At 46.6% G+C, this 66,612-nt stretch overlaps 1 protein-coding gene across 2 annotated transcripts; it reads right to left on the bottom strand.

Moving 5' to 3' along the window:
• Nucleotides 1–6,302: 6,302 nt before the first annotated feature.
• Nucleotides 6,303–37,576, bottom strand: SLC27A3 (solute carrier family 27 member 3). Of its 2 annotated transcripts, none has more exons than XM_068252427.1 (10): nucleotides 37,025–37,576; nucleotides 28,295–28,507; nucleotides 27,588–27,746; nucleotides 27,317–27,441; nucleotides 25,229–25,420; nucleotides 25,028–25,118; nucleotides 19,098–19,296; nucleotides 16,579–16,676; nucleotides 16,365–16,495; nucleotides 6,303–7,151 (listed from the first exon to the last, which is right to left on the bottom strand). In XM_068252427.1, exons 1-10 carry the CDS (start codon nucleotides 37,542–37,544, stop codon nucleotides 6,975–6,977), a joined length of 1,905 nt encoding a protein of 634 aa, XP_068108528.1. In that variant the 5' UTR covers nucleotides 37,545–37,576; the 3' UTR covers nucleotides 6,303–6,974. The 2 variants fall into 2 exon arrangements, with proteins under 2 accessions (XP_068108528.1, XP_068108527.1); XM_068252426.1 differs by lacking the exon at nucleotides 6,303–7,151 and adding an exon at nucleotides 10,475–11,588.
• Nucleotides 37,577–66,612: the final 29,036 nt, after the last annotated feature.

Below are 66,612 nucleotides of genomic sequence, written 5' to 3'. Positions count from 1 at the left end.
TATATATATATATATATATATATATATATATATATATATATATATGTACTTCACACATAATACGCTAATAATTATGCTTAAAGGGCCACTATCGCAAAATTTTAAAATACATGAAAACACAAATAAAAAGTACATTTCTCCCAGAATAAAAGGTGCTATACAATTTTCTCCTATGTTGCTGTCACTTACAATAGGAGGTAAAAATCCGACAGAACTGACAGGTTTTGGATTAGCCCATCTCCTCATTGGGGATTTCCAGGGTTTTCTTTATAGCCAGCAACCCAATTACCAGTACACGGTCACGGGCTATTGCACTGCAGGAAGGGAGGGTGCAGGAACAGCGCTTCCCGAGATAAGCTGCTTTGGAGGATCTGTGACTGATCTCTGAACTTAAAGGAAACCTGAAGTGTGAAGTATATGGAGGCTGCCATATTTGTTTACTTTTAAAGAATACCAGTTGCCTGGCAGTCTTGCTAATCTATTTGGCTGCAGTAGTTGACTCACACCAGAAACAAGCATGCAGCTAATCTAGTCAGATTTTTGTCAGGAACATCTGAACCTTTAGTGGCTATGGCTAAAAATATAGGTTGTAAATCAGGACAGCCAGGCATAAAGGAAATACAGTAAATATGGCAGCCTCCATATCCCACTTACTTCAGGTTCCCTTTAAAAATACTTTTTTTCCCTTTTTAAATTAAGAATATATGCACAATTTGTTTGCAGCACCACCTACTGGTTTGACTGATAATTTCTCTGAGCAGAAGAGTCCCTTTACTGTGAGTAAAAATAAGTCTACAGCTACAGAAACACAAAAAATGAGATGCCCAGAATATTTGTTCATGATAATCTGGCACATAGCATGTTCATGTAATAAAAGCGCCGGGAAAAGCAAAAAAACTGCTCACCCTGCTCCAAAAAATATTCCCGTTCCAGACTGCCATTGCCTTGTGGGTAAAACGCAATTTGACTTACAGCGCTGGTGGTCGATTTACAGTTTTTCTCATAATTTGGGCTCAGTCTTTTTGATGGCGCCGAAATTGCTGAATGAGCGCCACTATAGCCGTATCTCACATTAACAGCCCATGGTCGACGCAATTTCCTGCGCGGTTTTTGCCTGTCTCACATAAAGCTGCTCCCAGATATCAGCAATTCCCTCCTCAGCAATACAGTTACACTTGACCATTACTCTATATTCCGCTGTGAACTGCAAAGGATACCTTCTACTGACCCTCCCCTTTCCATAGGACAGAACGGGCTGCTCGATGTACAGTGGGCGTGAGCAAACTGTCCTCTGAAGCAATCATTAAAGATTGTTTGAAATGCTATTTATTCAGTATTCGTGTATGTGGATTAAGATTATACATGCAGACTTCACACTAATAACGAAAACTCCGTTAATCTTTATAGAGCACCCTCTTACTTTGTAAATATCACCTAGGAGAAAAGTGAGGGGATAAACTTGTCAATGAAATGCCTTTTTAACTCTTACGCAGATAATGTATTTACAGGCTTGCAAGTGTTCCAGGCCAATTTATTTTAGCACTGTTATATTTCTTGTTTGTTACATTACCTTGCTTCTAATTAGTACTGCTGCAATGTGTATTTATGGCCACTTGTCACTAGGGGGCAGTGTGAGACAATAACAGAGGACTTCTGCTTTCAGTTTCTATATTTTCTGCTAGTAGAGAGACATCAAAAGATTCCAATAATTTACAGCACGGGTTCTAGTACACACAAATGAGATAACTATTAGCTGTTAATGGGTTAAACCACCAGCCATCAAGAAAATGCTCAAAATAATTTTGACAATACCTGTTGCCCTACTTTTTGGTACTTTTTCAATTGCAAAATGCTGAAAAGTTTAAAAAATGGAAAACTAACTCCTAGGAGAAACCGATAATTGCATATAGGCCCAGGCGGCATATCAAAACTGCATGTACTATTTAATATTTTTCTCATTAAAAAAAAATGTATGTCATGGTGCATATAGACTTTGAAAATCTGTATGCAAACCTGAATTATTTGCAAATCATTGCGCATATTGAGATATAACCAGATAATGTAAATCATTTTTTAAAACTTGCGCTGTGTTTATAAAGTTTTCAGGTCGTCAAGTGCACCTGTCTACACAGGTATCAGAACCAACACCATTTATGAAGATTACAGAACCAGCAGCATTTACGAAGATTAACTTTCCTCTAATTCATCCCATATCTTCTACGTGCCACCTACCAAGACAGCATTGTTTTACTAGTACACGGTATCCTCTTACCTTGGTGTCCAAAGCTACAAAAACGTACCTGACCTGCACAGCTGATTATCTTCACTGTGGCCTGATCACTGCTGCAGACGCTAAAGGGACAACTCTGCCTCTGGGGACACAGCAAGGTCAAATACTCAGGCAGTGTTGTCCACTTTACAGCAGGGCTGTGGAGTCGGAGTCGGAGTCGTGGAGTCGTGGAGTCGGGCAATTTTGGGTGCCTGGAGTCGGAGTCGGGAAAAAATGCACCGACTCCGACTCCTAATGAATTTGTAACTGTAATTAAAATAGAAAATATGATAAAATGTTCTATTTCTCAGATAATAGTCATTAAAAATAATGTATATATACAGTATATATACAGTAATAGCTGTGCTTAGTCCACAAAAATGAAATAAACCAATCAAAATTAGTTACTTGTGCTGCTTCAATAAAGCAGTCCCCATATTTTTAAGGTCAGATATACACATCTGATTGTGACTGTATATATGATGTGTACACAGGAATCTCTTATATATACTAAATAACATCTATGCTGTAAGAATAAAGCCTGATGTGTAGCTGTGTCACTAATAGAGATGGTCAACGAGATGGAAATAATTCTGCATTGATGCTGATTTATGCAAATGTATGCACTCCCTTTGCTGATGAAATCAAATAATGTGATATGTTATTAAAATTTGGTTTGGTGACTACAAATTAAAGGGTAACTGAAACGGATGAAAAGTAACGTTTTATACATACCTGGGGCTTCCTCCAGCCCCCTTCAGGCTAATCAGTCCCTCTCTGTCCTCCACCACCCGGATCTTCTGCTATGAGTCCTGGTAATTCAGCCAGTCAGCGCTGTCCGGCCGCATGCCGCTCCCACAGCCAGGAACATTCTGCACCTGCGCAATAGTGCTGCACAGGTGTAGTATGCTCCTGGCGGCGGAGTGTGTGCATGCGCACTACGCCTGACTGGCTCAAGTACCTGGACTCATAGCAGAAGATCCAGGTGGTGGAGGAGGACATCGAGGGACTGATTATCCTGAAGGCGGCTGGAGGAAGCCCCAGGTATGTATAAAACTTTAATTTCATCTGTCTCAGGTTTACTTTGTTACACAGTAGTACTATACTCTACATATGCACTCCCCACAGAGCTGCAGGGAATCCACTGAGAATGCTGTCCACATTAAACACAGAGGTGTTGTCTGTTTACAATCTCCTCATTCCCCTACAGAGTACCTGCACATCATTCTTACATGTACCCACACTTACATTGCCTAAGGCCTGATAGATGTTCTTTGTTCCGGTTTGTACCTTTTACAAGTACTCTTACTAAGGACTAGTTTTAGTCTAAAGGGAATAAATATAGTAGTCTACATATCCTTCTCACTTCAGTTGTCTTGTAAAATTCCTAAGCGTTGGCAGTTAAGAGACGAATTTCATGTTACCTACTTTTAATCAACAAAATTGTAATATGCAAATTAGAGGAGTCGGAGTCGTGGAGTCGGAGTCGGAGGAATCCTAAACTGAGGAGTCGGAGTCGGTGGATTTTTGGACCGACTCCACAGCCCTGCTTTACAGAGAGACAGTGAAATGAATCCTGAATGATCATCGGCTGTACAATTAACAGATGTGTGAATCCGTACCTGCACGGAAACGTTTGTTTGCAGACTAGTTCCTGACTTCAGAAACACTTTAAAAACAAAACATGTCATACCCAGTAAATAATAAAAACTAAAAACCAAACAGATTTGATTACTTGGTTTAATTTTTTTTTAATGGATACCCTGCAACAGTATATAAAAAAAGATTATAAAAATACAAGAATATAGAAAAAGAAACCTATAAAAATAGAGTTGGCATTTTGCTCTAAGCATATAGAAAACATTATCCCAGAAAATTAAAAAGAGGAACTTTAGCAAAAAGGGGAACAAAATAAATCAATACTTTTCAAAACGAGAAGTTAAAAAATAGAGAGATCAAGAAATGATTGATATTTGCCATGTCATTTGTTCAGCTTGTTTGATCCACAATCAGCCTGCACATGATCATCTTTACTGCTGGCAGACATGAAAAAAAAAAACAGACAGCATCAACTGCCATTATCTATAACCGCACCCCCAAACAATGCAATAAAAGGTTTGTTTTGTCTTGTTTATAGCTATATATATGCACAGAGGGAGATACGAATTGCTTGGCAGTTGGCAACAGCTGTTATTTCCCACAATGCAACAAGGCTCACAGACAGGAAAGGGTCAGGACCTGGGTCCTGACATCACTGTGGGAGGGGTTTCACCACATTATTAGCCATACAGACCCCCTGATCTATTTGAGAAAAGGAAAAGATTTCTCCTGAGAAAAGGGGTATCCGCTACTGATTGGGATGAGGATCAATCCTTGGATACAGTTCCTCTTTAAAGAGACTCCGAGCAGTGCCTGTGGGTATTCCTTTAACCTCCTTGCCGGTTATCGCGAGCTCAGCTCGGGGTAACCTGCGCAGGAGGATTTCTCAGGCCCCGCTGGGACGATTTGCATAATTTTTTTCCCTACACGCAGCTAGCACTTTGCTAGCTGCGTGTAGTACGCGATCGCCGCCGCTCGCCGATTCGCCCCAACCCCTTCGCAGCCTGGCCAATCAGTGCCAGGCAGCGCTGAGGGGCGGTTCGGGATTCCCTGTGACGTCCATGACGTCATCCCGCCCCGTCGCCATGGCGACTGGGGAAGCCCTGCAGGAAATCCTGTTCTCAACGGGATTTCCTGCATACTCTGATCGCCGAAGGCGATCGGAGTGGGTGGGGGGATGCCGCCGCTCAGCGGCTATCATGTAGCGAGCCCTGGGCTCGCTACATGATTTAAAAAAAAAAAAAAAGTGCGGCGCTGCCTCCTTGCCGGATTTTTTGGATCGGCAAGGAGGTTAAGCATACCCACAACTAATTAATTATATCCTCACACCTACCAGCATGATGTTTGTAATTATATCCCCCTGGGTTCCTTATATTTCATTGCATTGTGCTGAATCGAGCTGCCGACTTTGGGGAAAGTGTCGTCCTGTGTAATAAAATGCTGGACTCCAAAAAGTGCAGAAACTATGAAAAGATGCATATCATTTTGAAGCTCTCTTTCTCCTCTTTCCAATGATATATCAACCGCCGCCCTACGCCTTTTAGTTTTCGCTATTTTTTAATTTTTGAAAAATTGCCGCGGTCACGATTTCGATCGCGAAAATAGCGAAAACTAAAAGGCGTAGGGCGGCGGTTTATACATCATTGGAAAGAGGAGAAGGAGCTTCAAAATAATATGCATCTTTCCATAGTTTCTGCGCTGCTCGGAGTCCCTTTAAATTTAAAACCAGAATAAAGCCTACTTCCCTGTATATAATTTAGTAGGGATGTTCCTTATTGGCGCGTCTTGCGGATTAATACTGTTACTGCATTTATTAAAGGCCTTATTCGTCACCTCCAGGCTAAAGAAGAAATAAATATATGTTTCAGGAAGATGAGGTGGAGATTTCCTAGAATCATCAAGTTTAATGATAATACTGCGAGCGAAAAGAAGAAGTGTGAAAGTAAACTATGGACATTTTTGGACCACAAATCTTAAAGAGAACCCGAGGTGGGAATTACTTTTACTATTGGGGCACAGAGGCTGGTTGTGCGCACTAAGACCAGCCTCTGTTGCCCCATCGTGTGCCTCCATGTCCCCCCTGCTCGCCGCTATACCCCCCGCATTGCTGGCTGTGTCGCCAGCTCAATGTTTACCTTGCGCTGTCAGTCAGCGCCGCTCCCCCGCCTCCTCCGCATCGGCGCACCCGCCCGTGTCCCTTCCCTCCCGCTGATAGGAGGGAAGTGACGCGGCGGGTGGCGCCGATGCGGAGGAGGCGGGGGAGCGGCGCTGACTGACAGCGCAAGGTAAACATTGAGCTGGCGACACAGCCAGCAATGCGGGGGGTATAGCGGCGAGCAGGGGGGACATGGAGGCACACGATGGGGCAACAGAGGCTGGTCTTAGTGCGCACAACCAGCCTCTGTGCCCCAATAGTAAAAGTAATTCCCACCTCGGGTTCTCTTTAAATACCAAATCCACCAAAGCACTAAAAACTGCTGATCGTCCCAATAAAGAAGATATAAACCATTTAGGCTTTTACCAGATAAAACATTATTAAAGTGAAAAATAATACTTTCAAATTCTTCCTCTTCTCTACAGTTTTAGTCTAAACAGAAAAGGGGAGGAGTCAGGCCAAGATTAAAAATAATAGTGTGAGAACAAGCTAAGCGACCGTACTTTCCTACCCTGTACGTCTCCCTGCTTATCCAAACTCATAGCAAAGGAGAGATCTCTGACCCAGCTGGAATTGTTACAAGTAATAAAAATTCTAAACAAAAATGGGGAGGAGTCAGAAGAGAAAAAATAATAGTGAGAACAAAAAGTTAAGTGACCATCCTTTTCTACCCTGTTTATCCAAACTCATAGCAAAAGAGATATCTCTGCTGGCATGGTTACAAGAAAAAAGGCACAGCTGTCTGAACCCTGAAATTTCACACACATCGAGGACGGACCACCAAATCCAAGATTTGGCCATCTAAAGCCAATCATGTTCCTGTAGACCCCTCAACCATCTGAAAAGCTAGGGTGAGTTGAAGGTAGTTATATCTGTTAGCAACCATCTTGAGAGGAGTCATGATTGCTGGATGCTACTTGGACTTATCAGTCTAAACCGGATGTTGAGATGTTAGACACGGAACTCAGAGGATAAAATCTTGTTATAAAGGTCCTCTGTGAGGGGACAATAGGACTGGAAACCATCATCCAAGACGTAGAGGGGATCCGATATAGTCAGAGGGGAGAAGCCATCTTGAACCAGGCGTTGCTTTTGCTGTTTGAAGGTCCCAGTGGTCTCCATGTGTTCCTGTTAGGAGGAAGGAGAAGATCAGATGTGATTGTCACTAGAACTGTCCTGCCTAAAGATAAAAGGGTTTATGAAACAACAGCCAACTACAGGAGAAGACATGTTGGATAGAAATACATCCAACACAAAAGGGCAACATTTGAGGTTCCATCATACTGGCACCTTTCAAAGTACACAATTTGGTCAAAAGCACATGGACACATGATCATTGCATCCATGTGTGTTCTCTGAACAATGAATAGCAATCTCTCCCTCTACCACCCCATGTAGGAGTTGCTCTAGACCACATAGGTTGCCACTAATGGCTAGAACAACCACCTGACTTTAAGGAAGCGTTCCACTAGATGTTGGCACATGCAACTGGGGACTATTGGAGTAACGTTGGTCCTCACTAGGTGCAGAAGTGGAGCAGTTGCTCAGAGCAACCAATCAGAAACCTTCGTCTGGAGAGCCATTCCATATTTGCATCAATTCTGCTCTAGTTTTCCCTCACCCTGGTTTTGATAAATCTGCCCCCATTTCGTGCCAAAACTGTAAAAGTCCCTTTTCTAATTGGTTATTGAAGATGGATGCACACACTTCTCTAGACTGTGTTTGTATGCTGCGGCATTATTATTTCCCCTTCAGTAGAATTAAGAGGCCTAGCCTAAACTGTGAAAAACTGTCCCAATAATTGCCCCACCAACTGAAATCACAGTTGGCACTTTTTCCAAACCCAGATTCATGACTTCAGAGAACAATCTCTCCACTTCTCCGCTGTCCAACGATGAGGAGGTCACCCCATACCAGATTGAGCGATTTACGGCTTTTATGCAGAACTTTGCTATAAAAGCTCAGGACTCTATAATCCGGTTATGGACAGGGTTTTGAATAAATTATTTTTGTCACTTATTAGTCCGCATCTCGGGGTACATTTTTTTTCTTGCCTTTTTAACCTTTATCATTTTATACATGCTTTGGGGGCCTCCCTCCCAGTGTCACACCTCCAAACCCCCATGGGTTGGTTTTTAGCTTGGGCACTTTTTACATTTTCCCCATCTACTATCTTATTTTTTTGGAATGGGACCTTAGGACACCAAAGCAAGCCAACCCTCTCTTGGTGATTGGTTCCACCACTTACAAGCTGAAACCTGCGATTGCCATTCTACACCTTGGTTTTGTGATTATTCATTTATCTTTCCTTTCCGTATCACTTGATACATTACACCAGTCTTTCTTAACCTTTTCACCTTTGAAAGACTCTTCAAATAATATTTGGATCTCAGGGAACCCCTGTATTAGCAAACGGAATGGGGATTTATTTTTCAGGAAGAATATTATACCCGAGAAATTGTTGTCTTTTTACCGCAGTACAGTGGAGAGCGTACTAGTCTACTGTCTCTGTGCGTGGTTCTCAAGTTGCACAGTAGCACAGAAAAAGCAGCGTCATAGGGTAATTAAGGTTGCTTAGAGGATAATTGGCTGTCCTCTTTTTCCATTAGAAGAATTATATACTTATTGTTTCAGGAATGTTGAGAACATTTTAAAGGGAATGTCCAAGCAAAATAAAAAAATGAGTTTCACTTACCGGGGGCTTCTATCAGCCCCATGCAGCCATCCTGTGCCCCCGTAGTCACTCACTGCTGCTCCAGTCCCCCGCTGGCTGCTTGCCGACCTCGGAGGTCGGCGGGACGCATTGCGTACATTTTTACGCATTCCCGCTAGTGCAGGAACATTATCACATACATTTTTACGCATTACTGGTTCAATGCGTAAAAATGTACTCATTGAACCAGTAACGCGTAAAAATTTATGCGTTAATGTTCCTGCACTATCGGGAATGCGTAAAAATGTACGCAATGCGTCCCGCCGACCTCCGAGGTCAGGAAGCTGCCAGCGGGGGACTGGAGCAGCAGTGAGTGACTACGAGGGCACAGGATGGCTGCATGGGGCTGGTAGAAGCCCCCGGTAAGTGAAACTCATTTTTTTTATTTTGCTTGAACCTTCCCTTTAAAGGACGCCTCACATCCGGGACATGTGTTATTTGAACATCTGCCTTCTAGAAAATGTTTTAGACTTATAAAAACTAAGACAGATAAAGAACAGCTTTTATCCTTCAGGCATTACTATGTCAAATGCCGTTAAGTGGCCATGTTGATAAGGGTTGCTGGAAAACTGCACTTTAGAATTTCGGTTGTTACAATGACAAAGATTCACAGTTTTTAAAAAAAAGGTGTGGCTAAAATCAACTAACAGCCTCATTTAGCTCATATTCCATGTCCCGCCTCTATAGTGCTTCCTATTACAGTAACCACCAACTGAGGCCAGTCTCACCAGGGAACTCCTAGGGAACCCCTGCAATGTCCTCAAGGAACCCTGGTTGTGAAAACCTGTACTACACCATAAAAGTCTCCTGGTTCTCTCCTGCTTGTTTTCTTTTTTTAACCATCCTCTGGAAGAACAACAGATATTCCAGACGCGCACCCATCATCCAACAGGATCGGAACTTGGCAGTGAGTATTGTAATAGAGGAAAGTTTTTTTCTTTTTTTTTTTTTAACAGATAAACTTTGTGGACAGATTAACTTCTCCAGACCACCTCCTGGAAGATCTCCAGACCACTCAGTCTGAGACCTCAGTGGTGGCAACATTCCTCACTAAGGGACAGGAAACCCACAATTCAAAAGCTCCACCCTACCTTTGTCAATGTTTTTCCTGTCTCTTTTGGATTAGGAACAGTTTCTGCATCACGTGTATTTCTTAGGTAAAGACCCTTGAGTAAAGTAGGCAGCTGTTGTCCCCATTTGTTGCAAGGGGAGCTGATGTGGTGGGTCTCAGGAGCACAGGGGGGCCTTGATTCAAGGCACCCACCTGCTGGACCTCATGGTTTTGCCAAGTTGCCGATGTTTTCCACCGGACCCGTAATGCTTGGGCCTAGCATGACAGGCTCCTTCTGTACCATGCAGGTTAGGCGGATATGTCATCAACTTAAAAAAATTAAAAAACCAAGCAAAGTCCAACATAATCAAAAATACCAGACAGTGTGACTAAAGTGACCAGATTCTTATATGTGGAATTGTGGAACTAACAGAAAAGTTCATTCTAGAGGGGCACAGCAGGTGAAAACCCCAGACAGTGTAGTCCACTTCACAGAGACTCAGAAAGACACAAAGTGATTCATTTATCTTGCAGCTGTGCAAAAAAACAGATCTATGCGAAATCGTACCTGCGAGAAAACTCACCCACAGAGCAAGTTTACAACACAGTTTAATACCAATTAGATAACTCCGCCCCCCCCCCCCCCCCCCCCAAAAAAAAAAAAAAACAGGCTTACAAAGCTGATGACTTGGTTTCAAAGTTCTTTATTAGATACCCTGTCGCAGTATAAAAAAAGGCTATAAAAATACAAAAAAATACATAGAAAGATTTCAGTTTATAAAACTAGAGTTAGCATTTTGCCCTAAGGATACAGAAAATTTTGAAAAGTGGAATGACAATATAAAGCGGGGTAGGGAAGAAGATTTGCCACACCCTTTTGCATAAAAAAAATATCTTAGCATTGATAATCCCCAGGCACGTCCTAGGAACTAATAGTTTAACAGCATTTTTTATAAAGGAATACCGTTATCTGTCACCGCCACACACAGAACAAGAAATCAGAAAATAAGATTTGGGAAGATGGGAGGAGCAATTTTTCTAGAATTACCAAGTTTACCAATGACTGAAAAGAATCAGCATCAAAGTAAACGATGAAGATTTCTGCGCCGATAAGCTTACACATTAAAACCACAGCAGCCCAAATAATCACAGAGTAACGCTAGTTGCTCCAATAAAGCACATGTGAAGAGTACCTTATAGATATTCCCCTCAAAATAATACTTTTGTTGTTTTCTGGCCTCTAACATTTATTTTAAACAAAAAAAGGGGGAGGAGTCAGAACAGGAGAAATATAAGTGAAAACAAGAAGTTAAGTGACTGTCCTTTTCTACCCTGTATGTCTCCGCTTATCCAAACTCTTAGCAAAAGAGATATGCCTGCTGGAATTGTTACAAGTGATAAGGCACGCCTTTCAGAACCCTGACACTTCACACACATCATTGAGGACGGATAACCTAATCCAAGAGTTGGCCATCTTAAGCCAATCATGTTCCAGTAGACCCATCCGCCATCTGCAAAGCTAGGGTGAGTTGAAGATCGTTACATCTGATAGTAACCATCTTGTGAGGAGTCATGATTGTTGGACGTTACATAGGCTGATAGGTCTAAACCGGATGTTGAGATGTTAGACACGGAACTCGGAAGATAAAATCTTGTTATAAAGGTCCTCTGTGAGCAGATGATAGGATCGGACGCTCTCATCCAAGACGTAGAGGGGATCAGATATGGTCAAAGGGGAGAAGCCATCTTGAACCAGGCGTTGCTTTTGCTGTCTGAAGGTCCCAGTGGTCTCCATGTGTTCCTGTTAGGAGGAAGGAGAAGATCAGATGTGATTGTCACCAGAATTGTCCTGCCCAAAGATAAAAAAGGCTCTACCAATCAGCAGCCAACTATGAGATAAGAGCTTTACCAGCTCCACCTCTTACTGCTCATTTTGGATGGACCTACATCCAACAAGAGATGATGACATTTGAGGATTAATCATACTCATAGTATACAAATTGGCCAGAACTACATGGACAAATGAACATTGCACCAATATGTGCCTAGCATTTAATAGCAGTACCATAAATATTATAAACAGTGCCTCTCTCTCCCCCACCACCTTGAGTTTCTCCATGCCACACAGACATTCACATGCAATTGGTTCATGTAGGTTGCTATGGCAGGCTCCTCTTCTGGGAAGGCTCCCACTAGATGTTAGCTCAAAAACATGCTCATTTTCTCCCATTCAACCGTGCACATCAGAGCAGCAGGTATTGGTGTTGGGGCTTGGCTACCCATAGCTGTTCAAATTCACCACAAAGGTTTTTGATGGGGTTCAAGTCTGGTCTCTACATAAACCATGGAAGTTCTTCCACAGGAGATCCAGGAAACCACTACTTTATGGACCACACTTTGGGCATAGAGACAGAAGGGCAACATTATAAAAAAAAGCAGGAAGAAGCTGGACTAATTTGGTGCAGAAGTGTAGCAGCAGCACAAAGCAGCCAATCAGAATCCTTGATCTGGACACCAGTTCATCCAATCAGAAAGAATCCTTGATGTGGACACCCATTTGCTCCACCATCCAGTGATGAAGTCACATCATTCCTGATTAAGTGATTTTAGGGTTCTGTGCAGCTGCTGACTTGGCCATAGAAGCTAATAGGTTCACGATGATCGCGTTATTCTGACTTTGCTTCCGGAGGTAGTTCGCCACTTGGCAGTGAGTGTTGAAATTTCGTTTTCTTTTTGCATGCAAGAAGCTTCAGCGATCCAGATCTGTGGTCATCTGTGACCCATAACTATTTATATTCTGCTGCTCAAAATGGGCGACTAGATCCAGAACCAGCATGAAAGAAATTTACTGCAAACATTTACCAAAGGAACAGACTAACCAGCAAGCTCATGGTGAACCAAAACTCATTGGAGTGTTTGAGGGGCTACAATGGTCCTAAAAGCCCCCTTACTAAAATGCTATGAATACAAAAGTTTGCTTTCTTAAAACAGAAAGAATTTGCGATAATTCAGGTTGGAGTGAGCTTGAGATGTCTCCCAGAGCATCACTGCTGAATATATGCAAATTAACCATTGTTGCCCTTAATAAGCTAATGGTTAATTTGCATATATTCAGCAGTGATGCACTGGGAGACATCTTTACCAAAGGAAGCTTCTGATCTGAGTGATATGAAAATGAAATGAAAATGGCCCTTTTCCACTAGCTGCAATCCAATCGGAATGGCGACTGTTTGTGAATCGCAACAGCCCTGTGATTACCATGTAAATCACGGTGCTCATTTTCCACTAGTGCAATTCCTTTTTTTCTGAATCGCAATTGCCGGCCTGCTGCGCTTTTGCGCTCCTAGGCATAGTATAGATCCGCCAATCATCAGATGAGAAATGGTGCCGCCACAAGCGTGACCAATCAACGATTCAACCAGATTGGAGCCGAATTTGGTCAAATGTATCGATGGAACATGCTGGGAAATCTTGGGCCAACGTGGTCGGTCAGGTGCGAGGCAGCAACAGCATGCGATATGGCAAGCAACGAACGTGACATCACAAACGCACCCCACGTGCTACAACGCCGGAAGCCACTCGGTGCAAATGCGGAAGTAATGCGGATAGGTAAAGTATTTTAAAGTGTACCAGAGCTCTTAAATTAAAAAGATTTTATACATACCTGGGACTTCCTCCAGCCCCATCCGTTACAATCGCTCCCACGCCGCCGTCCGCAGCTTCAGTACCGGGTCCCATCACTGCCGTCAGTCGGAGCCAGTCTGGCATAAGCGAAGTGCGCCCTCTACGTATCACTCCAGCAGCTGCTGGAAAGATATGCAAAGAGCGCACTTCTCCTGCATAGCTGGCCGCGACTGACAGCAGTGCCGGGACCCGGTTCTCGTACCTGCGGGCAGCGGAGGACGGCAGCGTGGGAGCAATTCGAGTGGATGGGGCTGGAGGAAGCCCCAGGTACGTATACATTTTTTTTTTTTAATTTAAGAGCTCTGAGTCCCTTTAATGCACGGGTGCACATAACATTTGGGGGGACGTTGTGTCACAAGGCCGATTCATGAAAGATTTCATGCAGAAATCAATCGGGAATCAGCTTGAGGTATATGGCAGCCAACAGATCTCTTTCTGCTCAGATTCGATTAGAGAGAGATCTGTCTCTTGTTCGATCTGCCCATACATCCATTGATATTTTAGTAGTCACTGACTCAGAACAAGCATGCAGATTAGGTGACCTGATGAAGTTAAAAGACAACTGAAGTGAGAGGTATATGGAGGCTGCCATATTTATTTCCTTTTAAGCATTACCAGTTGCCTGGCAGCCCTGCTGGTGCTCGGCCTCTAATACTTTTAGCCATTGACCCTGAACAAACATGCAGCAGATCGGGGGTTTCTAACATTATTGTCAGATCTGACTAGATTAGCTGCATGCTTGTTTCTGGTGCGATTCAGATACACCCGCAGCCAAATAGACCTGCAGGGCTGCCAGGCAACTGGTATGGTTTAACAGGAAATAAATATGGAAGCCCAGTGTTCTGCCCAGAATTTTCTCCAGATGGGTGGCATGAAAATGTAGCTGGGTGGGGTGCGAGGGGGGAATGCAGGCCCAGTGCTTACAGCATTGGAGTAGGATAAGGAGGCAAGCTGATGACAGCCGGGTGCTCACCAAAACTAGCCGGGTGGAGCACCAGGCTAAAAAAAGCCTGGGGAGAACACTGGAAACCTCCATATACCTCTAAGTTCAGTTGTCCTTTATCTCTATCAGCTGCAACCTTTGTTTCAGGTGTGACTTTAACAAAGGTCATTTTACATTTCCCAAAGCTTCAGTATCAAACAGCATACCCAGCATGCATCAGCAATATTAGATATCGGTTATCTTTGTAAGTTGAGTTGTAGATAACTAACATGGAATTATGACCAGCAGCCGCCTCTTCTGTGCCAGACGTTCTACACAAAGGAGGTTCCACAGACCTCAACTTTGGTTCTACATACACAAGCATTTGCTACAGGATGTTACCATGTTACCACGTTTACAAAGCAAGCTGGGCCGTCTAACTAGGGCTGTGGAGTCGGTACAAAAATCATCCGACTCCAAAGTTTATGAAACCACAGACTCCGATTCCAGGTACCCAAAATTACTCTGACTCCTCCACTCCACAGCCCTTTAAGGGCTTTGGGGTGGGTACAAAAAAAAAAAAAAAATCATCCGCCTCCCTCTGACTCTTCAGTTTATGAAACCCCAGACTCAGGTAAAGATTGCTCTGACTCCTTTACCGACCCTGCAGCCCTGCTCCTCTAACAGGTGGGCTGACACTAATAAAAGCTCCATCGCATGTCTGCCCTGTCCATTTCGAATCCGCTCTGTCCGTATCACTCTCCAAATACTTGTGTGTCTTCTGGTTCTGCTGACTCTTCTGCTCGGTCCCAAATCGGATAAACAGACCAAAAGCCGGCAGGAGCATGGGTTCCCGTAAGAGTACAATAGACCAATCCTTAGAGACGGGGAGAATTTTCATTAGTCAACCATGAACTCATGAGGATCCTCCATGTTGCTAAGAATACCCATTGATCTATTGCAATCTAACGGGTATCCCCATGCGTCTGCCGGGCACCGATCTGTTACTGGGACGGAGTGAAGGAGTTGGCAGTATCAGAACAGGTGGCAATCGAAGCGGACGCGTTGAGCAGCCTGGTGAGGACACTGTCCTTTCCCATAGGCCTTAACCTTCCTGGCGGTAAGCCCGAGCTCAGCTCGGGCTATGCCGCGCAGGAGGAATTCTCAGGCCCTGCTGGGCCGATTTGCACAATTTTTTTTTTTTTTGCAACATGCAGCTAGCACTTTGCTAGCTGCGTGTGCATTCCGATCGCCACCGCTCCGCGCCGATTCGCCCCCCCCCCCAGACCCCATGCGCTGCCTGGCCAATGCGTGCCAGGCAGCGCTGAGGGGTGGATCGGGACTCCCTTAGACGTCACAACGCCCATGACGTCATCCTGTCCCGTCGCCATGGCGACGGGGGAAGCCCTTCAGGAAATCCCGTTCTTTGAACAGGATTTCCTGATCAAAGATCGCTGAAGCCCTAGGCTCGCTACATGACTTAAAAATTTTTTTTTAAAAATAGTGCTGCGCTGCCCCCTGGCGGTTTCTAATAGACCGCCAGGAGGGTTAATTGTGTTCGTACACCCAGCACTTTGGTCTGGAAAAATGCAACAGGGTCGGACTCAGCTTTGTGTCAAAGGGATCCGTTTTTGCTTTCTACTTCGAAACAGTCTATTGGTGCTCACACAAGGTACAATTAAAAAAAACGTAAAATTTTCCCGTTTAATCAACCGAAACAATCAAATCTAAAAGAATCCTTTTTTCGATCAAGAAAAACGAACAATGATCCCATTTTTCAATAAAAATCTGATCGGACATGTTGGAAAAATCTTTATATAAGATATAACGGAATAACCGAATGGAATTACCCAATTTAAAAAAAATTGTACCATGCATGGGCACCATAAGTCTCCAGTCCTGCGCCTGGTGACCTCCATCCTCTGGCTCTTTTATAATATTACACTGGGACAGATGAGTTGTCACACCTACCAACACTCTCAGGAAACGAGGACGGGCGTAGGGCGGCAGAAATTCCATCACGTGGGCGAAGACTTGATCCAAATCCAGCTGGTGCCCGGGGCGAAGCGTGATGGCCGCCATGCCTGTCCGGCCTTCATATCCTGGTGAAGGAACATGCTGCTAGTGAGCAAAATGATGACCAGCACCAACAAGAGACGGAAAAGCTACAGAAAGGAAACCCCACCTGGAACGCTGACTCCGTAGATGTTCACCTCCTGGAAGAACTCCAGAACACTCATGATCTCTGAGACCTCGGTGGTGGCGACATTCTCTCCCTTCCACCTGCGACAACAAAATACCTACATAAATAAAGCTCATCCATGTCTGGACAATGTACCCCCCACCCAGAACTGCTGCTCCCGTTTTTGGTTAAAGTAGATTCAAGATAAAATATGGGGTCATTACTAATGGCCTCCTCGTGTATATTAGTCAATTTTTACCCCTAAAAATCTTTATCCTCTCTCCCATTACCCTCTAATGTAATTAGCTACTCTACCACCACGGCTCTCCTGGTTCCAAAATCATAAGTACTACTGGAAGCACCTCTCCCAGAATAGCACACACTGTTTTATTACTAAGCTCACATGCCCAATAGAGCTTGCTTATTGATTGTTAGAGTTGTACATGCAGTAGATAACCAACATGGCGGAATTATGACCAGCAGTTCCCTATTCTCTGCCAGATGTTCTACAGAAAGGATGTTCCTCAGAGGTCAACTCTGGGTCTTTAAACATAAGCATTTATTACAGGGTGTTACGTTTACAAAGCAAGCTGCACCACCTAACCAGGGCTGCGGAGTTGGTACAAAACTCCTCGGTTTATGAAACCTTCCAACTTTAGGAAATCAAAATTACTTTGACTCCTCGACTTACTCCAAAGTCCTTGCAGGGCTATGGAGTGGTTACAAAAATCATCTGACTCCAACTCTGAGGCTGCATTTCCACTTATGCGGTGCGAATCGCCCCGGTAAAAATTTGCATGCGGATGCGAATTTCGCATGCGGATGCGAATTTCGCATGCGGGTCTATGCGAATTTTCATGCAAACAGGTGGGCTGGTAGTGATAAAACTAACAATCGAAGAGTACTCCTGGAAGCAATGCTTCCAGAATAGCGCACACTGGACCATATGCAATTCACTTTTCCTCCTTAGTTTTCTCCAAGTTAACATTTTTTTTAAACTTGTCAATAAAATGCATTTTAAGCCACCAGAAAGCAAGAAAATACTCAAAATAATTTTGATAGTACTTTTTCAACTACTTTTTGGTACTTTAGTTGAAAAGTGCTGGAAAGTCATTTTAAATTGAAAATGAAAAATTATTTCCTAGGAGAAAACGGAGGTGAAAAAGTGAAGTGCATATGGCCCACTGTGTTATATTACTGCTCTCCTATGCCCAATAGAGCTTGCGTACTGATTGGCTGGAATTGTTTTCCTTTACTCTGCATGAGTCTTGTATTGGCAGTGCAGCCAGCAGCAATGAGGCAGGGCGATTGGCTCATTCAGTGGTATAGCAAAGTTCCACAGCTATACAACAAATACATTTCTAAAGCAGTAATCAGGGTCGTGGAGTTGGAGCCATTTTGGGTACCTGGCGTCAGAGATGGAGTTGGTGGTTTCATAAACTGAGGAATCGGAGTCTGATGGTTTTTGTACCAAATCCCCAGCCCTGGTAAAATTAGACTAAGCAGTCGAAATCGAGGAGTTGGAGCAATTCTTGGTACCTGGAGTTGGTGGTTTCATAAACTGAGGACTCGGAGTTGGATGATTTTTGTACAGACTCCACAGCCCTGGCAGTAATGTAAACAATAAGTAGTTTTATTCATTAAGCTTTATTCAATATAATTCCTCTTTAGAATTAAAAGTTTGGGTGCAGCAAGGAAACTTCAGAGGGTATCTTGAGGTGTCCGGAGGACCAGGAAGGTCACTTACTGCAGGTCCAATGCTGGCTCTCAACGTTGCTACCCAAATGCAATACTACGGAAGAAGAGAGACCACAATGGCTGCAGCGTAGTACAAGTAATCATGTAGAGGTAAGAAAGATTGCCACACCATAGTTACATGGAGGTACGAGATACCGCAGGGAAATCCCACCCAACAGCCTCCACTGATGACCCTATTAGCGGTTTTGGGTGGAGATGGTAAAAGAGCTGCAGTAAGGGTGCTCATACATCACTCTATATTGTGGCCCAATTGACCTTATGATTGAATTATTCCATTAAAGTGGAAAAATATCAGTGCCACAACATGGCCGCCTGATCGATCTTTCAATTCATTTCCAGCAGAATTCGGTGGAATGGATAGATCGGGAATGACAGAAAACTCTTTGTCACAAAGGCTCGATCGGTCGCACGCCGGTAACTGCGTTTGATGAAATGACGACAGATGGACCCCCATCCAGTGTCAGAGTGTCATTGCGAGCGCCTGGTGCATATGTGATGTCACAACAGGTGACGAGCCATGTGGTACTGGCGCTCTCTGTGATGGGCGGAGCCTGGAGAAGGTTAGGAGTCGCGCCAGGCAGCTCGGGGCCTGGCAAGCAGCAGCACAGCACGAGGATAATTTCCAATAGAGGTCATGCTGAAATCTATTGGAAATCGCTGTGCAATGTATGGGCAGGTAACGTATTCCGCTGATCAGATTTGCCCAGAGAGGGATCTATCTAATGGTCAATCTGGCCATAGATCCAACTTCTGCACTTCCTTACCTGAATGTGTCACCCGTCCTGTCCTGGAAGTGGACGAAGCCCAGGTTGTCTTGCACCATCAGGTCACCCGTGTTAAAGTAGCAATCGCCCTTCCGAAAGACGTCCCGCAACAGCTTCTTTTCAGACAGTTCCCGATTGCCGACATACCCCGGGAACGGCGACACGGTGGTGACCGGCGAGATGAGCAGACCCGTCTCCCCTGACCGGAAATAAATACAACAAAATAAATCCTCTGACGCCAGTCAGAAGTCAGAACACGCGATCGGCACAGGAATTCAAGAACTATAACAGGCAGGGAATCAGCAGACCAGTCTGGTAGGTCAGAAATGGCAGCCTCCGCATTTATCTCACTTCACTGAAAATTCCACATTGGTTGATACAGAGGAAACGTTAACACAACTAATGCATACAATTGTAAAGTATAAAATACATGTACATTTATCCCATGATCTAAAATGCACTATATATTGCCTTTTTCCTTTGTCGCTGCCACTTACAGTAGGTAAATAAAATCTGACAGGTTTTGGACTAGTCCATTTTCTTATGGGAAATTCTCAGTTACTTCTTTACTTCCAAATATACTAACTGAACTCCAGTTGCTCAGTCCACTTGCCAGCATAGTGTGCAAAAAAAGTAGGGAAGCTGACTGACATTTGTATAGATCCTTTCCAGGGGTTGTTTTTGTAAAGACTAAAAGTAACACTAAGAACCCCATGAGGAGATGGACTTGTCCAAAACCGGTCAGCTTATTACCTACTGTAAGAGACGAACCTAGGAAAAAGTCAATTACAGTGCAATTTACTTGGTGAGAAATGTACTTTGTATATGTATGCAGTTTACATTTTTCATGATAGTGATCCTTTAACCATTTATGCCGCCTAGACATAGTCCTCACGTCCAGGCGGCGGCTGTGTTGATGCGCGCTCCCGCACACGTGCCACCCCCCGGTAGCCCTGAGATCAATGAATGGAAGCATGGTTCCCAATCATTGATCTAAGCATGTTCCCAATCATTGATCTAAGTCCCCGGGCAGAAAAACCGATGGCTTCTCATCAGAGGCCGCGGTCTTTCTGACATTAAAAAAAACCAACAGTTTCCCATCCTCTATATGCTTCCTGGAAGTGATCAGTACGCTTCCAGGGATAAGAAAAAAAATCTCACTGTGGCCAACTTGTGGCCAAATAGTAGAACTACATATACATACTTTTTTAATACAATAAACGCACATTATTACTATTTCCTACACCAAAAATTACCCAAATAAAATTTTTAATGACAAAAAAAAAAAAAAAAGACAAAAAAACACAACAGTTACCTAAGGGTCTGAACTTTTAAAATATGCATGTGAAGAGGGTGTATTACGAAATTTTTTTTAATTATAAGCTTGTATATAGTGATGGACGCAAAACTGAAAAAATGCACCTTTATTTTCAAATAAAATATTGGCGCCATACGTTGTGATAGGGACAAAATTTAAATGGTGTAATAACCAAGACAAATGAGCAAATAAAATACATAGGTTTTAAGCATGGATTATTTTAAAGCTATAACGGCCGAAAACTAAGAAATAATGATTTTTGGCTCTATATACAATCACAATGGATTTGAAATTAAATGAACACGATGTGCTTTAACTGCAGACTGTCAGCTTTAATTTGAGGGTATTTACATCCAAATCAGATGAACAGTGTAGGAATTACAACAGTCTGCATTTGTGCCTCCCAGTTGTTAACCACTTGAGGACTGCAGTGTTAAACCCCCCTAAAGACCAGGCCATTTCTCACTTAGTTGGCCACTGCAGCTTTAAGGACTGGCTGCAGGGCTGCACAACTCTGTTGGTGGGGTCTGATCACCCCCCAGATGTTTATTTTTTGTTAATATTTATTGTTTTCATTTTTTTATTAAATGTTTTTTTTTTTTTTCAATGCTCTCCCCTCCCCTCCCCCCCCGCCAGCCAATCAGCATGATCAGCTGTCATAGGCTTCAGCCTATGACAGCCGATCACCTCTGAGCCCACAGAGGGACAGCAGTGTCACACAGCTGTTCCCAGTACAGCGCTGTCTTACATCGCAGCGCTGTACAGCAATAAAGACTGCGATTGGGAGCCATCAAAGCAGGGGTGCGCGCGCATCGGCACGTGCGCACTAGGTTTCATCCCTGGTGATGTCATTTCAAGTGTGCCATTTGCATTTGGAATCTGTTGCTGCCAACTCTCACGATGAGATCCAAAGAGCTGTCACTATCAGTGAAGCAAGCCATCATTAGGCTGAAAAAACAAAACAAACCTATCAGAGAGATAGCAAAATGTAAAGCATGACTAAAGAAAACTGTTTGGAACATTCTTAAAAATGAATGCACCAGTGAGCTCAGCAACGCCAAAAGACCCAGAAGACCACGGAAAAGAATTTTTTCCCTGGTGAAAAAAAACCACCCTTCACAACAGTTGGTCAGATCAACACTACTCTCTATGAGGTAGGTGTATGTGTATCAAAGTCAACAATCAAGACAAGATTTCACCAGAGTGAATGCAGAGGGTTCACCACAAGATGTAAATCATCTGTGAGCCTCAAAAACTGGAAGGCCAGATTAGAGTTTGCCAAACGACAGCTAAAAAAAGCATTCAAAGTTCTGGAACAACATCCTTTGGACAGATGAAAGATCAACTTGTACCAGAGTAATGGGAAGGGAAGAGTATGGAGAAGGAAAGGAACTGCTCATGATCCTAAGCATACCACCTCATCAGTGAAGCATGGTGGTGGTAGTGTCATGGGGTGGGCATGTATGGCCTCCAAGGGATCTGGTTCTCTTGCATTTATTGATGTGACTACTGACAAAAGCAGTAGGATGAATTCAGAAGTGTTTCGGGAAATATCTGCTCATATTCAGCCAAATGCTTCAGAACTCATTGGAAGGCGCTTCACAGTGAAGATGGACAATGACCCAAAGCATACTGCACAAGCAACCAAAGAGTCTTTGAAGGGAAAGAAGTGGAATGTTATGCGATGGCCAAGTCAATCGCCTGACCTGAATCCGACTGAGCATGCATTTCACTTGCTGAAGACAAAATTGAAGGGAAAATGCCCCAAGAACAAGCAGGAACTGAAGACAGTTGCAGTAGAGGCCTGGCAGAGCATCCCCAGAAATGAAACTCAGCATCTGGTGGAAACCCATTGGGCCCGATTCACAAAGCGGTGATAACTCAGACTTAAGGCGTAATAACCTTTGTACTAGCAGAGTTATCACCGCTTTGTGCTGCTGATCGCGCGAAGCTCCTGCGCGCAAAGTTTTGCGCACGTAAAGTCCAATAGGGCTTAATGGGCGCTGCGATTGTGGGAGCTTCGCGCGAGTTACTTCTGATCACGCCTGATAAAGGGCTTTTCACAGTGTTTGGCAAGGAAATGAACAGCGCTACTTAAAAACAGACAAGTGCCTACCTGCAAAAGTGTGCAAGCCCCACTTGTGGGATAAAATACACACCGAGCATACACATGACCTGTCTACCACTGGAGGATGTTGGTTTCCTGTAACAGCTTGCATGCAACCTATTAAGTACTCGTCCCTCCCACTGCGAAGAAGTCAATCCTCCATGGGAGGGGCCTAACACTAACTAAATCCTAATCTATGTATATGCATAGCCTGGGTGCGCTACCAAGTAAAATTGAAAAATTGAAAATTGCGCAAAAGGTGGATCAGCGCAACACCAGGCCGCCTCCGAATGGCCTACAATCAGAGGTGCGCTGAGCCCCCCCAGAAACTACAAACGCACCTTGAACCCAAACAGAAGCTCTGCATATACACCAAAAGCATGGCTGTTAAGTGGGAGCAGCTGACCAAAAACGAATTAAATTAGTACATAGCAAGGAAATGAGCAGTGCTACTTAAAAACAGACAAGTGCCTACCTGCTTTTCACAGTGTTTGCACCGCTTTGTGAATCAGGCCCATTGTCTGGTGAGGTCTATGCGTTCCAGACTTTAGGCTGTAATTGACTGCAAAGGCTCCAAGTATTAAAAAGTGAAAGTTTGATTTATGATATGTATTCTGTTCCACTACTTTTGGCCCCTTAACAAGTGAGAGGCACATATGCAAACTGTTGTAATTCCTTCACCGTTCACCTGATTTGGATGTAAATAGCTTCAAATTAAAGCTGACAGTCTGCAGTTAAAGCACCTCATGTTCATTTCAAATCCATTGTGGTTGTGTATAGAGACAAAACTGTTAGAATTGTGTCGATGTCCCAATATTTATGGACCTGACTATAAATACTAAATAATAATATTAATATTAAGTCAATGGAGATTCACACTTTTGTTAATTGTGTTCGTATTGACTTATTTACTACTCTAAATGAACGCACGAACAAGCCTAGTATCTGGTATATTTGCGAGCAAACAAGCGCAGTTTCCACTCTGATAAATGTGAACCGTGCCTAACTGTAAGGCACAAGGCACTGATGCCTGGTACACACCATGCAATTTCCTGTCACACTGGTTAAATCGATAATTTCCGACAAGTCAGAACTAATTTCCAATTATTTTTTGGATCAATTTTCCGATCACTTCTATCAGTAAAATGATCGGAAATCAGATCAGACCTGTCAAATAATCGATTCGACCGGTCTGACAGGAAATTGCATGGTGTGTTACTCCAGCAAGAAGAGGAGGAAGCTCAAGACAAGTCTGTAAGCAAAAAAACAAAAACACAAAAAAAAACTGATTCCTGTCAGTGTGGACCAAGCTGAGAGGCAGGGCTGTTTCTGGGCACAGGCTGACAATATAATACCCAGAAGCACCATTGCACTGCTCTTTAAATATTAAATGAGCCAAATCACTAAATGGGGGGAAAGATGCTGTAATAAAGGCGCAAGGCAACTTTACTGATACTTCCGCAAGGTACACAACGCATTGCTTTGGGCACTCAATCGGTTAGAAACACCTCAATGTTCACTGAAATTTGTAGAAAATGGACTAGTCACTAGGGGGATTTAAGCCTGTGGTCCTTAAGTGGTTGAAGGTGCCAGTTTTATTCTAGGCATACAGAGCAGGGCTGTCCACTCAGGTGCCTGTCAGTGAGAACCTAGCTTAGGTCTTATTCCAGGCATACAGAGCAGGGCTGTCCGCTCAGCGAGGTACAAGCATAAAGGTGCAGAAATTACTCAAGGCACATGGAGCTGAGCTGTCCGCTCAGCTGCCTGTCAGTGAGAGCCTAGCTTACAGATGAAGGCCTTATTCCAGGCATACAGAGCAGGACTGTCCTCTCAGCGAGAGCCCAGCTTACAGATGCAGGCCTTATTCCAGGCATACAGAGCAGGACTGTCCTCTCAGCTGCCTGTCAGTAACAGGTTGCAAAACAAGAATAGACAAGAGGTCTGAGAAGGAGTCACCTGTTTTGGTTATCTGGCACCTCCCCTGCGAGTACCTGATTGGTTCCCCCTCCAGTGTATTGAAGCGGATTAGGTGAAAGGTCTTATTCCAGGCATACAGAGCAGGGCTGTCCCGTCAGCTGCCTGTCAGTGACGGCCTAGCAGCTTATAGGTGCAGGTCTTATACCAGGCATATAGAACAGGGCTGTCCACTCAGCTGCCCGTCAGTGAGGGACAGGCATAAAGGTGCAGGTTTTATTCCAGGCATCTGGAGCAGGGCTGTCCTCAGCTGTCAGTGAGGGCCTAGAATAAATATGCAGGTCTTATTCCAAGCATACAGAGCAGGACTGTCCCTTCAGCTGCCTGTCAGTGAGGGCCTAACTTACATATGCAGGTCTTATTCCAGGCATACTGAGCAGGGCCGTCCTCTCAGCTGCCTGTCAGTGAGAGCCCAGCTTACAGATGCAGGCCTTATTCCAGGCATGCAGAGCAGGACTGTCCTCTCAGCTGCCTGTCAGTAACAGGTTGCAAAACAAGAAACAAGAATAGACAAGAGGTCTGAGGAGTCACCTGTTTTGGTTATCTGGCACCTCCCCTGCGAGTCCCTGATTGGTTCCCCCTCTAGTGTATTGAAGCGGATTAGCTCAAAGGAGCAGAATTTCTAAACAGAAAGCAGATAAAAAAAAAGTTTTATTACTACAAGTAAAATAAAGCAAATATATATTAATGCCCTTTACACAGCTTTTCCCAAAGCATTGCCCCATGACTCACCTTGTACAGGTAGGTGCCTCTGCCGACAGCCCCCGGTGTCCCGGTGTAGTTGAAGAAGCTGATATTGAATTCGGTCATGCCGTATGTCTCAAAGATTTTTAGATTGCCAAAGCGGCGAGTGAATTCTTTCCAGACGTCGGGACGGAGACCGCTGCCCGCCGCCATGCGCACTTTGTGTGGCTCTGAGTCAGTCTGCAATACAGAGAAGTAAGTGTGTGATTCTTAGAGGTGATGGAGAACTGTGGAGGACCAGGGGAGGGGTGTAATAGCAAGGCATAAGAACTGGGGGAGGGGTCTAACAGCAGAGCACGTGGACTGGGGGAGGGGTGTAGCCACAGAGCATGAGGACTGGGGGAGGGGTGTAACCACAGAGCATGAGGACTGGGGGAGGGGTGTAACCACAGAGCATGAGGACTGGGGGAGGGGTGTAACCACAGAGCATGAGGACTGGGGGAGGGGTGTAACCACAGAGCATGAGGACTGGGGGAGGGGTGTAACCACAGAGCATGAGGACTGGGGGAGGGGTGTAACCACAGAGCATGAGGACTGGGGGAGGGGTGTAACCACAGAGCATGAGGACTGGGGGAGGGGTGTAACCACAGAGCATGAGGACTGGGGGAGGGGTGTAACCACAGATAATGGTTACTGGCACTACTCCCCCCTTGAGATGGTCAATAAGATGCTAAGTATGTCTTGCATGCAAATGTAATACAGATTGTATGCAGGTTATAATTGGGCCAAATCAAACTCTAGATGATTTGGACCAACACATTTTTAAAGCATGGCTATCACTTATAACTGGACTGCCATATAATATTCAGACTCAATATATGAAAATACCCACCATATCTACAGCATTCATGACGTGAGAAATGTTCTTGTTTTAAAAGTCCAAACTTTAATTCATTTGTAAACTTTTCTAAATACAAAGCAACTGTATTATTCTTCTTAAAAAGACATCCGAGGCGAAAATCTAATGAGAAAAACCATTGCATCTATTCTCCTCCTAAAACTGACTTTTTCAGATATCCCAGTTTTATTTTAAATTTAAAATTTAGTTTTTAAAGCGCAACTGAAGATAGATTTAAAACAAACTGCTTCACTTACCTGGGGCTTCTGCGAGCCCCCAGCAGCCGTCCTGTCCAGCGCCGGTCCTCCACGATCCTCTGTTCTCCTGCCGCCGCTCCGTTCCTCAACTTGTAAGTCGAGGCCAGCGCAGCCCTGCCAAGCGTATCCTTTTTACACGTTCCCGTCAGCAATAACGCTATTGGACTAGAACTCGAAGGATACGTGTGGCCAGAGGCGCGCAGTGGCCAGAAACACAGCATAGTTATTTGTGTGCTAGGCACTGCTCATACACGTCTGTCTTATGTCACCTCGGTTGTCCTTTAAAATAATCATAAGATCTAAGCGCATGTTATAAAAGCAATCATTTTAACCCATTGTATTTATTGGTCTTTTATAAAATAATGAATAGTAATTTAATAACTGCATAATCCCCAGGTGTGGTAGTTCTTAGAATAAAAGTGGCCATACATCTCTGTAATTGGCGGCTGATTGACGATCGGATTCGACAGTTATCAAGTCGGATTATAATCAGTGCTGCCAAGAGCTTGTCCAATCGACGATGCGACCAATTTCTGGCCGAAACTGGATAAATGTATCCATTTGACATGCTGGAAAATCTCGGCAGACGTGCTTGATCGGGTGTGCAGCGGTAGAGGCAATAATCAGGGACAAACGTGATGGAAACCCTCAAATTCAAAATTCTCCATGCAAATGGGATAAATTAGCATCTCACTGACCACTCCACCCAGGAATAAGAATATTTGGCGCCTCTGTCCTGAAGCAGTGTGAGGTTTGACTCCACCCCCTGTAATAGTGTGATGTTTGGAACCCCTCCCCCTGGAGCAGTGTTTGGCCCCTCCCTCTGTAGCACTGTAAAGTTTTGCTCTACTCCTGGTAGAGGCATGATTTTTGCCCCCAAAGCAGTATGTCTGACTCCACCCCCCTGCTGCAGCATGACGACTGACACACTTCCCCCTCCCCCCCCGCAAGCAATACAATGGTTTGGTCTACAGCATGTACCTGTGGTTGGTTGGTGAGGTATCGGACCAGCTCCCCAATATACTGGAAGACCGTAACGTTGTACTTGCGGCAATCATTCCAGAACTGGCTGGCAGAGAAGCGTTCCTTCAGAACCAGCGTGGCTCCTGTGTATGCGATTAGTTAGACGTCAGAGGGAATTGGGACACTTCACCCTCCACCGCGCGAGAACTACAAATCCCAGCATGCCCTAGCAGCAGTACCCAGCTCCTCCCCAACTACAGAACGTACCGCGTCCACCGTAATCACTCACCAATACCAAGGCAGCCGCCGATCCCCAGCAAGGCGCCGGACTTATGGTAAAGTGGCAAAGACATGTATATGACATCATCAGAGCGTCCCCCACACAGCTGGTAGAAAACACAGCACATCAGGGTCTTCAGGTGGCTGATCCGAGCGGCTTTTGGTAAACCTGCAAAGGCAAAAGATGTCACATGATCACCCATTGTGTCAGCTGTGTACAGTGAGGAAATGTCCCCAACTGTCACCAATGTCAGAACTTGGGGTCAGTGCCCACTTGTGTGGATGCAGAATGGAAGCGGTACGCGCATCTGCAAGGCGGTACCGACCGTTCTGCATCCGCATGCAAAACATTTTACCGTCAGCATCGGACACATGTGGCCAGGCCAGGCATGGGCAAACTTGGCCCTCCAGCTGTTAAGGAACTACAAGTCCCACAATGCATTGCAGGAGTCTGACAGACACAGTCATGACTCATAAAGGCAAATGCATTGTGGGACTTGTAGTTCCGTAACAGCTGGAGGGCCGAGTTTGCCCATGCCTGGGCCAGGCCATTCTACTCAGCTGATACCAAGAGAGCAGTGTAAATGAAAATGTTGTACCCCCCCACACACCATTAAGACAGAGCCATACATGATATATCAATTGTAAACATTGTATTTGACTTCAGTGTTAGAGGCACAGCTCCCCTGGTGGTAGCCTGACAGACAGCAGCAGTACCTGTGGTACCAGATGTGAAGATGCAGATGGCTGTGTCAGTGGGGTTTTTGGGAACTCCGAGGTGCGCAGGTGGAGGGCTGTCAGATGCCTCGTCCATCTGAGCCTGAAGATTGATGACATCATCGGGATAGTCTCCTGCACCCATCACCCAAACGGTCAATCCCATCTCCTGCAGATCGGGCAGGATCTCCTGCACAGCGACATCAAACAGCTCTACAAGAAAGAAAAATGGCAAAGAATAGAAACCATAGGGAGGCGGCACAAACATATGTGACATCACTGATACCTAAAGGTTCATCGGTACTTATCCGTTAGCCGGGCACATCCGGCAGGTGGCGCTTTTGATGTTAATTCCAATCATAATTACTTCACGTCAACCTGTGAATGTAAACGCCGGATGCGCCCGGCTTAAACAGATCAAGCCGCCGGCTTGCTTCGTGTCTCGCTCTTCTCCCCCTCTTGCCCTCTCTCCTATAGAACACTGGGGAGGGGACATGAGTGTCCCCCCAGAGTCGTTCGTCGCAATGCCGCGACGAACGACTCTGGGGGGACACGCATGTCCCCTCCCCAAGGCTCATACGAGAGAGGGCAAGAGGGGGAGGAGAGCGAGACACTCACGAAGCAAGCCGGCGGCTTGATCTGTTTAAGCCGGGCGCATCAGCCGGTTTACATTCACAGGTTGACGTGAAGTAATTATGGATTGGAATTAACATCAACAGCGCCACCTGCCGGATGCGCCCGGCTAACGGATAAGTACCGGTTCATCAAATGGAAGTCTCTCAAAATTATTATTTAGTATTTATATAGCGCTGACATCTTCTGCAGCGCTGTACAGAGTATAGGGTTTTGTCACAGTATACGGTCTAATCCCTACCACAGTCACACGTCTATGTATGTATCGTGTAGTGTATGTATCATAGTCTAGGGCCAATTAAGATGTAAGACAACTAACTTATCTATATGTTTTGGGGATGTGCTAGGAAACTGGAATGTCGGAGGAAATCCATTAAACCATGGTGAGAACATACAAACGCTGTGCAGATAGTGTAGTGTTTCAATATGGTTGGGAATGAGTCCCAGGTAACAGAAAAGGAACTCTTGTTAGTGTAACGATCCACACCTGAGCACACCACTATGCTCAAATAGTACCAGGTTTCTTTATAGGAGGATCGATTTAAATCAAGTGAAGCCACAAAATAGCGATCTGTTTCCAAAATTTTAGTTTCACACTTCATTATATTCACAAAAAAATTTTCTTCAAAAAGGTAGAAAATTCTTTGTAAAACAGCAGAATTTGTGGTACAGACATATAAAAAGCAATACAAAAAGCAGATCATAGACACCGTCTGCTTTGTTTGATGAAAAAAAGGTAATTTTAGTTCAGGCGACGACACTAGTCCGTTTCGGGTTATTGACCCTTCGTCAGGCCTTTACAAAGCATAGAGAATTATCTTGACCAGAGAATATGTACAGTCATAAAAGACCAAAAATGAATTTGATTAGTAAAGAGGTATCTGTTCCAACCAGACACAACACGGCACCTGACTGATGGCCGACATGGAGAAACTCAGCTGCAAACACAGTGTGCACACTAATGGGAAGCTAAAATTTTGGAAACAGATCGCTATTTTGTGGCTTCACTTGATTTAAATCGATCCTCCTATTAAGAAACCAGATAGTGTAGTGACCTGGCTGGGAATCAAACCGTGGACCTAGCGCTGCAAGGCGAAAGCGCTAACCACTTCGCCACTGTGCTTCCCATGATGACGGCTGGAAGACAGAGGATCGAGTTGCGAGTGGCGTGTCATTAGCGATGGCGCGAGTACACACAACACTGCAAACTCCCCAAAAATCAGATAATTTACGCGCACAATCGGAATTCACACCACTTTTTTTCACGCTGCTGCACTTCCTGTAGATCATTTATGATCTACATATTCCTGTACACACTTGATGATGAAGGAATGTCAGACGAAGAGACCGATCGCCATTGGTCAATCAGTCGTTTGTTTTATCTGTCATGCGCAGGGCTGTGGAGTCGGTACAAAAATCTTCCAACTCCAACTCCGACTCCTCAGTTTCTGAAACCACGGCTCCGACTCCAACTCCAGGTGCCCAAAATTGCCCTGACTCCGACTCCACAGCCCTCATGCGTACAAAGCTTTAGTCTTTACAGAGATTTCTCAAAACTCCCAATTCCTGTGGATGTCAATATTAAGTAGTAATAAACATATATTATAAAACATTACTGAGAAACATCACTCTCACCTGATCTGAGAGGGATCTCGAGGCTGCCACATTTATTACCTTTTAAACAATGCGAATTGCCTGACTCTCCTGCTGATCCTCTGCCTCTAATATTTTTAGCCATAGACCCTGAACAAGCATGCAGCAGATCAGGTGTTGTGACTGAAGTCTGACTAGAGTATTTGCATGTGTAATTCAGATACTACAGCAGCCAAAGAGATCAGCAGGATGCCAGGCAACCGGTATTGTTTAAAAGGAAAACAATATATCAGCCTCAATCTCTCACTTCAGGTATACCGGTACTTTACAGAAACAAAAAACAAAAAAAATACAAATGCAGTAGTTCATTCAGGATTTTGATTGGTTAAAAGAGACTAACAAAATGTTCATACTTCTTTCTTCTATCCTACAAGTTCCTATGCCTGTTCTAATGTGGTCTGTCTTACTGCAGCCTTTCCTAGTTGCACAGTGGCTGTGTTATCTCTGTTATATGATCTAATCTTTCAACTGTTGGCTCTGTCGGGCTCAGGCACTCAGGCAGGAATGTGCAGCCCTGCTTGTGATTGAATAGAAGCTATACACACCCTCTCCAGGCCCCCTGCAGGCTCTGTATGAGTCACACACTGACCTACTCTCAACCTATCACATGCTGTCTTTTGTTTGTAAACACTGCCTAAAACTGGCAATTACAAGCCAGTATTGCAGCAGGGAGAGGCAGAAAGAGCACAGAGGGGCACAGGAGAACATAATGAATAGAATATTATGCTTTTTATTGTAAGAATTTTAGAGTACAGATTCTCTTTAACCACTTGCCGACCGCACACTCATAACGTGCGTCGGCAAAGTGGCAGCTGCAGGACCAGCGACGCAGTACTGCGTCGCCAGCTGCAGCCTAATTAATCAGGAAGCAGCCGCTCGTACGAGCGGCTGCTTCCTGTCAAATCACGGCGGGGGGCTCCGTGAATAGCCTGCGGGCCGCCGATGGCGGCTCGCAGGCTAGATGTAAACACAAGCGGAAATAATCCGCTTTGTTTACATTTGTACGGCGCTGCTGCGCAGCAGCGCCGTAAGGCAGATCGGCGATCCCCGGCCAATCAGCGGCCGGGGATCGCCGCCATGTGACAGGAGACAGCCTGTCACTGGCTGCACAGGACGGATAGCGTCCTGTGCAGCCCGGCTTACCAAAGGGGGCCAGGTAGGAGAGGGAGGGGGAGCATTTCGCCGCGGAGGGGGGCTTTGAGGTGCCCCCCCCGCCAGCCACTCGCAGGCAGCAGAGATCAGACCCCCCCAGCACATCATCCCCATAGGGGGGAAAAAAGGGGGGCAATCTGATCTCCCTGCCTGCACCCTGATCTGTGCTGGGGGCTGCAGAGCCCACCCAGCACAGATCAATCAAACCAGCGCTGGTCCTTAAGGGGGGGTAAAGGGTGGGTCCTCAAGTGGTTAAACTCCTAGCTACATAAATTTGCATTAACTCAAAATTAAAAGCATCACATTGACCATTTCTTGTCCTCTTTAAAGGTGTTATCTGGGCTAAATACAGAAAATAAACGCTACTTGCCGGGGGCTTCCTCCAGCCCCAAGCTCCCAGGACCTCCCTCGCCGCACCTCTGCGCGCAGCCGTTCGCCAGAGCTCCGTCCCGGTCCCCGGCGATGATGTTAGGTCGCTCTGTACTGCGCGAGCAGCGCTGTCAATCACCGCCACGTGGGCCGGAGCGGACTGCGCAGGAGGTCGTTCTGACATCATCGTTGGGGACCGGGACGGAGCTCCGGCAAACGGCTGCGCGCAGAGGTGCGGAGAGGGAGGTCCTGGGAGCTTGGGGCTGGAGGAAGCCCGAGGTAAGTAGCGTTTATTTTCTGTATTTAGCCCGGATAACTCCTTTAAATTGACCACGAGAAAACGATTTGTGATGTTTCAGTTTCCCTGCCTGTAGATCCTGGAGACGTAGACCACACCCCAATAATCCACCTCACCAAGCCCGCTGCCTGGAGGTAAAATCTAGCTCACACCTCACAATTAAATCATTAAGTTGCTCCCTTCAGCTGCATCTTAAACATACCTCACCTATCTGTACTTTCCTCCTACAAGACAAGAGGTGACTGCAATGCTTGGGCACATCTTATGCTGGGTACACACTATGAGATTTTATGATCGATTTACTGTCAGATCGATTATTTCCAAAATGTCCGATTTGCTTTCCGATCGATTTCTGAGCATTTTCCGATCGATTTCCGTTCTCTTTAATAGGAAATTGATCGGAAAATGCTCAGAAATCAATCGGAAAGCAAATCAGTCATGTTGGGAATAATCGATGACAGTAAATCGACCATAAAATCTCAGTGTGTACCCAGCATTAGTCAATCCAGTCCCAAGTACTGCAACATCATCCAGTGTGGGTCCAACTATGCAGAGCTGTGGAGTCGGATGATTTTTATACAAAATCCACAGCCCTGGTAAGTATTAGACTAAGGAATCAGACTCATTCTGGGTACCCGGAGTCGGTGGTTTCATAAACTGAGGAGTCGGAAGATTTTTGTACCGACTCCGCAGCCCTGCAACTATGAACAGGCCCCTCTCCAGTCAACTTTCTCCCCGCTCCTCGGATGTTATTCCTCACTGGAAATTGTATCACAGGCTACTGGTAATCTAAAGAACCTACCTTCTTCATACTACTGCTGCTGGACTGTTCCCAGAAAGGACAACAGCACACCAATGGACAAGCAGAGTAGCTCTTATGGTTCCCTTTCAGAAAGCATGGAACCATTCACATAGGTCTGTTTCTCAAATCGAAAAAGAATGGCGTAGGAGCCCTTATGGAAAAACCGGCGCCGCCATAGGTGCCCATTATAAAAGCCGCAATTTTGCGATTTGGGTACACGACGGCTCCATTATCCAACGTCCCCAGGTGCTGAAATTTACCTTCTTTGCCACAAATTGTAGCTTTATTATGGCTGAAATATGAGGCAAAAAAAGGTGAATTGCGGTAGCAATGCCGCAATTTGCATTTCCGTAAGCCTCCAGCATCTGATTTGCTATTGGGCATCGAAATTTATCTTGTCTGCCACTTAACAGTCGTAAAAATGTACTTTCTTTGTCGCATATCGCGACAGAGGGCAAGTTAAGGTTAGGCACCGCCAGGGTAAAGGACAGATCTCAGTGTTAGGGACCACCAGGGGGGAGAGTTCTGTGTATGGGCCCATTTCCACTACTGCGGTGTGATCGACGCGAAAAACATGTGAACGAATCCGCATGCGATTGCGGTTTTCGCGTTTGTATGCGGATTTTCTTGCGGTTTGCGATATGCGATTTTAACCATGTCAATGCTGGTATGCATTGACATGGGTTTTTAAGTGAAACCGCGAACGAAAACGCATGGAAAACCACAAGACTAAACCGCTTGCGAGTTTCCTATTTAATGACATTACTGACGAATCACGTGAATGTGTGGGGCGAATAAATTCTGATGGTTCTGCTGTGCAGATTTTTCTGCACGGCAAACCGCACAGAATTCCGGACAAGTGGAAACATTTACTATAATGGGTTATGCAAATCTGCATGCAGATTCGCTGTAGTGGAAACGGGCCCTAAGAGTAGGGTTAAGCTCAACACACACCATACAATCTTGGTTGTTCAATCTTACCACTTTCATGTAGTATAAGAGCTTATACAATCAATTATTCAAGGTATTTTTAATCTTTTGGCCCTTATACTACATAGATTTGGTAAATCTGTACAACCAAGATTGTATGGTGTGTGTTGAGCTTAGATTTAGCCATAGTAAAATATCGGTAATCATTACAGATGTTTTACTCTTGGAATCCAGCAGTAGAATATCGCTAATTGTAGCAATATTCTACTAGAGCCCTTTTTCTCATTTAGTATTTATATAGCAAAGTCATCTTATGCCTAGTACACACCATACAATTTTCTGTAAGATTTTCTGTTATGCTGGGCATACACGGATAGATTCTGCGGCTCAATTAGCCGCCGGATCGACTCCCGCCGCGTCCCCACGCACGCCTGGATCGATTCCCGCTCGTCCCTTATCTTCCGCTATTGTCCACCCGCGGGTATCGAGTGGGGAATCGATCTGGCGGGCAATCGGACCTGTCGGAAATTATCAATCGAGCCATCAGCGGCTCGATTGATAAGAATAATCTATCCGTGTATGCCCAGCATTATGCTGGGTACACACTTTGCGATTTCCCGCTCGATCGATTCGATTATTTCCAACATATTTGATCGGGTTTCGATGGATACAGCCGTCAATTTTGCATATTAAGTAAGCAAAATCGACGGCTGTATCCATCGAAACCCAATCGAACATGTTGGAAATAATCCAATCGATCCTGCGGATCGAGCCGGAAATCGCAACGTGTGCACCCAGCATTAGATTTACCTGCCAGATAGATAATTTCCAACATGTTGGAAATTATCTAACCATCTATCTGCCGAGCAATTAGGCATTGTTCTACTCAGCAGGAGATAACCAGAAGACAATGCACCAGAGGTAATGACCAGTCTCTACCAGTACTTTACAGAACATAATCTAATTACAGAAAACCTTGCAGGAAATTGTATGGTGTGTACAAGGCATAATTGCACAGAGCTGTACAGAGTATATTGTGTTGTCACTAAATGCTGGGCATACACGGCTCGAGAATGTGCCGGTATTGAGCCAGCAGCTCGATGCCGGCGCGTCACCGCTCGTCCGCGCAGATTGATTCCCGCTCGTCCCCGCAGGCGCTGCTAATCAGCATTTCGTTTGCTCCCATTGTTCTCCCCGCCGGTATCAAGCGCAGAATCGATCCGGCGGGGTATCGGACAGGTTGAATATTATCAATCGAGCCATCAACGGCTCGATTGATAATATAAAACGAGCCGTGTATAGCCAGCATAACTGTCCCTCAAATGTATCGTAATCTAGGGCCAATTTAGGAGGACACCAAATGTATGTTTTTGGAATGTGAGGTAAGCAGGCAGATACAGGGAGAACATACAAACTCCTTGCAGATAGTGCCCTAGCTGGGATTCGAACCAGGGACACAGCGCTACAAGGCGAGAGCGCTAACCACTACACCACTGTGCTGCCTGTTTCCACCACAGGTCCGTCTGTTGTGTTTCCATAATGCTTTAATAGAAAGCAGATGTGCTATGCTTGCGCTCTCCCAAATAATGCAGTCGGTAGCAGCTGTGCTATATGAATGCGCTGTGACTCCGGAATAGTGTTACCCAAACCTATCACTAAACCATAACCTGTATCCTCCATAGAATTCCTCATATTCAATGGACTGCCCATCACTACACCTTCTGATGGGTAGTAATAGCTGCGTTGGAAAGCTGGTACTACATTCCATAATTAACAGAGATTGTCACCTGGGCTAATAAGGGTGCTAGTGTATTTCAGGTGAACCAGCAGGAAACCTTAAAATTAACAGTTCTCCAATCACAGCACCCTACAGCATGAAGCGATGTGATTGGCTGAATAGTGTGGGCGTAGTTTACTTTACTACAACCTATCTGAAACCTAAAAGTTAGAGTGTACCGTCCAGCCAATCACGTTAACAGAATTTCCCTATGTGGTTGCCTGCTGAGTCACCCCAAGCAGACTAGAGCCTAGTTCTCCATTCACTCCCTCTAAAACTTGAAGCATTCTGATTGGCCAAAGAGCATGGGTGTACTTATTACTACATCCTATCCGAAACCTAAAAGTTCAGAAGGGTGCTGTCCACCCAATCATGGTAGGAATTTCCATACCCTGTGTCCTGCTGGGTCACCTCAAGTAGATTGACGCCCCGATGAGAACCCCCATATTACCTCCGCATCACATAGCTCACCTGGACTGATGATAATCCCCTAATGCAAGCATGATCCCCAACCCCCATATATCTCACTAGGGTTGATGTGTACCACCATATATCTCACCTGGGCTGGTGAGGACCCCCATATATCTCACTAGGGTTGATGTGTACCACCATATATCTCACCTGGGCTGGTGAGGACCCCCATATATCTCACTAGGGTTGATGTGTACCACCATATATCTCACCTGGGCTGGTGAGGACCCCCATATATCTCACCTGGGCTGGTTAGCACCCCCATATATCTCACTAGGGTTTATTGGAAACTCCCCATATATCTCAATAAGGTTGATGGGTATCCCAATATTTCGCACTGGCATTGATCGGTACCCCTACATATGTCACCTGGGCTGGAGAGGACCCCCATATATCTCACTGGTGTTGATGTGTACCACCAGACATCTCACCAGAATGGGTTAAAATCCCAAAATATCTCACCGGGGTTGGTGAGGACCCCCATATATCTCGCTAGGGTTTATGGGTACCCCCATATAGCTATCCTGGGATGGTGAGGATGCCCATATATCTCATGGGCTGGTGAGGACCCCATATATCTCACTAGGGTTAGTGAAGACCCCCATATATGTCACTTGGGCTCGGGAGGACCCCCATATATCTCACCTGGGCTGGTGAGGAGCCCCCGGGCCCCGCAGGCTCTCAGGCAGTGCAGTAGCGCCCCCCGGCGGATGTTGGTGTTGAGGAAGGCGCAGGTCACCCCCAGCTTAGCCAGCGCGAACCAGGCGGTGAGGAATCGGGGCTCGTTGGCAAGCAGGAGGGCCAGGGTGTCCCCCGGGCTGGTGTGGGGGGAGAGGGCGCTGGCGGCCCGGTTGCTGCTGCTCTCCAGCTGGCGGTAGGTGACCCGCTTCTCGCGGAAGAGGAGGAAGGGGACATCCGGGCGGCTCCGGAGCTGCAGCTGGAAGAGACCCGGCAGACTGACCGCCCCATCCCGCATCCAGCGCAAGAGCCGCCGCTTCACCCGCCACACCCGCACCGTGAACACCACATCGTGCAGCAACAGCACCGCCCGCCGGTGTACCGGGGACCCCAATACCACCAATACCGCCAGCAGCAGCGCCAACACCGCAGCCAGCACCGCGAGCAGCATCGTCCTCTCTGGTCCCGCCTCCGGTTCCGCCCACATGCCACAGCCGAGAGCAGCAGCGTCCTCTGCGGCCACACCCCCGCCCCGCCTACATGCCACCGCCGACAACACAGCGAGCAGCAGCGTCCTCTGCGGCCACACCCCCGCCCCGCCTACATAACATACCTCCGCCGCCAACACTGCGAGAAGCATCTTCTGCGGCCACACCCCCGCCCCGCCTACATGCTATTGCGGCCAGCATAGCGAGGAGCAGTCCTCTGCGCCCACACCTCCGTCCCGCCTACATGCTACCGCCGACAACACAGCGAGCAGCAGCGTCCTCTGCGGCTCACCCCCGTCCCGCCCACACGCCGTTGCAGCCAACACTGCGAGTAGAAGCATCCTCTGAAACCACACCCCCGCTCCGCCCACATGCGTCCGCCGCCAACACAGTGCACAGTATCGTACTCTCTGGTCCCGCCTCCTGCACCACCCACATACCGCCATTACCAGCACAGCAAACGGCATCGTGCTCTCTGGCCACGCCCCCGACACATCTACATGCCACAACTTTGGGAGACCGCCCATCTGTAATAACTTTTCTGGGTGCATGTGGTCCTGTGTTTGTGTTATGTAGACCCGAAAGGCAGAGGAAAAGTTACTAAGGTGACACGTTTAATGACCAACTGTACAAGAGTTCTTTGCAAGCTTTAGAAACTTTCTTCTTCAGGCATAGTATGGTTCTGATCCAGTTCTGTAAAATGCCTGAAAAAGAAACTTCTAGTGAACCTGAGAAGAACTACATCTCAGGCTTTGTAGTCGCATGAGGCTTCCTCCAGTCCTCTAGATAAGGGGTCCCCAAAATTTTTCGGTCAAGTGTCGGGACAACATACTTTGCTGGGGGGCCGGAACAAATGATGTTGAAAAACATTACATTGAATCTAGGTATTGATTTCCCCCAATCATGCCCGGAGGAGAATTCCCAGCAGCAGCCATTCACTAGTGCCACATACCACCACTGCCAGCACAGCAAGTGGCATTGTGCTCTCTGGCCACGCCCCCGACACATCTACATGCCACAACTCTGCAGAACTATGTGACAAAATCTACAGAGTACACCAAGGCAACAACAATAGCTCCAGCACGCTCCAGCAGAAATGACAGCCACACATTTAGAGACTGTTCCCTCCTGGAGTCCTCAATCACAGACCTCAGCTCCTAGAGTAGCACCATCAAGGCTGTTCTCTGTAAGGTCAGATCGATAAACAACAAAACAGCAATCATACGTAATCTAGTAGAGTCTTCTGATCTGGCCTGCCTGACTGAAACCTGGCTTTCTAAACCAGTTGGCCCAACCCTGGAGGCTGCCGTGCCAACAAACTATTCCGTGATACACTGCAACAGGAAAGAACGCAGGGGTGGAGGGGTTGCACTTTGCTTTAGATCAGCTTTAAAAATAAGACCACTTACTGTAGGACCTACCAACTCGTTTGAATGCTTGGGGGTGCAACTTTCAGCTGAGAAAAACAAACATATTGCTGATCTACCGCCCACTAGGGATGGTCGGAAAATTCCGCGGAATTATTAATTCCGTGATTCCGGCCGGAATTAGCTAATTCCGATTCTGGTGGTCGAAACGGAATTCCTATACCTCTCAAACGGAATTCAGCGGAAATTATATAATTCCAACGGAATTTTCCGGAATAACACCCAAAAAATCCTCCTCCTCTCCATCCATCCTCTTATATCATCAAGTAGGGAATTGCAGATTTTCAAAACAGCTTATATTCCATAGCTGGGATTTGAACCCAGGATGCAGTGGGTAGTAGGTATCTGTCTTACCCTCTAGACCATGAACCACACTACATGCTAAAGCTGGCCTAGCATAAACCATACTACCATTATGATCAATTCAATAGAAAAAGTAGCATGAATAAGGATTTGTACTTTTTGAAAAGCATGCTTATATTCCATAGCTGGGATTTGAACCCAGGATGCAGTGGGTAGTAGGTATCTGTCTTACCCTCTAGACCATGAACCACACTACATGCTAAAGGTGGCCTAGCATAAACCATACTACCATTATGATCAATTCAATAGAAAAAGTAGCATGAATAAGGATTTGTACTTTTTGAAAAGCATGCTCATATTCCATAGCTGGGATTTGAACCCAGGACACAGTGGGTAGTAGGTATCTGTCTTACCCTCTAGACCATGAACCACACTACATGGTCTAGAGGGTAAGACAGCTGTCATTCCCAATTGTGTTTGAAGCAGAAAGAAATAAGAAAAGGTGATACATGGCAGTGACTGTCGCAAACCTCCGATTTTCGGTTCGCGAACCTTCGCGGAAGGTTCGGTTCGCGGAAAAGTTCATGAACCGTAATAGACTTCAATGGGGATGCGAACTTTGAAAAATAGAAAAAATTATGCTGGCCACAAAAGTGATGGAAAACATGTTTCAAGGGGTCTAACACCTGGAGGGGGGCATGGCGGAGTGGGATACATGCCCAAAGTCCTGGGGAAAAATCTGGATTTGACGCAAAGCAGCGTTTTAAGGGCAGAAATCACATTGAATGCTAAATTGCAGGCCTAAAGTGCTTTAAAACATCTTGCATGGGTATACATCAATCAGGGAGTGTAATTAGAGTTCTGCTTCACACTGACACACCAAACTCACTGTGTAACGCGCTGCAAACAGCTGTTTTGCATAGTGACGGCCGTGCTGGACTGGTGCGCACTGTGGCCAGAGTGTAGGCCGTGGCGTTTTTCAAGGCCATATGGTCGCCGGGCTGTGGTAGCTCAGTGATCGAACAACAGTGACTGTCCAGCTGATCAAATTTGATCTGACCACAATGAAGCAACGACCTTATTATCTTTTGTGTCCCGCCCCCACCCGAGACACTCAAATAGCCGGCGGTCATTGCTTCATTGTGCTACGCAAGCCCATTCACAGCGGCAAGGTAATGATCACGAAGGGGGATGGGCACATGTACATGCCTTTTGTTTATTTGTTGCAGCCGCCCGCAGTGCAGCCAGAAAAATTAGGCAGGCATGTACACGCACCAGAAAAAATAGTGTAGCGGCCGCTGCTAGCAGCGGCCTTAAAAATTCAGGAATCCACCTAGAGTCCTGGACCCTGTTGGTGGTGGCGGAGAAGGCAAGTGGCCTGCAGGCAGAGATGCTGTGTGTGGGGACTGACTTAGTCTTCGGTCGTGCAGTAGCCCTCCGTGATCCATTCCTCATTCATTTTGATAAAGGTCAGGTACTGAACACTGTCGTGACTTAGGCGACTTCTCTTCTCAGTAACTATGCCTCCAGCTGCACTGAAGGTCCTTTCTGACAGGACGCTTGCGGCAGGGCAAGAGAGAAGTTGTATGGCAAATTGGGACAGCTCTGGCCACAGGTCAAGCCTGCGCAACCAGTAGTCCAAGGGTTCATCGTCGCTTTTCGCAGTGTCTACATCCACACTCAAGGCCAGGTAGTCGGCTACCTGCCGGTCCAAGCGTTGGTGGAGGGTGGATCCGGAAGGACTATGGCGAAGAGTTGGACTAAAGAATGTCCACATGTCCGACATCACCTTGAAATCGCTGGAGCGTCCTGTCCTTGCTTGCGTGGACTTGGGAGGAGGAGGGTTACTGCCAGTGGTACCTTGATTGCGTTGTGCAGCCACATCACCATTAAACGCATTGTAAAGCATCATCGACAGCTTGTTCTGCAAGTGCTGCATCCTTTCGGCCTTCTGTTGAGTTGGTAACAGGTCCGCCACATTGTGCCTGTACAGAGGGTCTAGTAGCGTGGCCACCCAGTACAGGTCATTCGCCTTGAGTTTTTTGATACGGGGGTCCCTCAACAGGCTGGACAACATAAAAGAGGACATCTGCACAAAGCTGGATGCAGACGTACTCTCCATCTCCTCTTGCTCTTCCTGAGTGACGGGACGCAATTCCTCTTCCTCCCCCCAGCCACGAACAATACCACGGGAACGTGGAGCAGCAGAAGCCCCCTGTGACGGCTGCCGCGGTTGTTCTTCTTCCGCTGCCTCTTCCTCCTCCACAGAAACACCTTCCTCATCATCATCATCAGAGTCTGACTCCTCTCCTTCCTCACACGACTCCTCTTCTTCCTCCTCCTCCTCCTCCCCCCTCTGTGCTGCCGCAGGTGTTGTGGAAACATCGGGTTCGGATGTAAATCGCTCCCACGACTCCTGCTGCTGTAACTGTTCTCGTTCACGCTCCTCCACAGCTGTATCCACCACTCTACGCACGGCACGCTCCAGGAAGTAGGCGTAGGGGATCAAGTCGCTGATGGTGCCCTCATCGCGACTCACCAGTTTGGTCACCTCCTCAAAGGGCTCCATGACCCTGCATGCATTTTACATCAGTGTCCAGTTGTTGGGCCACAACATCCCCATCCTCCCAGATTGTGTCCTTGTACTGTAATGATACAGGTACTGGGTGACGGCTTTCTCCTGGTCTAGCAGGCGAGAGAACATCAGCAGGGTGGAATTCCAGCGAGTCGGGCTATCACAAATCAGGCGTCTCACCGGCAAGTTTTTTCTACGCTGAATATCCGCAAAGCGTGCCATGGCCTTGTAAGAGCGCCTGAAATGCCCACACAACTTCCTGGCCTGCTTCAGGACGTCCTCTAAGCCTGGGTACTTGGACACAAATCTTTGCATGACCAGATTCAGCACATGTGCCATACAGGGTATGTGTGTCAGCTTTCCCAAATTCAACGCAGCAATGAGATTGCTGCCGTTGTCACACACCACGTTGCCGATCTCAAGCTTGTGCGGGGTCAGCCATTGCTCCACCTGTTTGTTAAGAGCAGCCAGGAGAGCTGCTCCAGTGTGACTCTCCGCTTTCAGGCAAGACATGTCTAACACTGCGTGACACTGTCGTACCTGGCATGCAGCATAGGCCCTGGGGTGCTGGGGCTGTGTAGCTGGAGAGGAGATCGCGGCACCAGCCAAGGAGGAGGAGGAGGATGACTACAGCGAAGCGGTGGTAGCAGGTGAAGAGGAGGTGGCTGGAGGCCTGCCTGCAAGCCGTGGAGGTGTGACAAGTCGGTCTGCTGCGCAGCCACGTACTCCCTGCTTGCTGCCATCGGTCACCAGGTTGACCCAATGGGCTGTGTATGTAATGTAGTGGCCCTGCCCGTGCTTGGCAGATCAGGCATCCGTGGTCAGGTGGACCCTTGACCCAACGCTGTGTGCCAGAGATGACACCACTTGCCTCTCAACTGCACGGTACAGTTTGGGTATAGCCTTTTGTGAAAAATAACTGCTGCCTGGTATCGTCCACTGCAGTGTACCAATGGCCACAAACTTACGGAAAACCTCCGACTCCACCAGCTTGTATGGTAATAGCTGGCGAGCAAATAGTTCTGCCACGCCAGCTGTCAGACGCCGGGCAAGAGGGTGATTGGCAGACATTTGCTTCTTATGCTCAAATACTTCCTTCACGGACAGCTGGGTACTGCTGTGGGCAGAGGAGAAGGAACCGCTGAAGGGAAGAGGTGGTGTGGAGGAGGGTGGCTGTGAAGGTGCACGGGAGAAAGTGGATGAAGACGATGCACCTGAAGGAGGAAGAGGAGAAGGAAGGTGGCTAGTCTTTTGAGGGGTGCTGCTTTTCCTCAGGTGTTCTTGCCATAGCTGTTTGTGCCTTCTCTCCAGGTGCCTTCGTAAGGCACTTGTCCCTACGTGAGAGTTGGCCTTTCCACGGCTCAATTTTTGCTGGCAGAGACAACAGATGGCTTTGCTCCGATCTGAGACACACACGTGAAAAAATTTCCAAACCACTGAGCCCCCCTGGGGTGATGGTGCTACGGTGGCATCAGCAGCTGACGTTGAAGGGCATGTTGGCTGGCTGGCCATAGCTGGCGATACATGGCGCCGGACACTGCCCCCAGCTGTTTCGGAGGACGAGCTCCCTCTGCTTCTATCATGGAGTCGTCTCCTCCTACTCCTCTCTGACTCCCCCTCTGAACTGTCCCCCTGGTCATCTCCTCTACCGGGAACATATGTGGTATCCGTATAATCGTCATCATAATCCTCCTGGCCAGCTTCGCTTTCCTCAGACACCTCCTCAACTGCACCAACTTCAGGTGGTTCATCATCCCCCTCCTCACACGATACGTCCATAGTATCGCCACCTAACTCAGAAGTATGAGGTGGTGTACCTGCGCCTTCTTCTTGTTGTTGCAGTAGTGGCTGTGAATCAGTGATTTCACCACCACCACCAAATAACTCCTGCGAAGTGTCAAATGCAGCAGATGCTGTGCTTGTTGTAGCGCTGGTGGCTGCGGGAGATGAGGTGTTCTGTGTTAAATAGTCAAGCACGTCCTTATCTTGGGAAGTGATGGCACGTGCCTTCTTCTGAGCACTGTATTTTGGGGCAGGTCCGCACGAAATCACAGCAACACCACCTCGCACAGACCTGCCGGTGCCTGGTGGCCTTCCTCTGGGTCTGCCTCTCCCTCTTCCTCTACCTGGTTTGTCCATTTTGTCCATCTCGGGTGGATGCTAGGTATATGCAGTGAGGTGGGTTCACTCAACACAACAGGTAGTAGGATGCAGTGAGCTGGGTTCACTGAACAGTAAAGGTACTTAGATGCAGTGAGGTGGGTTCACTGAACAGTAAAGGTACTTAGATGCAGTGAGGTGGGTTCACTCAACACAACAGGTAGTAGGATGCAGTGAGCTAGTTTCACTGAACCGTAAAGGTACTTAGATGCAGTGAGGTGGGTTCACTCAACACAGCAAGTAGTAGGATACAGTGAGCTGGGTTCACTGAACAGTAAAGGTACTTAGATGCAGTGAGGTGGGTTCACTCAACACAACAGGTAGTAGGATGCAGTGAGCTGGGTTCACTGAACAGTAAAGGTACTTAGATGCAGTGAGGTGGGTTCACTCAACACAACAGGTAGTAGGACGCAGTGAGCTGGGTTCACTGAACAGTAAAGGTACTTAGATGCAGTGAGGTGGGTTCACTCAACACAACAGGTAGTAGGATGCAGTGAGATGGGTTCACTGAACAGTAAAGATACTTAGATGCAGTGAGGTGGGTTCACTCAACACAACAGGTAGTAGGATGCAGTGAGCTGGGTTCACTGAACAGTAAAGGTACTTAGATGCAGTGAGGTGGGTTCACTCAACACAACAGGTAGTAAGATGCAGTGATGAGGTGGGTTAAGTAAACACAACAGGTACTGCAGTATATGCAGTACTGGGTAGTACAATGTGCAGCTCCCTGTCACACACACAAGTAGTCACTGAATGTGCTGGGCTGCTGGCAGTGGCACACACACACTATCAATTGCAAGGCTGTGCATGCAACAAAAGTGTCAGTTTGACACACAGGAGAAAAAAAAAAAGTACAGGATGAGCTCTGAAAAGAGCTATTGAGGGGTGCTATAAAAGCAATAACAATCAGCCAGGAGCAAGATAAGCAGCCAAGAGCCTAACTAATCTGTCCCTAGAAGAACAAGTCTGCAGCAGCTGTCCCTACTCTGTCTCTAGCAGGCACACGAGTGAGGCTAATGGCCGCCGGAGCCTGCCTTATATAAGGAGGGGTGGGGCTCCAGGGCTTAGTGTAGCCTGAATGGCTACAATGTGCCTGCTGACTGTGATGCAGAGGGTCAAAGTTGACCCTCATAGTGCATTATGGGGCGAATCGAACTTCCGCAAAAGTTCGCCTGGTGCAGGCGAACGCGAACCCCAAATTTTACCTGGAACTGTTCGCAGGCGAACCGTTCGCTAAATCTCTATTCAAGAATCAAATAAAATATTGCCGCTTAAAAGGGCTAACACCACAACATATCCGAGATAACCTCAGCTTTGATGAATTGACTGACTCCAGCTCGGACCCTGATACTGTGGTGTTTAAATACAACAAATGTGTGTCCTCCACCTTTGAGACCATTGCTCCTCTGCGCACCAAATATCTTACTCCACGTCATCATGCACAGTGGTTTGATAACTCTATAAAAGATTTGAAAAGACAAGGCCGAAAGCTTGACAGACTGTGGCGCAAATCTCAGTCCTCAGAAGACAAACATGCGTTACTCCTCCACTTGAAGAACTACCAAAAGTTAATCACTGAGAAAAAGTCATCCTTTTTATCACATGAGATAGCAAATGCAGTTAAACCAGCTCAATTGTTCCACACAGTGGAAAAACTCTGCAACGAGAATGTCAAAAACTTAATATCCAGTCTTCAAAGGACCTCTGTGACCAATTTGCCTATTAATTCTTCTCAGACAAAGTCTCCGCTATAAGGTCTGCCATCCAACTTACAGCATCTGAGCCTAATATAGCGCCAAAAATCATTAGCAGAGACAACATAACACCTTGGTCAAACTTCAAAGAAATTGATGAAGAAGCCACATCAAGCATCCTCCTTCCCCTCCACCAAAGTCTACCTGCGACCTGGATCCTGGCCCAATACAGTTCATGTTGAACTGCCCCGACCTGTTCGTACCGGTATTCCTCAAAATTGTTAACTGTTCCTTACAATCAGGGATATTTCCTGCTTTACTGAAGGAAGCAATCATCAGGCCTCTCCTCAAAAAACCCTCCCTGGACCCAGATGCAATGACCAGCTACAGACCTGTCTCTAACTTTCCCTTTCTGGGTAAGCTAATTGAAAAAGCCGTATACCTCCAGCTAGAAGCCAAAATCCTACAAAATAACAGTTATGACCCATTCCAGTCTGGCTTTAGGAAACACCACAGCACTGAAACTGCCCTCATCTAAATATGCAATCACCTGCTCATGGCAAGAGACAGAGGAGAGTGTTCTATCCTGATACTGCTAGACCTTTCTGCAGCCTTTGATACAGTTGACCATGACATCTTGATAAACAGGCTACAGGAATACTGCGGCATTGATGGCATAGTTCTTCAGTGGTTCCAATCCTTCTTGAGTGGCAGAACCCCAAAAGTGCCTATGGGGCCCTTCCTGTCCACCTCTGTACCACTTAAAGAGACTCTGAAGTTATTTTTTTTACCTTCTTTTGATTAACTATCCTCTTCAGCAGTAATGACAGAGTTAAATCGCTGCATCTCCGCGGCGGGCTTCTCTTCCTGGAGAGGCTGAGCTTTGAGCTGTAGCTCAGCCTCTCCACAATCAATCTCTGCAGATCTCTGCCTCCTCCCCGGCCCTCTCAGTGAAAGAAGACTTAGAGGGGCGAAGAGAGGCGGCGATCCGCAGAGATTGACTGCGGAGGAGGCAGAGCTACAGTGTAAAGCTCAGCCTCTTTAAGGAAGTGAAGCCCTGCAGAACCCGGGAGCTTTGCAGGGCTTATCTCTGATAATAAATCACTCCTCTGCTGAGGGGATGCAGCGATTTAAAGAGACACTGAAGCGAAAAAAAAATTATGATATTATGATTTGTATGTGTAGCACAGCTAAGAAATAAAACATTAAGATCAGACACATCAGTGTAATTGTTTCCAGTACAGGAAGAGTTAAGAAACTCCAGTTGTTATCTCTATGCAAAAAAACAATTAAGCTCTGCTACTTTCAAAGTGGTGGAGAGGGCTGTTATCTGACTTTTATTATCTCAAGTGTTCCTGAACTATTTACTTTTCCTCTGGCAGAGGAGAGGTCATTAGTTCACAGACTGCTCTGAAAGAATCATTTTGAATGCTGAGTGTTGTGTAATCTGCACATATTAGAGAATGATGCAATGTTAGAAAACACACTATATACCTGAAAATAAAAATATGAGAATATTTTGTTTGCTGCTAAACTTCTAGTAATTATTCATAGTACACAACCAATTCATTATATCATTTATTTTTTTTTCGCTTCAGTGTCTCTTTAACTCTGTCATTAAAGCTGAAGAGGATAGTTAAACAAAAGAAGGTAAAAAAAGAGACTTCAGAGTCTCTTTATTAAGTATGGGGTGCCCCAGGGCTCAATCCTTTCTCCCCTGCTTTTTACAATTTACATGTTACCGCTTGAAAATCTAATCCAAAAACATGGCGTGACATACCACTGCTATGCGGACGACACACCCAACTATATCTTTCCTTCAAGCCTGGTGTGACAGACCCAACTCTAACTATAAACGCCTGCTTACGCGAACTACAGCAATGGATGAGTGACAACTGGCTGAGACTAAATGAAGTCCTTCTGATCGGAGGGCAGCGCATGACAACAAAACAACGTAACTTGCAGTCTTCACCACTGAGAATAGGAGGCACGGATCTACACAGCTCTGATCTTGTGCGTAGCCTGGGAGTTATAATTTATGGGGATTTAAACTTCAGAACTCACATCTCTGCTGTGGTGAAATCATCCTATCTTCACCTGAAGCGCATCGCAAAATCAAGCACCTCATCCCCCCAGAAGATCTGCCAACCTTGGAATTGGATTGGAAGCCAGCAAATTACTGCTCACTGGCTTCTACAGTATGAGGGTGGGTGGGGCTAGCACTGCTATCTTCGAGCTGCAGATATTCAAAAGTGCAGTGGGCCACATCTATTAGTTATACATTTTGTGTTTGGGGCCCAGTGCCGCATTCGGCCTGCGGGGCGTAGTTTGAGGACCACTGCTCTAGGGGCTCGTTCGTATCTGACTAGCGCAGATGGCCGTGTAATCGAAACGCAACGCGTATGATCACACTCCATCTGCGCCGCTACCCGATGCGCAGCTGATCCCATTCATTTCAGTGGATGCGCAGCTCTGCGCTTGCGGGCAGAATGCGTGCAGCAGTACGCAAGCGCATCATAGCGCATTGTACTGCTGCACAGCGCATATGATGTGAACGGCAGAAAGGCTGTCTATGCCCTTCTGCTGTTCTTGCATGTTACACATCATAAGCGCTTCCAAATGCGCACGGAAGCGCATATGATGTGAACGTGGCCTTAAGGCCACTATGTCCCTCTCGTCGTCTCCCCGGGCAGTCCTGCGGGCGACAGGTACTCTGTCCCAGTCGCGCATTGTTGCAAAGGGTCAGAGCTCTCTCGGCCCGTGAGCATGATGGGACCGCGGGCATGTCCGGTCTATGCATGCGCGACGAAGCATTATTGGGCCTGCGGGCCACAGGGCAATGTCGAGGGGAACGAACAGTCAAAGTGGTTAAAGGAATCCTCTGGCTTTCGTCTTAGGTGCACTTTAACTACTTGCAACCGCGTCATGCCGATGGGCGTGGCGGCAGCCCCAGTACTGGCTAACGCCAATTGGCCCCGCCTTCAGTCTCCCAGCGGCGATTGCCGGTAAGAGACTGTTCTGTCTAATTACTCAGTACAGCGATGCGATCTAATGCAGCGCTGTACTGGGGACAGCCGTGTCACACGGCTGTCTCCTCCAGAGGCTCAGGGGTGGTTGGTTGTCATAGGCTGAAGCCCCTCCCTCCCCTCGCCAGCCAGTGATTGGCTGGCGGGGGGAGGGAGGAATGTAAAATAAATAAAAAGGAAAGCTCTGTGGGTGGGGAGAAAAGAGGGGGGTGCGGAATCACTTCTGTGCTGACATGTGCGGCCCTGCAGCGAGGCCTTAAAGCTGCAGTGGCTTATTTCTTGAAAAATGGCCTGGTCTTTAGGTTTCAACGCTTGTGAAAAAAATCATGTATGGTTATCAAAGTTATCTCCTAAAGATAACTTTCTAGGTAGTCACTTTCTATCTACTCGTGTTACCATAATATTTAGTATCACCCAGCTGTACCCCAAAACTGTCCTAGTGACCATTTTATACCCCAATACCAGGGGCGGACTGACCATTCGGTCACTCGGGCACGGACCGAGGGCCCATAGTCGGGGGCCCGCCACCCGGCAGAGAACCCTGAGGAGGAGGGGAGGCAGCCAGTGAAAGAGGGCGATGGCAGTGGAGAAGGGGAGAAGTCTCCCCCCCCTTCCTGGCTCTCCCCTCCGGAATGTGTAAATGTTGTACAGCGGCTGACAGCGGGCGGGGACTTACCGCTGTTACAGCCACTGGAGGAGGCGTTGATCTGTGCGCCGCTTCTCTGGTCTTGAGTAGACCAGACTAGCGGCACACAGATCAGCGCTCCCTCCGGTGGCTGTAACAGCAGTAAGTCCCCGCCTGCTGTCAGCCGTTGTGCGCCACTTACACATTCCGGAGGGGAGAGCCAGGAAGGGGGCCCCAAGGTGAGGGAAGGAGGGGGTAGACTTCCCCCCCTTCTCTGCCACTTTGCCCATCGCCCTCTTTCACTGGCTGCCTCCCCTCCTGGGAAAACCTATAGACCTAGCTACATATACTGAGGACACCTATACACCTGGCTGCATATACTGGGGACACCTATACACCTGGCTGCAAATACTGGGGACACCTATACAGCTGGATACATATACTGAGGACACCTATAGACATGGCTACATATATTGGGGACACCTATCCACCTGACTACATATACTGGGGGCATCTATACACCTGGCTATATATACTGGGGACACCTATACACCTGGCTGCATATACTGGGGGCACTTATAGACCTGGCTATACTGGGGAGACCTATACACCTGGTTACATATACTGGAGACACCTGTAGACCTGGCTATACTGGGGACACCTATACACCTGGCTGCATACTGGGAACACCTATACAGCTGAATACATATACTGAGGACACCTATAGACCTGGCTACATATATTGGGGACACCTATCCACCTGGCTACATATACTGGGAAAACCTATACAGCTGGATACATATACTGAGGACACCAATAGACCTGGCTACATATATTGGGGACACCTATAGACCTGGCTATACTGGGAACACCTATACACCTGGCTACATACTGTATACTAGGGACACCTAAAGGCCTGGCTATCTATATAGGAGACACATATAGACCTGGCTATCTGTACTGGGGACACCTATAGGCCTGGCTACCTATTCTGGAGACACCTGTAGACCTGGCTACCTATACTGGGGACACCCATAGACCTGGCTACCTATTCTAGGGACACCTATAGTCCTGGCTACCTATTCTGGGAAAACCTATAGACATGGCTAACTTAACTGGGGCCATCTGTAGACCTGGTTATCTATTCTGGGGACACCTATAGACCTGGCTACTTATACTGGGGACACCTATAGACCTGGATACCTGCACTGGGAAAACCTATAGACCTGGTTAACTATACTGGGGGCACTTATTTTTGGGGAACTGCTGCCAGATTAACTATTTTTGGGGAACTGCTGCTGCCAGTTTAAGTGTATTTTGGGAAACCGCTGCCAGATTATGTGTATTTTTGGGGAACCGCTGCCAGATTATGTGTATTTTGGGGGAACCGCTGCTTCCAGATTCTGTGTATTTTGGGGGAACCACTGCTGCTACATGTATTTTTGGCGATTACGCATATTTTGGGGAGCCGCTGCCAAATTATGTGTATTTGGGGGAACTGCTGCTGCCAGATAACGTCTATTTTGGGGGAATGACTACCATATTATCTGTATTTTGGAGGAACCTCTGCCAAATTGCATGGATTTTTGGTGAAATGCTGTCAGATTACATGTGTTTTGGGGGGAAACACTATGGCAGAGTTCAAACGTCCCCGGCAGACATTTACACCACTGCTAAGGTCATGTATATTTTGCCCCACCCATGACCACGCCCACGCCCACATTACGGGCTGCTCTCCTTCCTCTCCCCCTCTCCATAGAACAGAACAGGCTTCTCTCCATCCTCCCCCCCCCCCTCTCCATAGAACAGAGCAGATTGCTCTCCCTCCTCCTCTCACCATAGAACAGAACAGGCTGCTATCCTCCCCCCCCCCCCCCCCTCTCCATAGAACAGAGCAGGCTGTTCTCCTTCCCCCCCCTCTCTATAGAACAGAGCAGGCTGTTCTCCTTGCTCCTCCCCTCTCCATAGAACAGAATAGGCTGCTCAGCAGACACTGTCTCTTGCAGATGAGCGATCCTTATAAAATTGCAATCAACAAGTCCTAGCATGCCCAGATGAGCTGCAGAGACCTGGCAGCCTCATTTCCCCATTATACATAGCATCTGTAGGTTGTGTATCACAGCGCCCCTTCCCTGTACATCGCAGCACTCCCGCTTGACGAGGACAGAGCGTTCACTATATTCATGTGAAGAGATTCCCTGCAAGCTGCTCCTAGATTGGTGGCCTGTTTCATCTAGGGAACCACTCAGCAGGTTTAGAGGACAACTGTAACGAGAGTAATTTGGAGGCTGCCATATTTATTTTAGGGAAGGTCCGAGGTGATTAAAAATCTACTTACCTGGGAGTTTCCTCCAGCCCTTTGCAGCCGTCCTGTGCCCTCACCGCAGCTGCACTCCCCGGGGGTGGCCCGGGGTCTCCTCTGGTGCAAGAGGCCTACTGTGCTCCAGCGTGCGGCTCACAGATCGCACTGACATTATCCAAACTGTACTGCGCAAGTACAGCAGTTCTGCGCCTGCGCAGTACAGTACAGTCCGGATGACGTCAGTGGCAAGCTCTGCACCAGAGGGGACCAGGAGCTGCGGCGAGGGCACAGGACGGCTGCCAGGGGTTGGAGGAAGCCCCAGGTAAGTAGATTTTTAATCACCTCGGGCCTTCCCTTTAAAGCAGGTATGTCAAACCTGTCCTATGAGGGCCGAGGTCCTCACACGTTTTTGATACAGCTCAAATTAATTGATGGGTCTGAATCAGGAAAGGTGGGGTCCATCCGGTAGAACAAATTCCTTTCTTTCTCAGTCCAGCCTAAACACTGGCCTGGATCTGGCCCTCCAGGCCTGGAGTTCGACACGTGCTTTTAGCTTTTGCCTGGCTATCCTGATGATCCTCTGCCTCTAATACTTTTAGCCATAGCCCCTGAACATGCATGCAGCAGATCAGATGTTTCTGACAAAAGTTCTACTTACCTGGCAGTCTATGTGTCCCTTGTTACGGCTCCGCTCCCTGCTGGTGGCCCAAGTTGCAGATGCCGACCTCGCCAGGTTGGCATCTTCTGCGTGATTGCGCGGCCGCACCGCTCGCATGGTCTGGAATGTTTTCCACAGGCGCAGAACGCTCTAGACCACGTCAGCACGAGCGGCGCGGCCACGCACTCACACAGAAGATACCAACCTGGCAAGGTCGGTCCTGAAACGGAGACCCCGGGCCACCGGCTTGGAGCGGAGCCGCAGCAAGGGACACACAGGCTGCCAGGGGCTGGAGGAAGCCCCAGGTAAGTGGTTTCTTTTTTTTACTCCTTGCAGCTTCCAGCTTCTGAGTTTGATTGGCTTAGTTCTAAGTTGCATGCTTTTTCCAATAAATCTACAACAAACCTCAAATAGCTGGTCCACACACAAGCAAAATACTTTGATTCTCGAGCAGAATGGAACAATCGATTTTCTCCTGATCCGATGAATGATTGAATCAAATGGTCGATCGTACAGGAAAGTAGAGACAGGTATGAGCAGTGCTCATTGAGCACCTTTAATCCAGTTGATCGATTAACCACTTAAGGACCGGGCTGTGTTATAGAGATCTGTGCTGCGTGGGCTCTGCAGTCCGCAGCACAGATCGTGTGGCAGCCAGGGCGATCAGACTTCCCCCCATTTTTTCCCCACTAGGGGGATGACCTGCTGGGGGGGTCTGATCGCCGCCGCTCTGTGTGGCCGAGCGGCAGGGTGGGGGGCTCCTCAAAGCCCCCCTCCGCAGCGTTTTCCGCCCCTTCCTACCTCTTCCGCCCTTTCGCTCTGGCTGTGCTGTGCGCAGGACGGATATCCGTCCTGCGCATTGTAGGATAGGCTTCAGCCTATCAAATGACGTCGATCCCCGGCCAATCAGGGATCGCCGATCTGCCCTACGACGCTGCTGCGCAGCAGCGCCGTATGATGTAAACAGCGGGGATTTCTTCCCCGCGTGTTTACATTTTACCGGCGAGCCGCGATTGGCTGCTCTCCGGCTGTTCACGGAGACACCCTCCGTGAACTGACATGGAAAGGCCGCTTGATCGAGTGGCCGTTTCCATGGTAACCCACTTAAGACCTGCTGACACCTATGGGCGTTAGCTGGTCGTTAAGTGGTTAAATAAGCTCTTTCCTATTGATCGGAATGAACTTATAAAAAATGCGATCGTTTGCAAAAAACTGTACGGTTAATGGGCACCTTAAAGGGAGCGTGAGGTGAGAGGGATATGGAGGCTGCCATATTTATTACCTTGTAAACAATGCCAGTTGCCTGGCAGCCCTGTTGATCTTCTGGCTAAAGGAGTTTCTGAGTCAAATCCCTGGAACAAGCATTTAAGCATTTGGCTAATCCAGCTGAGACAAGAGTACCTGATCTGATCTGCTGCATAAGTATTAAGCTGGGTACACATGGTACAATTTTCCATCAGATAATTTCCGACTGGTCTGATCAGATTCCGATCGATTTTGGGTAGTTAACGCAAAATCAATTGCATTATCGATTAGGAACACCTTGCACATCTACACACGTTTCAACTTCTTATGAAATCACCCGTCAATCTGATGGAAAATTGTACCGTGTGTATGAAGCTTTAGAGACATAGGATCAGGAGGACTGCCCGGCAACTTGTATTGTTTAAAAACAAATAAATATGGCTGCTTCCCTTTTAAAGTGAACCTGAGATGAAAGTGATATAGAGGCTGACATGTTTATTTCCTTTTTAAATAATGCAGATTGCCTGCATGTCCTGCTGATCCTCTGCCTCTAATACTTTTATTTATTAATTGTATTTGTATTTACTTTTAGCCATAGACCCTGAACAAGCATATAGGTCAAGAGGTTATGACAAATCTGACAAGATTAGCTGCATGTGTTTCAGGTGTGTGATTTAGACACTACTGACCAGAAAGATCAGCAGCACTGCCAGGCAACTGGTATTGTTTAAAAGGAAATAAATATGGCAGCTTCCATTGGTCTGACACCTCGGATTTCTTTGAAGAATACTCAGCTAGGTTTCCCAGCACTGCGGCCCATTCCCTATAATTTATACAGTGCCACAAACAAGACACACAGATATCTCCGGGGGTCTCGGCTCTGAGAAGGGTCTTCAAAGCAGAGATTCTATGCCAATGCAAATGCTGTTTATCACAGTGAAGACAGCGCAGGAGATTAATCGCTAGTAGGCGGGAGAAATCTCCTTTATAGAATCTCTGTTCCCCAGCTCAGCGCAGAGACGGGGCGGCAGAAAGGGGTCACGGTGGGGGGCTTCCGATCCCCTGCATAATGAGAGGGGGGTGACTGGAGAAGGGGACAGTCATGGAACGCCACACTCAGTCAGGTTGAACAAGGACAGACTTGTTAGCAGCGGAAAGAGGCCAGGTGAGGGAAATAATTAACTCCAAAGGTCAGAGGGGGCGCCGCATTCACCGTATACAGCGCCAGATGGAGAATGTGACATGAGAATATTCCGGAACAGATGCTGCCCCCCCCCCCCCTTTTATAAAACTCCCTGAATTGCCCCATCTGTCTTCCCTGGCTGGCTCCGCTCAGCAGCCAAAGGAACCAGAACATTCTGTGGATAAGGGGAGCGCCACAACCATTTACTTTACAAGTAGGGGGGAAAAAAGTCAGAAATTCCAGAAGTGAACCGGAGGCGGGGCCGGAGCATAGGTGAGTGGCTGAGCGGGCGCAGAACGGCTGCGGGGGACCAATAGAAGCCCCGGGTAAGATCAGCTCTTTTTCAAATCAAGTAAAAAAACAGAAGATAGATCAAGAAATGATTGACACTCGCCATGTAATTTGTTCATGTTTATCCACCGTGAGTCTGCAGATCATCATCTTTACTGCTGCAGACAAGGAGGGAAAAAAAAAAAAAATAGACAGCACCAACTGCCATCATCTATAAGCACACCCAGTAACAAAGTGATATGCGAAAACATTGTGTGTATAAAAAATAAAATATATATAATATGTGGGCAGCACAGTGGCGTAGTGGTTAGCGCTCTCACCTTGCAGCGCTGGGTCCCCAGTTCAAATCCCAGCCAGGTCATCATCTGCAAGGAGTTTGTATGTTCTTCCCGTGTCTGCGTGGGTTTCCTCCGGTCACTCCGGTTTCCTCCCACATCCCAAAAACATACTGATAAGTTAATTGATTTCACCCTATAATTGGCCCTAGACTACAACACATACACTACACAATACATACACATAGGACATATGACTATGGTAGGGACTAGATTGTGAGCTCCTCTGAGGGACAGTGTGACAAGACAATATATATACTATGTACAGCGCTGCGGAAGATGTCGGCGCTATATAAATACTAAATAATAATAATATATTTATATTAGAATCTTGTTATAGTAGACTGACATAGTACACCTCTGAATATATTACACGCAATCCTCAGGTAGCAGCTGGCTTCCTTTTTCTATGTACAGGTAGTCCCCTGTTTATGAACGACCCGCCGATACGAATGGCCCGATCAGCTCGCGATGACGTCATTTCCGCGTCGGGGAAGTTTGAAGAAGGGGCTTCAAACTTCCCCTGAGTGCCAGCGCATGTCCCCGCAGCAGTGTTGGACTCGCCTCCGAACAGAGTCCAACGCTGTCTGTCCTCCGCTCTCCTGCTCCATATAGCCCCGTACAGCCACCGCTAGATGCAGCATCCACTTGCTTCCTGTATGTCACATGACATACAGGAAGTGGTGCAATGCTGCATCTAGCGGTGGCTGTATGGAGCAGGGGTAGAGATGGGAAGTTCGGATCTTTTCAATGATCCGGATGATTCGAATCGGATCATTGAAGAGATCCGGATCTTTGATCCGAATCTCGGATCATTTTACAAGGGAAGCATTCGGGGGTGAAATGACTAGCATGACAGGAGAAGGGGAGGGGGGTGGACACACAGAGAAGGGGAGAAGATGGACAGAGGGCAGGGAGTGGACAGAGAAGGGACGAGCAGGGAGCAGAAATGTTTGCACACAATACCCACATGCTGCAATCATACGCTTTACATGTATTTCACCTATATGCTCATCTGTATACCTTGAATGGAAACGTCGCACAGTGAAAGAACGCATTCCCAGAATTGAAGTGCAGCTGTTTAGTGCAGGAGGATCATATTGCCTTTCAAACACAGTGCCTGCAAAGTTACTGAGCTGTGCTGAGCTGAGCCAAAAGTTTCCAATGTGATCACTGTGCACAACTACGGAACAGACAGCCTATAATGAGCAGCACATTACAGCCAGTATGTGTGCTCTACATATCTGGCAGTGGCACCCATGTCCCCTCTACCTGTCCCTGCAAGGCTGGCTCCCCTGAGTCCCCTCCAACAGAGAGATCCATCTCTGCTCTGCTTCCAGGACCCCGCTGCCCGCTGAGAGGGGGCGTGTCGCTCATGGCCCCGCCCCCTTTGCGATCCAAATCACTCATTTTGATGATTCGGATGATTCGACTCACAAAATAGATTCGGATCAAAGATCTGAATCGTTCATGATCCGGACAACACTACAGGAGAGCGGAGGACAGACAGCGTTGGACTCAGACTGAAAGGTGAATCCATAGGCAGAAAGAGTACAGAGGCACAAGTGGTAAAATCGGAGGCAGGGGGGTGACAAAGGCACAAGGGGTACCACAATCCAAAAGGGGGGTACAAATGGTGGCACAGAGGGTAGAAATGGAGGCACAGAGAGTACAAAACGGAGGCACAGGGGTACAAACAGAGGCAAATGGGGTACAAAAGACATAGGGGCTACAAAAAGAGGTGGGGACAAACGTGCAGAGAGAGTACAGAGGCACTGAAGGGGACAAACAAGCATAGAGGGAGACAGAGAGGCATAGAGGGGGGAACTGGAGGCAAAGCGGACAGAGATAGCACAGCTTTCGAAAGGATTCAGGTTAAGAACGAACCTACAGTCCCTATCTCGTTGGTTAACCGAGGACTACCTGTACTGCAATAAAGAAGTAACATCACATAGCCATACATCTAGCGATGATGGCCAGATTTGACCAAGAGACAAATTTCTCTATAATCAAATCTGGAAAGAGAGAGATCCGTCAGCTGCCCATACACCACAGGCCAATTTCCGATCGATTTCATTCTGAAATCGATCCATAATCAGCCTTGTGACGCCGCATCCGATCGCCTTGCTGCCCAACGCTGTGTCCCCCAATGATAAAGGTCCCCCCGGTGCCCCGTGCAAGGTATACATTACTTGTCTGTGCCCTCCGCTGCTCCGGGCACATTTTCCTCTTCCACATACATGCACGCCCCGCATGGTTTCCTAGTATGACATCACACAAGTGCGCCCTTACTAGGAAACCACGTGGGGTGCGCGTGGAGCAAACAGTGTGCCCGGAGCCAGCGGAGGGACAAGCGCTGGCCGCGGACAGGTAATGTATACCTTGCATGGGGCACCGGGGGGACAGCATTGGCGGTTTTGCGGCGTTCGTTGTGAAATTGCTCGCCGTTCCTGCCGTGCACCCAATCTAGCAAGTCGACCCAACATCTTGCAGCATGCACAATCGACAATGCGACCAATTTTCGTCCCGCATTGTCGGTCATGCACTTAGCAGAACCGATTTTCATCCAATTCAATTATAATAATCGAATCGCAGGGTCGATCCGCCGCCAAGTCGCCTAATGTATGGCCACCTTTAAAGTGGACCTGAACTCAGAACTTCCTCTCTGCTCTAAAAGATAAGCAACAGCATAATAGCCTTTAAAGAAAAACATCTTTGTTACAGCTGATACAAATCCTGCAATAAATATGTAGTTTTTACTTCCTGCTTTCTGCAGTGCGTCTACTTCCTGCTGAAGCAGCCAACTGACACAGCTGACAGATCATAATCATTTATTTAGTCAAGCGCATGTGCAGGGGACGCAGAGGCATTGAGGGAAAGCGAGAGCGATGACAGGCGAAGGGGCGGACGGGCCAGCGTGCGTGCGTGGGCATGTTGTGTACGCGTGTGGCGGAAATGTGCATGCGCGGCGGGCGCAATGCGCAGTGACAGACCTACACTAGATTTTAAAATAAAGAATCCATCTTTAAAATAAAGCACGAGGTAAAAACCTTTGTGAGGCCCAGTGCACACCAAAACCGCTAGCAGATCCGCAATACGCTAGCGGTTTTGGGAGCTGATTTCAGAGCGATTCTAGGTATGTTTAGAGAGGTTTTCTAAATATACCTAGCGGTTTTGGGTGCGTTTTTTGGTAGCAGATTACACATACTGTTACAGTAAAAGCTGTTACTGAACAGCTTCTGTAACAAAAACGCCTGGCAAACCGCTCTGAAGTAGCGTTTTTCAGAGCGGTTTGCGTTTTTCCTATACTTTACATTGAGGACGAAACGCTTCCGAAAACCGCAAACGTGCAGCAGGAGGCGCGTTTGCGGCTTGTCAAAAACCTCAAACTGCCGGTGTGCACCATCCCATTGCAATACATTAGCCAAGCGTTTTTACAGGCGGATGCGGCCGGCGGATCGCTACAAAAACCGCTCGGTGTGCACTGGGCCTCAATTGACATGAAAAATTTGCTATTTTGCAGTCTGTAAAATATCACCAGTGAGGAAATGATATGACAGTCTTAGTGAATTGAGCTCAGAATGGCCTCAATCTACTAATCATAACTGCATTCTGTAACACAGAAAACAATTTTACCGATCACCTTGCCAAATGCCAATTCACTAAACCTATTTCCGCGCTCAAAAGTAAAATTACCGATTTAGTGAGGTAGATTACCGACTTGTGCAGTAAATACCTCAAGAAATGTAAAGAAACTGCAATTCACAAAGTTTAAAGCATTCAGTAAATCAAGTAAAGGTGTTCAGTATTTATCTCCAGCTCTGACCAGCCGTTAACTCACAATCTCCACTCAGTTACATTGACAGATGACAGCTAATAGGGAGAGCCACACAGCCCTGCTTCTCACCCCATTTGATCAGAGACTCTGGCAGGCGGGACTTCAGAAAAGCAGAGCAGGAGACATTAAGGCCTCTTTTCCATGGACTGTTGAGCTGTGTGCTCAGCAAGCAGTTACCAGGCAGCAGTGAGCAGTTACCAGGCAGCAGTTGTGACAGTTTGAGAGGGATTTCACTGCTTATCAACAGTCTGTGGAAAAGAGGCCTTAAAGAGGACCGGTCACGAAAATCTTAAAATTTAAAACACTCTGGAAGTTAATTTCTTCCAGGGTAAAATGAGCCATACATTACTTTTCTCCTATGTTGCTGTCACTTACAGTAAGCATTAGAAATCTGACATTACCGACAGATTTTGGGCTAGTCCATCTTTCCATAGGGGATTCTCAGCATGGCCCTTTTTCTTTATAAAGACATTCCCTGAAAAATATTTATACAAAGATGCTGGCCAGCCTCCCTGCTCGCTGCACACCTTTTTGGCAGCTGGACAAAGCAACTGCCATTCACTAAGTGCTTTTAAAAATAAAGAAAACCATATGAACCCCCCTGGAGAAGATGGGCTAGTCGAAAATCTGTAGGTAATTCTACAACTTACTGTAAGTGACAGCAACATGGAATAAAAGTAATTTATGGCTCATTTTACTCTAGAAGAAATGTACTTCTTATTTGTATATGTATTTAACATTTTAAGATTTTCTTGACAGAGAGGTCCTTATAAAAGGTTTTTCTGTATCCCATTTGATGTGAATATCTGTATACTGGTACACAGAAGAGCTCCCTCTAGTGGCTGCAGCACATCTAAAGTGATACCAGGGATGCACTACACAGAAATATAATGGCTCATACACAGACTTGTAAGAGAAGACTGATAGTTTCCTGTCTGACTTGCTCCACAGCTGGTGAGACTACCAGGCAAGGCTTAGAGAACGGAAGCCTGTTTTTTCGGTATATTACCAAACTTCTACCACATGTGGGAAATCTTAGTGAATTTGAGAAAAAAAAGTGTAAAATACTTAAAGGGGCACTATGGCAAAAATTGAAAAATTTCAAATATGTGCAAACATACAAATAAGTAGTATGTTTTTTTTCCCAAAGTAAAATGAGCCATAAATTACTTTTCTCCTATGTTGCTGTCACTTACAGTAGGTAGTAGAAATCTGACAGAAGCGACAGGTTTTGGACTAGTCCATCTCTTCATTGGGGATTCTCAGGGATTTATTTATTTTCAAAAGCACTTGGCAGTTGCTCTGTCCAACTGCCAAAAAACTGTGTAGCGAGCAGGGAAGCGGGCCAGCATCATTGTTTAAATCCTTTTTCAGGAATATCTTTATAAAGAACTAGGCTACCTAAGCCCATTTAAAAACGGGCTCTAGGGCAGTCCTCGCTGCAGCATGCGCGCACGTCGCGCACCCCCGCCATGCACGCCCGCAACGCATGCGCGCGCACGCATCTGCCCCATTCTGGCCTCGTCCTCCTCCGGCTCTGGCAGTGTCTCTGCGTCTTGTACCTGCACATGCGCAGTGCTAAAAAGCAATGACACACAGACAGACGCAGGGACACTTGCCTATTATTAGATGGGATAAAAGCCTTGCTGAGAATCCCCTATGAAGAGATGGACTAGTCCAAAACCTGTCACTTCTGTCAGATTTCTACTACCTACTGTAAGTGACAGCAACATAGGAGAAAAGTAATTTATGGCTCATTTTACTCTGGAAGAAATGTACTTCTTATTTTTCTATGTTTGCACATATTTAAATTTTTTTCACCATAGTGCCCTTAATGCTGTATTTTACCGATCTAAATTATTTTGCGGAACTGCCCTTAGTGAATTGAGGGCAAAGTAATACGTCAGTCACTACTACCAATTCCTTCACAGTCTAAGTAAATAGTTGCTAGGAATCACGTAACCTACTGCGTAGAGCAGTGGTCCTCAAACTAAGACCTGCGGGCAGAATGTGGCCCCCTGAGGCTTTTTCACTAGCCCCCCCCCCCCCCCCACCAACCCACACACACACACGTATTACTTATAGATGTCGCCCACTGCAGCTTTAAATAGTGCTGACACCACCCTTCCACATGGAAGCCAGAAAGCCGTGTTGGTGGCATAATATTGGCTCTGGATAAATGGGTGACATGAGAGCTGCCCATGTTAACAGGCGCTGTCTACAATACCTAGGTTCAATGTAAAGCTTTTCTACATCATTTTATGTATTCTCCGCCCCCCCCCCAGCAGTCTGAAGTATGTTGACCCGGCCCTTGATCGAAAAAGGATGAATGTGCAGTTGCATGGATATATGTTGAAGTATAGAAGGCTCTTATATGAATGTGTATGAAAGTTAAGGAGTAATTGCTTTGCTTCTCAGTTTAGATATGTGACCTGTTTGTGCATGCGGCCTGTCCCCCCCCCCCCGCCCCCCACTGGGCTCGGTCCGGCCCTGTTGGCTCATGCATGGAGGGCATGCACATAAAATAAGGGGGTAGTCGGAAAGGGATATTTAACCACTTAACATTAAGATGGGTAGGTGGAGTTTTTTTTTGTTGGTATTTGTATTTTGTTCTGTTTTTTCTCTTCCTTTCTTTCTTTTTTACTATAATTAATTTGATCTGAGCCACTGGGGAAATATTTGATATGTTGTGGTGATGATGGGGTGGGGGAAGGGGGGAGGAGAGGAAAGAAAATCAAACTATGATGCAGACCCGAGACCCACGTATGATGGCTTCACAGCTGTCACATGGTCATATCTGGGTCACATACCGGCTGAGTTTGAAAAAAAAAAAGAAAAAAAAAGAAAAAAAAAAAGAAGTTTGGGGACCCCTGGCGTAGAGTTAGGCAAGTAGATATCCCAGCACTGACAAATCTTCGTATCATCATGCACCTTTGTGTTCCGCAATCCAGTGCCCTAAACCTGAATAAAAAAGAGGTTTACCTGCCACTAACAACCCACGTTATAAGGTTGTGAATACGTGTTGTTTCTACAAAACCAGGTAAGCCACTCTTCTCCATCTCTGGATGATTATCCAATCACTCACAGCGGACATCTCAGACCCTTACAGACAAATGGAAGTATAAGCACATTCAAGTGTAGACTGCTTTAATACCATAAAATTCACCAATACCCATAACGCCCCCCCCATATATTAACTGACATTCAAGGCTCCTATACACTTCCATTTGCCTTAAGGTAGCCATACACTCGTCGATTTGCCATCAGATTCGACCAACAGATACTGCAAACAGATTGTGAATCGATTTCAGCATGAAACCAATCACAATCTTTGGAGCTGCCGCCTGCCCGCCAGCTATGCCTTACCTGTTCCGGCCGGCGCGACTCCCCCGGTCTCCGTTGTCTTCTTCTCTGCGCTGGTCTCCGCTCCGGGGCTGCAGCTTCACTGAACGTCCTGTCCAAGGGAAGTTTAAACAGTAGAGGGCGCTCTACTGTTTAAACTTCCTGCCGGGACAGGAAGTTCAGTGAAGCTGCAGTCCCGGAGCGGAGAACAAGACAGCGGAGACCAGGGGAGTCGCGCCGGCCGGAACAGGTAATCTATCTTCGCTGTATTGCGTCGGTCGTCGGGCATTTGGACGCCACTATCGACGCATTTCCAACCTGTCGCCGATCAAGAAAAATCTTCCGCACAGACGGATCAACAGGAACGATTGATTTTGGACAGAAATCGATCGTTCTGTCAGCGTTTGCGTGACGATTTTACAGCAGATTCGATCACAGTGATCGAATCTGCTGTATATCGGCAGGAAAATCGTTAGGTGTATGGGCCCCTTTATACACATAACGTGTGTGTAAGGAGGAAGATATGAGGTGTCCTCTGTGTCGTGGTTCTTGCAGAGGTGAACGATTGGATAATACAGATGGAGAGTGCTGCTTGCACAGCTTTGGAGAAACAATACTTATGAATAACCTTGTAACTTGTACTGTTAGAGGCTGTTTGTTATGCAAGGTGTGGGGCACTGTTTGGATTGCGGAACAGAGTCACATGAAGAGGTCATTATGTCAGCACTACAGAAAGAGGAAATGTACATAATGAGTGTATGTACTGTACAGGACAATGCAGTATTGAACATTAGAGAAATAATCTGTCATACCACACACTTTGGCTATCATTCATAAAAATCCGGGAGGGAAAATACAGCATTCGGTATTTTAGACTTCTGTGTGCTTATTCATAAAAGTGTTTACAGTTGCGATAGCAGTGCAGTGATTTCCCGAACTAGGCTGGAGGTAGGTTTGTGGTAACAGGAGAAGCTGGCCGAGTTGTTACATTTCTCTGTGCAGAGACAGCCTTACAATAAAAGAGGCAGCCCCAGCTTCCCTTTACATGTGCATTTTTTAAAAAATTGCCTCTGTTTGCCCTGAATCTGTCTATTAGTCTTTCTAAACAATCTATTTAATTGCCACTGCTTAGAAGAACTTCAAGAAATGTTACACATGCAGGCTTTCTGATGTGAAATTTATCTGAAAACAGGTACCCAAGGGGTAAAAAACACAGCCTGGGTATTCTGGAAAGCCTTTTTTGTTCTGCTCTCACTGCTGCTGCCTGGGAGGTCTGTCCCCAATAACTTGGCTCGTCCGCATGCTTATCGCCTCTTCCAAGGGAGCGGTATTCTCTGTCCTGATACCGCCTGCTCTAATCTTTATGAATTGACACGAGTTGAGATAATCACCGCAAAAGGCGGTAATTTATCGCTCTGCTTGGGAATGTCAGCTTTTCATGCGGTAACAGCTTTTATGCATTGACATTTTGCTAAGTGCTCGGTAAAGTCAGCTGTTTTCAGCATTACCGCATGCGGGAATGCTTTATGAATGATAGCCTATGTCACATTATTTCAGGTAAAAGACAGGTAGGATGACAGTATAACTCAAGAAGGAGTTTTTGTAAACATATGTTATGCAAGACTTTATTTCTGCTTAACCTCCTTGGCGGTTATCACGAGTCAGGCTCTGGGTAGAAAAAACAAGCCAGAATTGGTAAAAGTGGTAAAAGCGGTAATCCCGAGCGTAGCTCGTGGTAGCCGCCAGCAAGACTGTGCAGAGTATAGCACACAGCGGGCGTTTTCACTCACTTCCTGGAGGATCCCGACGCCGGCAGCCATTCCCCTTCCTGTCCTCAGAGTCTCTGCATCCCTCGGGTGAGAATGACGTTTTGTCGTCATGATGACAGACCGAAATCTCACTACAGGAGTAACAGCGCCACCCGGAATATGGAGGGCGAACTGCAGTGCTAGATCCCAGGGAGGTAAGTGCTGGGGCTGCTGCAGATCTCTCTGCAGTGTGATTTTTTTATAGGTTTTAGTGACTAAAAGCTTGCAAAGAAAATTGCAACGCTTTTAGACCCTAGAACCAGACCGCCAGGGGGGTTAAAGGACAGCCGAACTGAAGGGAGGGGGGAAAGATTAGATTTACTTACCAGGGACTTCCTCCAGCCTCTAGCAGTCTATATAGTCCCTTCCTGCAGTTCCTTCCGAAAGATCTACAACCACGGCTACTGTGTATGCCTCTATGAATTGCGGCTCCCTTGGCTGGGAGTGTTTATTTTGTGCTTGCGCAGTTTGAGTCTTTGAACAAAAGGCTTCCGGCTATGGGAGGCCGAATGAGAGAAACGCATGGACAGGTATGCGCAGGAGCCTGCAAACACAGCTGTGGTCGAGATCTGTCAGAGGGACTAGCTGCGCACGGGAAGACAGAAGAACTGTATCAAGAGACGACTAAAGTGACTGCTAGAGCCTGAAAGAAGCCGCAGGTAAGTAAATCTACCTCCCTTCAGCGCGGTTGTCCTTTAACCTCTTGAGGACCATGGTGTTAAAGCGGGATTGTCATAAAAATCACATTTCAACAGCAACTGGTCTGAGTGTATTAAGTGATAACGATGCTAATCCAGCATTCAAAACTTTTTCTGCTGTTATGATTTGGAGTTATCACACACTTTAGGAGCACTGGCCCTTTAGTAGTCAGTGCCAAACCGTTACATGCTGGGGTTTCATTTTATCTACAATATATTCCTCCTCTTCCATTCAGTTCCCTGCCTAGCTGTTTAGCTGAAACACGACCCTCTGCTCACTTGTGTTTACAAGCAAGGCTAAGATGATTCAGCGATTGGAGGAGAAAAGAAAAAAAAAGTAAAGGGCAGAAATGACATCAGGATTTAGCCTAAACTGTGGGCAAAAGACATGGCCCCCACCAGGAACAGAATTCTCTTCATTTACTATATAACATTCACTGAAATCAAAACGTGGACAGTATAATACATGTGTTATGTAAGTAGGTCAAGTATTTATCTACTTACATATGTGTGTTTTTTCCCCCTGGCATAGTATGGCTAATCCTCCTGCATTAACCCCACCTAGTGACCAGGCCATTTTCACTGAAATAGGCCACTGTAGCTTTAAGGCCAAGCTGCAGCGCCGCACAACACAGCACACTAGTGATCCCCCCCCCCCCTTTTCTCCCCACCAACAGAGCTCTCTGTTGGTGGGGTCTGATAGATCCCCCAATGTTTATTTATTTTTTATAAATAATTATTTGATTATTTTATAAATAAAATTAGCTATTTTATTTATGTTTTCTATCTCCCTCCCTTGGCTAGCCAATCAGTGTGATTGGCTGTCATCGGCTTCAGCCTATAACAGTGGATCACTTTAGTGAGTGCCAGGGGGACAGCAGTGTCACGCAGCTGTCCCCAGTACAGCGCCTCTGTAGATTGCAGAGCTGTACATGGTTATTAGACGGCGATCGCCACTGGGAAACTGAAGCCGCAGTGTCCACGCCAATAGCCGTGGAGTGGTCGGCAAGCAGTTAAAGCAAACCTGAACTCAGAACTTCCTCTCTACTCTGAAAGATAAGCAACAGCATAATAACCTTTAAAGGACACCCAAGGTGAAAATAAACTAATGAAAAACAATCTTTCTTCCTTCTCCTAAAAATGACTTTCTAAAGATTTTTTTTGTTTAAATCTACTTTTTAAGTTTTAACTGTTTTATTGTTTTTGCTCAATGACTCATTTATTGAATAAGAGCTAAAATCTATGAACTATTGATCCTTTTTATCTCTTTCCTGCTCTCAGAAGCCATTTTCTGCTAGGAAAGGGTTTTATAGTTGTAATGTCTTATCAGTGAGTTTCACAATGTAGTCTGACCCAGACAGCAACTGCCACTTACATAACTTATGTTTAACTGTTTTAGGCAGAGAAAGAAAAAAAGGAACACAGCATACCGTATATACTCGCATATAAGCCGAATTTTTCAGCATAAAAAATGTGCTGAAAAGTTACCCCCTCGGCCTATATGTGAGTCGTCAACTTGCCGTGTGGAGAGCACTGTACAGCAGTATACAGCATCAC

The sequence above is a fragment of the Hyperolius riggenbachi genome, chromosome 9 (genome assembly GCF_040937935.1).
Source record: "Hyperolius riggenbachi isolate aHypRig1 chromosome 9, aHypRig1.pri, whole genome shotgun sequence".
Classification (NCBI taxonomy): Eukaryota; Metazoa; Chordata; class Amphibia; order Anura; family Hyperoliidae; genus Hyperolius; species Hyperolius riggenbachi.
Note: the sequence above shows the minus strand (reverse complement) of the source record. Positions and strands in the feature narration are given on the sequence as shown.

Coding starts and splice junctions, on each gene's coding strand:
- SLC27A3 (XM_068252427.1), bottom strand. CDS start 37,544: ATGTGGGCGGAACCGGAGGCGGGACCAGAGAGGACGATGCTGCTCGCG. Junction 28,508..37,024: donor GGGGCTCCTCACCAGCCCAG/GTGAGATATATG, acceptor TCTTTCTTGTAG/AGCTGTTTGATGTCGCTGTG. Junction 25,119..25,228: donor GAGGCACCTACCTGTACAAG/GTGAGTCATGGG, acceptor CTTTCTGTTTAG/AAATTCTGCTCCTTTGAGCT.